General features: G+C 36.9%; 1 long non-coding RNA gene across 1 annotated transcript; it reads right to left on the minus strand.

Annotated features, from left to right (window-relative positions):
* Positions 1-42,761: 42,761 nt before the first annotated feature.
* LOC108496147 lies at positions 42,762-53,259 on the minus strand. Its single transcript, XR_001874342.1, has 3 exons — positions 53,160-53,259; positions 43,515-43,625; positions 42,762-42,884 (listed from the first exon to the last, which is right to left on the minus strand). It is a non-coding gene; the product is annotated as an uncharacterized LOC108496147 (long non-coding RNA).
* Between the last annotated feature and the right edge of the window lie 10,757 nt (positions 53,260-64,016).

Consider the following 64,016-nt stretch of genomic DNA (forward strand, 5'->3'; position numbering starts at 1 on the left):
TCTTCTGCAGCACTTCTCAGCAATTGAACAGAAGGAAGTCTGACAGAGCACTGAGAAGAAAAGACGTTGTGTGGGGAGCACAAGGAGTACAGTCTACAACCACTCAAGTGCCCTTCTTCTGAAATTTGGTGCCTTGCAATTGGTGAAATTATTTACCAAAATTACTGTGGCAGTGCTTCTCAAAGAGGTGGACACACTTTACCTATTACAGTCAAGCGTTGAATAACTAATTTGTTTTCAAAGAGTTTTGGGAGCAATTTTAGTTCTGCTGTGTAGTAGTGCAGAAGAGCGTATGCTTTTGTTTCTGAGGATCAATTTCTCTGCTGGGACCAAGACTGCCATTTCTTTAATGTTCCACCACTGAAGCATTCTAGCATGGGAAAGAGTAGTTCTCTTTATCTGTGTGTGAAATATTGCTATGCTCCAGTGACTATCAAAAACCTCTTCATGAGCACCGACTTGGCATCGTATTATCATTCTTTTCCATTGACAAAGTTATGTGTTTCTTCTGTTGATAAATCTTCAGGAATATTTTGGCTTTCTGTGGTAAAATGAAGCCTGATGATACAGCCTAGTTGTTTCTGGGAATAATAAAATACTGTGACTAAAAGTCTAGCTCCATAAAACTTTTGTAAAGGATTTCAGAAGAGTCAAGACACTGTGTTCCAAGAAATTTCAAGAAGTATGGTTTCAGACAGACGTAAGACAGAGCAATCAAAAGCAAAATGCTCCTAGTTTGATATTGAACTGCATTTCCTATTGATGATCCTTATCAAAGGCTTGTGGTGTGAGCACAAGTAATAACACGATAATTCTAATAATATACTTGGATGGTCTAAAACTGAAGAGTATATATAAAAATAGTTAAATTTAAAATAGTTGTATCTTTTTATCTCATGTATATATAGGCAGGTGTTTGACTGTTGTGGGGGCCTCTGGTGGTCTAGTGGTTAGGGTGCAGGACTCTCACTGCTGCGACCCGGGTTCGATTCCCAGCCCCCATGGCAGATGGAGCTCGTCAGCCCTGTGAGGCAATCCATCTAAGAGAAGGTCACTCTAAACAAACCTTCGTCCTGAGTCCCTCACTGCCACTGTCCAAGCTTGCTCGGCCCCAGCAGATGAACCTCAGGATTAAAGGGTGGGCTCAGTTCAGCGCACGCTGTGTCTCACCTAAAAAATCCACTGCGCAGGCTCAAAGGGTCAATGACCTTTCCCAAATCTTCGCTCGCAAAGACTGGCCATTATTATATGACTGTTGTTGATGTAAACCATAGGGTTTAGGGACAGGTGATGGCATGACACAAATTTGTTAAGAGCTGTATCAAATATTTGACTTAGATGCTTCCTTTTTTATTCCCTGCCTACCTCTCCATTTATGTAATTATATTACTTTAACTGAGTTACATATGAAATTAAGAAGGATCACTGTTTCCTCTCACCAGTTATTTCTGTGCTGTTGTACTTGTATTTTACTACTTGCAGGTCACATCCTGCTTTCTTGTACAGGCTCCAGGATGGAAGCTAGTGCAAGCACAGTGCTGATGTTGCTTCACTAGGCTTTCATTAGGCTTTTACCTTGAGTTTCATATTCTCCTTTTATTGTATTCACTTCCATTTTTCAAGTAAGTGAAAATTTTCAGTGTGTGGCTTTGGCTTAATGAGTAAATTACTTAAAAATTTCATTTAATAATGTGGAAATATTTGATCTGGAAAAACAAAATAACAAATAATTTCGATGGAAAAAGCATTTATTAAAACAACATTGGTGCGAACTGACCGTTATCATAATGTAACCCCAGAAACCAGGCTAATGGTTTGGTATAGTGGCACTGTAAGTAATAAGTGTTTGTGGAAGCGGAAGAAGCAGGGCTAAACAGGATACTCTCATAATGAAGATAGGATGTGATAGGTCAAATTCCTTAGCTCCTCAAGAACACACTAAAATTTAGTCAAATGAACCATTTCAAATCATTCAGAGCTATGCTGAGAGATAGCCTGTTTGTTATATTTATTTTTCTTTACTGCTGAGGGTATGTAAAATATGTGCTTGTGCTTCTCTAGGTTGTAAAGGCAAATTGTATTTTATGTCTGAGAGATTATTGGTTCTAATTGAGTGAATATTCAAACACTACTCTTCCAGAGAAGGAAAAGGAGATTTTAGTCTGGTTCTTAGCATACAGATATCCTCATCACAAAGGCACAGGTACTATTAGCAGCTTTGTTAATTGTCACCACAAAGAGCAATATGAGCAGGAAAAGAACCATAATTCATCACCTGAAATGGTTTATTTAGGTCATATTTGAGGTCTATGAGGCACTTTTTTCCTCTTCCCTCTCTGTAACTGTTCTGCAGTTTAACCAGTACACTTTAGACCTTCTATTACCTATTGAAGTCTTAGAGCCTGTGAGAATAGTAAATAAACCTATTCCTCAGTATTTCCAAGCAATATAATATAATTCTCATTTGCTATAGGAAAACATTCCATATACTCTATCACAAAAATATTGAATATCAAAGACTAATGACATACGGTACCGTAGTATTTTGTATTTCAAAAGTCTATCAGTGTCCATATCTGAAAAATATTTGATAGTCTACAAATGTTGGAACGTTCTCTTTGCGTGACAAACCTCTCTATAGAAATGGCAATTTCAGCTAGTGAATTGAAAAATACAATGGAAGATAAAGGCTATAACTTTTAGGATGATAAAGACATGTCAAATAGATCTCTTGATCAGCCTACATGGTATGTCGTGGTGGATATCCATCCATGGACTTACTCAGAACCTAACTGGACAGGATCCTGGGCAACCTGCCTTAGCTGACCCAGCTTGAGCGGAGCGATTCGGCTAAATCTTGGTAGGTCCCTCCCTAAATGATTCTGCATTCTGTAATCAGTATTTACAGGTGTAAAGAAAACGGTAAGAAAGACCTTTGGAATAACATGCTGTAGTAAAACACTGTCTGTCTGTTTAAATGTGACATATGTCTTTAATTTCCAAGTTGAGTAGTAGATTTGTCGCTATTGCAATTTCTGAGCTAAAAATATGTGGGTTTTTTTATTTAGTGGAATAATTTTGGCTGTTGGTTTTGTTCATTTTCATTAAGGCAGACTTCTAGCTCAAGCTGAAGTCAGAGTGCTTGTCTTACTACACTGCTTAAATGAGTCATTGGGCAAAATTTATATTGCAAGGAATATACTGCCTATTTTGTCAATGAGGAGAGATGATGGCATTTGCCTCTTTGCTGTGGAATCATTAATATGGAGAAAGGAAATATTTTGTGTACAAACATATTTAGAGAAATGGGAATATAAAAGACTATTTAACCTTAACCAATGTGTGCAAGATGTGGGAAGAGGAAAATATTTACAATCTTGTAAAAATTGGCGTTCTGTGTTACCTTTTATTCGATAACACAGCTGCAGGATTTTCTTCCCTGCCAAAACGTCCAGCTGTTGTTTATTATTCTCTCAGCTGCCTTGATACAATGTTTGCAAATCATTGCAAGTTTCATTATTGAAATAACAGTGTTTTTAATGAATAAAAGAAGTCCTTACTTCCATTCCCTATTCACTTTGTGAAATGGTCACTGAATTTTTTTCATGCTTTTAGAGATTTGAACAGTGCTCTCTGTTTTCTTACAATTTTTATCAGATAACATTTTATCAAATAAAAAAAAACCCCAAACCCTAAACACTCTGACTTGGTTAACAAACAGTAAAATGGAATCCTTGTGTGTCTGTTTGCGGAACACAGCGAACTGGATTAAATCAAAATGAATCGTTGAAAAAAAAATGCCATTCTATGCAGGTACAGGAAGAAATATGACCATACTGTTGCTAACCTGTCCTGTTGAGAAGAATCTGCCCCTTAGTATCCAGCTTTGATTAGAATCTGGAGTGGCCAAAACTGTACAGCTTTTACTAATGTGGTAATTTACATATAATTGAAAAATCTGAAAGCTAAATTTTGATTAGTGAATAAGAGACCCCGGAGTGTACAAGTGAAGCTTGAAAGGAAACTGTACTACTGTACTTAAAAAAGTAGATATTTTTTGTAAGATGTTGTTTCAAAACAGGCCTAGTCTTGTAATTGCATTAAACAACCCAGGGTTGTTTACACTGCTATCAACCCACGTCACTAACACCTACGCCAATGCAGAGTGCTTCACAGACCTTTTCCTCAAACATCATTGACAAAATCCTACAACATACACAAATACAGCAATAAGACCAAACACATTTGCTGGGTGCTGAATTGGTTGACAGCGTTTCTAGAATGCCACAATTCAGGCATGATTGCTTAGTTGAAGTGGGAGGAACTGGTACACAAGACCATCCACAGATAGGAAAACCATATCATCATTCCTTTTTAAAAACGGAAGAAAATACTGTCCTAAGCAGCAAAACAGAAGAGAAATTTGGGTATTCTCAGCAAAACACTCTCAAAATCACAAAAGGTAGATTTAAAATAACTCACTGATAGGCAGACCTGACTTTTTTTATTTTAAAAATTTTCATAGTAAATCTTTGTAGTAAAGGGTTGTTACAGCAAGGAACAAATTGGAAAGTAGGGTTTCACTCTAGACAGTAGGTTTTCTTGTTGAAGACAACTTTTAGCAGGGCCACAGTCACAGGACACTGAAGTAGTTATGTTGTGCAGTAACAGTGAGACTCACTGTAGTCATGGCTGTGCCATACTCTCCTCCCAACTCTCTTAGAGTTCTTCCTCCTTTACCCCATCATCTGCTAAGGCAAAGCAGCACAGTTAATGAGTAAATATGAACAAAGGTAACCTGAAAAAATGTCAGGAATTTGGGAGTACAGATTTGGAACAAAATTCTCTCATAGTGAAGGAAGGGAAGCAAATTAAGTCAGTGAAAATTTTGCATGTGCCATCCTAAATTCTTGTTCTCCTTTGAATAAAAAGTTCTCACTTTAAAACTTTTTTTTTTAGTATCATAACTACTGTAATGTGGTGAAACCATGTTAGCAGAGAGGAGTAACTTGGCAGGAATATGTTAGAGCACTTTGGAGGCTGTAATTTTTGTCATATTAGAGACTTTTAGTTCTGCCTGTGCAATATGGCCCTTTACAGTAAGCTGTATCCTGTGATGGCTGATTACATGACAGATATCTTCACATGGAACAGCTAACTGCCTGTAAATACTGTGCAACATTTGACCCCTGATGGACCCCCTTTTCTACCAGAAGCCAGTTGTGAGGCTTAAGAACATTCTCTAAAATGGAGACCACATGATGGGAAGCCAAGTTGATCACTGAGAGCATTTTGTACAAGCACTACGTCTTGGAATGAACTATATACTCTTCTCTCCTGCAATCTATAGGCTCCACTCTAAGTGCTATGAACACTGCTGGCTTCTAAGTTTGATCTATTTTTGTTGTTTCCCATCTAGTGGGAACTTGCAGACCACTTTAATAATATTACTTTTTTTTAATTAAGAAACACTGCTTTTGATATTTTTTTTTGTTGGTTTGTTTGTTTGGTTGGTCTTTTTCCATTTTTTTTTTGTTGTTGGGTTTTGTTGTTTGTTGGTTTTGGTTTTTTTTAATCAAGTCTATCTATAATACACTAAACAGTAGGCTGTTGAGTCTTGAGTGTTTAGAGACCTTCAAAGTTTGATTTCATGACTTAAGAGATGATTGAGGTAATCCAAATTTAGACAAAGAATAAATTAACTAAGTCTGTGATTCATTCTACATCTTAGTACAATACACCTGTCTTAAACATCTCTCATGATGTTTTTAAAATCAGGTGAGGTGGATTTAGCTGTATTCAACTAATTGTAAAGTCAATTAAAAATATATTAAAAGGACAAAGATCTCAGATATATTTCCTTTGTGTAGGAGACCAAGAGGTGAAACAATCACTTTTAGAAATTGCATTTGAATCTTTTCCTCTTCCTGTATGCTAGCAAAGAAGAAACAAAAACATACACAGATTGACTCGATCTTGTAATAGTTTAATATACCCTCCGTGCTGAGACTTTATTAATTTGCCTGAGTTTTAGGAGATGGAAGAGCAGCTATCTCAGGAGATGTGGAGTTTTAATTTAAGTAAAAAGCAAAAATTTAAGCTCTCTTTTAGGAGGGAAACTCTACAATGTATATGGTAATTAAACTTAGAAACTGAGGTAAAATTTGCCTTTTGATTTAACCTCAGGGAATGTAGCTATAATATGTGGCCATCTACTTGGGGAAAGCATCAGATCTAGTTTCACGTGGCACTACATGAAGCTACAGCTGAAATAGTAAAGAAAATTGTTCTTAACACTGGCTGAAGCTGCTTGAGTATTTTTTTGCCAAAAAAACATTTGCCTTTTTCTGTCCTTGCATAGCCAATTAATGCACTTTCAAATTAAAAATCACAGAAAGGGACTTTAGAAGCTTGTTTGGTCCAACCCTCATGCTCAAGCCGGAAGGCCTGCTGTCAGTTGCCCAGGACCATGTTCAGATAGTTATTGAGTATCAAAAAGGAGGGAAACTCTTCAACTTCTCTGGCTGCCTGAGGTTTGGATTTCTAAACTGTGTCTATGAATGCTTAGGCAGACTCTCTGTAGTCTTTGGAGGTACCCTATCCATCTTCTGAATGCTTCCTGTTTTTGTTTGAGTTTTCCCAGGCCTCCTGGAATCTTGCTTGACATCTTGCTTTCATGGCAGACTCCTCTTGAGTATGGAGGTGGTGATCCTTGAATATTTGTCAACTTTCTTGGGACCTCTTCCCTCCAGGGACATATCAGATCTTTATCAGCATCAAAGTTTGCTCTCCTGGAGTCCATAACTCAAAACTTTTCCATTTTGAAGCGGTGACCTGTCCCTTGCTTCTACAGAATATTCAATTCAGCTCATAACTAATGTTCCTGGTTTTTTGTAAAATATTCTGTCTGTAAAGAGTGGAATTGAGCAGAGAAATCTTAGAATCAAAGTCTCTTGCACAAATATTATTATATAATGGTAATTAATATTTTCCATATTAAAAGCAGATTCAAAGTGAGAGAACATATAAATACCTGTATGATGAAAGTAATCTACTTAGGAATTGGTGTGTTAATCTCATTCTTCTTAAGAAAAAAAAGAAAAAAGACAAAAAAACTCCAAACTGCACTAATGCACAGAGAATGACAAGCCTGTTTAAAACCCCCAAGTGATATGTCATATTCTGTGACACAGTTGTCTGAAGATCTTTCATTGTAACTAGGATAAGATCATTTGCACCTACTGTGTCATAGGTAACAACCAAGAAGTATAGTCAGTGTAGGTCATATATTTTTCTTCTATATGTATAAAACTGTCAGCCCATTTATATTTGTTTACATGTTCAAATACCATGTGCAATGTCTAATTCTTTTATTCCATGTTCTTTTTTTCCATGTTCTTTTTCTTGCCTCCCTGTTTTGAAGTCATTAGAATTGTCTACTAACTTTGTAGGAAACTACTTATGTTTCACTTTATGCATTATCAATCTTCTTCAGCATTGCTGCCCTGATTTTGAAAACATTGAAGATGTGGATACACATTTTGCACTTGAGATTTATTAGAATTAAATTCTTAGAATATTTGAGAATTGAGTTTTTACCATGTTGAGTTTGGAACCATGAAATACTGAAGCTTGAGGAGATTTGAAGCTGAACAGACATGCCTTCTACCACTGAAACACAGATATTGCAAAACAGAACAGTCTGTATTTCAACCCTTTGAATAAAAGTGACAAGTGAAGTAAGTGTGGTATCTGTACCATGGTATAAAATCTGAGCTGGAACATATCATACTGGCTAAGCAGCCTTTGACAGGCTTTTCTCCAGCAACAGCACGAAGCTGCTGCTTCTTTCTCGCAACAGTAGTTCTGGAGGTCTCAAGAGGAGATATGTGTATATGAATTTATGATCTGATTAATGTTGGAGCTTTCTTAAAGCAAATTATCACTCTGCAAATATTAGTGTATACAATAACATAGACGAGGCGTTCAGGGCCTTGACAAAGTACTATGTACTATGTACACAGGAGGAAGTAGGATTTAGTTTGCAGCAGGGATGCTGAGGTATTTCAAGTCTCAAAAGAGTTGGAAGATGTTCTGAACCATATTTGCAAAAAAAGCACAGTGACTAAAGTGAAAGATTAAGGTGAAGGAATACAGGTGCAGGGAGGGGGAAAAGATAAACTTTGTTTTATACCTGCCATTAGCCATTAAAAAGAAAAAGCCTCCTAAGAGAGTTAAAGCCTTGGGTAAACCTTTGTTTGAAAAAAAATTTGCTTAACTGACTACATAAAAATTTGACATTGTTCAGTCACAAAGCAAAACACTGCAAACCTTTTCATTCAAACTTTTTGCCTCCAATTTATATTTGTTTATACATACTGATTACTAATCAGTGAGGCAAATGTGGTAAAATAGAATCATAAAGACCTGAAATAAAGCAACAATATTTCAGATCAAATCTGAGAGTCTTGAATGACTCATGAGGACTTAAACTGGAAATTTTTGGAATAAAGAAATAAGACAAAAATAATCAACACAGGGACCATACAGTAGTTTTTAGATGGCAGCATCCAGTCATAAGATTTGGATTACAAACATCTATCAATATCAGCTACCACAGGGTATTTAACAACAGAAAACAGCAATGTGTTTTCCTTGTTCCAGTGATGCAGAACTATCTGCCTTGAGTCTGTTTGAAAATGACACAATTCACAAGCCACATAAAGGAGGAGAAAACACATCCTAGATAAAACTTAGACAGTAGTGGGTGCATATTCAGTGACCGTAGTTGGAGGCATGTCAGCCCCCATTAACAGTGGCAAATTAGTGGCAAAATAGTTCCCCATTATTGTTATATAAAGGTCACATTATGGAAGTCAGCATTTTTACTGATAGTTTCTCAGGCTTCTCTCTCATGTAATGACTTCTTTTTAGCCAGATCTGTGCTACTTTAGACTGTAAAAATATACTCTTCATTGTGTTGTACCTCAGAATCTCTTAGGAGCTGACACAGATGTGGTACCAAATAGTCACTTACTATTGAGAGGATAGAAGAGGATATTTTACTGACAGTGTTGATGTACTTCTGTGGTATTTACAGTGACTACCTCATGGTCTCCAGATGGAATTTAAGATGTTTGTTATGACCCATAAAGTACTAAATAGCCTATCAGGAATTAAATTGCTCCTCATGCTGTTCTGCTGCAGCTGCTACCAACTGATATATAAGAGACATGATACTTGGCAGTACATTACCCATGAAAGCTTTTTCTCTCATCCACAGTTCAAAGTAGTCTGAAATTGGCAGATTTCTGGGAAGTCTGCAACAGATGTATGATACGACTTTTTGGGGAGGAATAGAGACAGAGGCAGGAGGAAGCACGCTTCTGTCTGAAATTTGTAGAAGACACTGAAATACACTTCAGATCTTCAGTAGAGTCATTGTCTGGTTAATTATTTTAGCTTGTCAAGTAACAACAAATAACATAATCATACCTCAACAGGGGAACCTTGTTAGTTGGAAAAGCACCAAATTCTTCACTGCTCTTCCAGTGTGTTGTCATATTTCTAGCCTTCCCTTACAAGAACAATTAGAAAAATGACAGAAAAAAACAATTTAACAAGTCTACAGAGCATAAATAAAATAGACTTTATAATTCAGTGTAAAGAATAATTTAATCTAAATTACATTTGTCAAAAGTATCAGTGTTTCTATGCAATATTCTCGATCTTTTCTTATTTATTTATATGCTGCGTGCCTGTAGAGCCAGGTCAACTTACAGAATGAATAAAAGATAATATGATGGAAGAATGATTATTTTATTATGGAGTTCAGAGGTCTCAGTAGTGTAGCCATCAGAAGTTAGATTTTCTTCCCTATAAGAATACAATTACTGAGAAGAGTGAGACTGATTAAATCATATCTGGTTTAAGCCACTAAGGAAAAATTTGTGCTTGGTATCTGATTTTGTGACGCATATTTTTTTTTTCTATTTGAAGAGTTGGGAAAAATGTAGTTTCCCTATTCATGCCCAAACAAATCTATGACAAAGTTGACTCATGCAGTGCAAGTTGAGAGTGAAACGAGGGTTGCCTGACAGTGTCAGAGAAATAAGCTGTCAGACATATTTCCATATTATACAGATTATATCATCAAAACAAGTTTTGCATTTTTCGTCAGAGATAGAAGACATCTTATTTCACAGTCTAATTAATTTTAAAAGAATGTGAAACACCAGACAGTAATATAGCAGAAGACAATGGAAGCATCCAGTAAGCCTGTGGCATTCAATAACTCCAAGGCACTATACAGGTGGATATATATTCAAATACTATATGTATATGTATATGTATATAAAAAAACTACTTAGAAATTTCCCCTCTCTCTCAGGACAACAGTTACTTTGATAATGAGTTGGATAGGGATATTTCCCATATCCCTCTTAGCTGATAAAAAGGGGGTTCTTCTGGACAAGAGCAAGAAAGAAGACCCTAGAACCAGGTTTTATAGAAATAATAGTTGTGGTTTCGTAGTGCAGCATTTCTAAATAGAAATAATATTTGGGGTTTCAAGGGGGTCTGTCTCTAGCTATGTATATAACCAGTCTCCAAGTAGACCTATTGAAAAAAGGAACCCTTGAGGTCAGTGGATTGCCATTTGAGGAAATGCGAAATTCATAGCATTTCAAAATGGATGACTTCTGACAAATTAACAAAAATTTAGGATAGCACTTTTAAAAATATATGATTTAATTTTATAATATTTTTTATGGATTAATTTCAATATTATTTAATTTGTCCATGGAAGCTGGCCATTTCTGCATTATATATTAAGTAAACAAACTTGCTAAAACCACAGTCATCAGGATGTACTTATTTTGATATTTGCTGCATCACTACTTAGTCACTGGTGATGTTGTATGTGCGCAAGACCGGCTTAGTTTCAAAGGCTGAAAAGCTCAATGTTAAAATGAAGAAGTGATTTTAAGATTCTTTTGCAACAAAAGTGACTCAGAATTACTTGATCACATTATATTGAGGGGTAGACTAGTGCAATAAAACAGTTATTGTCCTGGATCCTTATTGTTTACCTGTTCTGAGATTAGCTCATGACTCCCAGTGGTTGTATTTAAAGCACAACGTTTGTAACTTCTCACCTGTTTGGTGCATGTTGGAAATTTTCTGCTTAGAGCTGTAACACATGAGTTTTTGTGGCCAGACTTCTACCCAAGTTAAAGAACACACTTCAAAGCCTCACAGAATAAAGCTAATCCCCTCTTTTTCAGGTGTGCAGGAATTCAGACAGCCTTCAGGAGAAACGCAGAGGCTAACAAAGAATATCACAACCCTCTGTGTTTTGGCCACATCACAAAACGTGTCCTTTGTGTTTGCAGACTCCTGATGTGGAACGAGCTGCTGTGCTCCTGTACCAGTGCAGAGGGTGCTGCTCCTGGCTTGGCCCCCTACAGGGTATCCAGTGCAATTCCAGCTCCGCTAGAGTTGCATCGCTAGGTGGGGGCATTGCTCACACAACTCTGCTGCTTTCAGGATGCCAGAAGTGTTTTTCGATAGGTAATACCGCTAAGTGCTAATTACCAAATGGCAGGGGGCCAAGTCCTAAACAGCTCACTGCCTCTGATTCTAATGTAATTAAATCTACGTAAATAGTTTAGGATTGAACTTTTTGTTAGCGGTGTGCTTACTACTGGAATGGAAAAATGTATGATCCAGCACTTACTATATTCTATTGAGGTATCTGCTTTGGCCCAATTTCCCCCCTCCACACCAGCCACCCTATTCCTCTGCAAGGTACTGTAATCAACTGCCTGTGGAAAAAAACCTTCAAACTTTATGCTGGGTGACATGTTACAGAGCTGAGATTTGTTTCAACAAATGTAAATCTTTCCTCACGATAAAGAACTTTCTTTGCAATCTACAACCACTTCCATGTTACGGTTCTTGAAATGGTTTCACTCGGGTCGTTCTCCACACAGTGCTTAGCAAATAAAAGCAAATTAAAAAAACATGGTATTTCTTGAGTCACGCCAGAATTTTCCACAAAAGCACCCACTTCCTCTTGAAAACATTTAATGTTTTTTCCCCAAGCTCCTTCTCTGTAATGCACAAGGCAGCATATATGTAGCTGTAACACATTCATAAATGTTTGAGTCCTTCACCTGTGCTCCCTTCATCATGACTGTGGTCACATTTTATCTGGAATACAGAATCTACATAAGATGTACTACTTTATTCCCTTAGCTCTGCAAATCTTTAGCTCTGCCTTCGGTCTATGGACCAGAGCAGAAGGTAAAGTACATTTTTATACCTTTATGTGTGATTGAAGATTAGAAAACAGTCTCTGTCATCCCTTGCTGAAGATGAGAATGATAAACAAAATTTTTTTGTAAAATACATGGAGGCATTTGAAAGCATAATAATTAATGAATATCACTAGCCAAATACAGTATATAGTGTAAGAATATGGAAAATAGTTATGACAATGAAGGAAAAAGGGAATTCATATATTAGTATAATCCAACATTTTTAATTCCCAATTTCCTAATTATCTGTTGGGCCATTTTCAGTAGTTGTTTATAGGAGAGATTTTATACAGAGTTTACAAACCAAGAAAACTAATGAATAAGTCTTTTTCTATTACTACAGAGAAATGAAAGGAATTTTGGAAAGTTCTGCATCAGTTTAACTTTGTTGACTGTTACATGATATATTTCATGAGATACTTGAGATAGAATCATGGAATCATAGAATCAGCTGGGTTGGAAGGGACCTCCGAGATCATCAAGTCCAACCCTTGATCCACTACTGCTGCGGTTACTAGACCATGGCACTAAGTGCCACATCCAGTCTCTCACAACCCTAAAAAGTCTCCAGTGATGGATAATCCACTAATTCCCTGGGCAGCCCATTGCAATGTCTGACCACCCTCTCTGTAAAGAAATTCTTTCTAATATCTAACCTAAACCTCCCCTGGCACAACTTGAGACCATGCCCTGTTGTCTCGAAGGTCTTGATGGTACAGCCTAGATCAGTTCCCACAGTTTGCAGAGCAGGGCTGGTTTCAGCCAGGTCTCCTTGTTGGTCATAGCTGAACCACAGTGCTCCTCACTCCCTCAGGGTGGTGGCACACAACACACCACCTAAAGTGTTAGTCTTCTAAGCAATTTACAAAAAAAATGTCCTCAAGCAGCAACTTCCTAAACTTCTAGGAAGGAAACACCCTCAGATTTGGACTATGAATATGTATTTGCAGGCTCTGTAAGGAATTCATATTTCTAAGAAAGATCCAAATTCATAGCATTTCAATGCCCTGACACAATACTAGGTCTTAAAAGCATCAACTAACATTTCTATAATATCAGAATTAAAATTTATTTTTATAACTCAATGCTCAAGTATTGCTAAATAAGAAAATCTATTACTTTCTAATCTAGTTTTCTAATTCTGAGACATAAATGTGAGAAAATGTCCTAATTCCACCTCTTTCTTTTAGAATTTGTGATCTGAAGATTCTTCTGCTTCTTTCTGTTACAGATGAGTGCAATACGTGCATAATGTGATATGCACAAGAGATACACAGCACAGATTTCTTAAACCAATCTGCGCAGTTTGTTAGTCAGACTCCACACCAGTTTATCACTAGACCTTTTTTTCCAAATTATGGGTCATATATTGTTTCAATTTTACCCGTCTGGGGATTACTGTCACCATAGTTTGATGTGAAAAAGAAGATGTGGAATTCAAAATAGCAGTGGAAAGTACAAATAAAAATTATTGTTCAGTGGGTAGGTAAGTTGCATCCCTTTGCATCCATTCAAAATTTCTTCTAGGAGTAATTATTATTTCAGGGATTAGTATCTTTCTCTTTTGGAAATAATTTTATTTAGAAGCTATGCAACATACATTCACAGGTAGCAAAGAATAGAGCAAGTGTGATTTTCTTTTAGAAACCAAGGAATATAAACACTGTCCTTGACAAATCTACTCAAGAAGTATGTCAAAATTTACAATATAGCAACATAGAGACCCATTTTTCCCTACCTCCTTCTTATGAAAGTATAAAAGGTGGCCTTTATCAGAAATACTTCTTAGCTCCATGATAGAAATGAAGGTTTTTTTCTAAGTGTGGCATTTTCCTGGTGTTAGTTTGTCTACTAATAGTGAACGTTGAAATTTAGCTTCCTTGGCATAAAGTCTTGCATCTAATAATATTTTAATTGAGTTTATCAGTTTCCATACGTGTTTTTTAATGCTTACTAAAGTACTACATCCCATTTCACAGAGTATTTTAATTTGTAGTTTGCTGAAAGGTTTGTTTACGTTATCTGATTAAATCCTATTGATTCGGTGTGAAATGTCTTTTTCAAAATGCCCTTTTAGTGCAAGCAGTATTATAATTACCATTACCATATATTCATGAAAATACACCAATTAAACTTGTAAATAGGTCATCTGACATTACTATGGTGCTTCACAGTTGAAGGGGAGACAATCCTAGTTTCTGTAGAGCTGCGTTGTCTGCTGTTGAATGCCCAGGTAAATTAAATGTTTTAAAATGATGCCTCTCATGTAGCCATTGATGGTTATTATTATTATTATTATTTTAATATTAGAACACTTTTGTTTCTGAAAGAACAATAACAAAGCCTCTGGAAAGACAAGACTGTGAGAATGGAACAGAGTTGTTGCAAATTTTCTGACTACAGAGAACAATGAAAAGCAGGTAATAATGAATTGTTATTTTTTTTTTCCATATTGGTGCAGGACCGCTGGTTTATGTTGTTCATGGAAAGGTAACTTTTGAAAGTTAAATCCAGTAAGTCCTAATGTTGAAAAGACCAGATGAGGAAATTCGCTGTAAGTTTTTTGTTGCTCTTGAGGAATGTAAATCATCTGGGTATGAGGAAAAAGGTTTTTTTCTGTTTATTATCCAGTTATATGAAAGATGGAAAAAAAGAGCTGCAGGATATGTTTGCAAAAGCTTAAAAGAAATCTTTATATGAATCTAGGTTTGTATGTTATTGAACTGTATGTTATTGAAGTCAACGTCTTCTCAAAGCATAAGATATGATTTAACCAGTAGTCTTGCAATTTCAACTTTTCATTTTAACAGCTAAATATTTTCTGAGAGCCTTTCATTGAAATCCTAGATTCAGTCCACAAGCAGAATAGTGTTCTGTTTATACCTGCAAGTAAGAAATTAGTAATTGTTCTAATTTATGGAACAACAAAGGACAATTTAAATTTGTTCACCATCCACTTTTTTTTTTAAGACAGCTCAAAATGGACACATCATGGACAGTTTCCTCTTTACCAACAGAATTTCAGTCATTACAATTTGAACAAAGTGGGCCACATAAAAAATTGGATTGAAAAAAGATTATTTCAAGAGCTTGAGGACAGACTGAAACATGAGTAATTTCTCCTAAAAACTGTACCAGACACTGTTTGATAATTCCAGTGTAATTCTTTTCAATATATTTATTTGAATATAATTGAAATAAAATTACATAGTTACTGGATATAGGTGTAAAACTATACAGAAAACAGTGAGTAATAGCCATTATACAAGTTACCCATAGTATTAAGGTATTACGAAGCGAGTTTTCAGGGCTTGTAATGTGAATGATAGGATTATAATACACCTATTTTCACAGGAAGAATACAGAGCTGGCTGAAATATTTGGAATATTTGGAATAATGTTGTTTGAGAAATGTACTTGAAAATGTATTTGATGTAAATACAAATATTTTCTGGTATCCATTAAATTTCAACCAATTTTGAAAGTAATTAATTCACTATCTGTGCTTTGTTGAGATATTAATAGTTTCTCTAAATTGAAATAAAAGTAACGCATTCAATCATTGATAGTGTTTGTTCACTTATTCTATTTCATAGACAACACATTATTGCTGCAATTTGGAATAAGATGTTTAATTTAATGATATAAAGAAAAAAAAAAAGAAGGAATATTGAAGTGTGTAACCCTTCAAGAAACAAGAATTTTGCTTTTGTCTCCAGATTAAGTCAGAGAAGCTAAAATTAGAATAGGTCAAGCTAAAGTCTTTTAGCAGCTTATGAAGAGTTTCAGAGCTATAGAACAGCAAGAAGTGTTGCACTTTTTTAACTGGCATTTACCATGAAAAAATGGGAAATAAAATAATCGGTTAATGTCTACGTGGTGATCCTGTAAGAGGAAGACATACGGTTCTGTGTAGACACAGCTTTATCTTTTCAAAAACATGAAGTGTCCATGATGAATTTTAAAAGTTTGGATTTGTTAAGGGGACTGTAGAAATATAAGAGTATTTTCAATCTCTCTGACAAGTTTCAAGCAACGATTTGGGCATTTTGCATTACTGTAGCCCTAAATTATTTTCTCTGACAAATTATTAGGTAGTCTGTCTCATGTACAAGCTCTCAAGTCCAAAGTTATTATCATACAGGAAGTTAAATTAGCTAAATAAGTCAACTATTAAATATTAATATTTTTTCTTCAAGGAATTCTAGAGTCCAAGTGAAAAGTGTATTTTTTAGTTAGGTCAGATCCAATAAACCCTTTGCAAGTATTTGGCATATTTCTCTCTATATTACTCTTTCCTTTATAGGTTATTGTCCTCAACAAGACTTTACAATTACTATGCCTTACCTAACTGTTATGTGAACTGATCCCATAGTAATTTCCTGAATCAACTGAGCTGCTTTAATGCTATTTCTTTATTGCATGTACAAAATTCACAGTAATAATGCAATTTTCTAATAATAGGAAGCCGTATAATGTTGCACATTGCTACGCAGTCACAAGCTGGCCAAAAATTCCTTTGAATATAGTTAGAATTAATCCTTTCAAAGAAGGAAGTGTAGTTATAAACACCTTGTATATCTGTGTTTCTTGGTTTTTACTGTTTGGTACTGCGTTAAGGTTGCTTTGCAACGTCAGTATTTTGATTTAACAACATAAGTAAGCATTTACGTATAGCTTACAAATCCTCACAGCTGCTTAAAGAGCTAGAATATTTTTCACTACCAATTTCCAAAACTACAAGTACTCTGATAAACACAGGCGTGATTGTGTCTGCAATAGCCTTTTTACTGTGTCATATGTCAGTGATGCAAACAGGGAATCTTGAATCTGATGACAATCAGATTAGATGGGGACTAACTAGGGACCACTTAATATCTGTTAACTTTGCTGGATAAGTATCCAGTCAATAGTCCTGTAACTAATTAACTAAAGCAGCAGCTTACACATGCAGAAATCAAGAAGTGTAATTAACTTTTACTTATCAAAGTCAGGACAGTTTATCTGTACCAGGGACTGGAACATGAGGTGCAATAGGGCACAGAGGCCTGTCCTCTGAGGAGGGATTCAGTATATGTTTTCTTAATTTGGATGTTCACTTTTGAGCAGGGTGTAAGTATGTAATTTAACACAGTAATCTCTTAGTGACTGTATAAGTCACTTTCATCAGCTTTATATCAACCTAGCTGTTACTTTTATTTTATTATAACAATATAATCTTTTCTTCAATACTACAAATAAAGGAGCACTAATGAATCACTCAAAAATTCTATCTTAACCAATTCTATTTTAACTTGTTATAGAATCATAGAATCAACCGGGTTGGAAAAGACCTCTCAGGCCACCAAGTCCAACTCTTGATCCAACACCGCCGTGGTTACTAGACCATGGCACTAAGTGCCACATCCAGTCTCATTTTAAAAACGTCCAGGGACGGTGAATCCACCACCTTCCTGAGCAGCCCATTCCAATGTCTGATTACTCCCTCTGTAAAAAATTTCCTCCTAATATCCAACCTAAACCTCCCCTGGAACTTAAGACCATGCCCTCTTGTCTTACTGATAGCTGCCTGGGAGAAGAGACCAACCCTCACCTGGCTACAACCTCCTTTCAGGGAGTTGTAGAGAGTGATGAGGTCTCCCCTGAGCCTTCTCTTCTCCAGGCTAAACAACCCCAGCTCCCTCAGCCTCTCCTCGTAGGACTTGTGCTCGAGTCCCTTCACCAGCCTCTTTGTTGTTCTTTCAGCAATAAAAGAGAACAACATGATATTCTGCTAGGAAAGTATCTTCTTTATTTCAATTTGCAAGCAATTTTCTTCTATCAAGCTCATCTTCTAGGCTTGATTTTTCTGAGTTTGTATTTAAAAGAAGCTAAAACCCTTCCCAAGGCGGAGACAGAACAAAACCTCCATGAGGTTGAGGAAGGAGGAATTATTCATAAGATATATTTATTTTTTTTAAATGAAAAAATAATCCCTAGTGCTCCAGCAATTCAGAAATCTTTTTGTCACAGTCTGTGACAGAAATTGTCAGTATGAAGAAAAGGCTCAGTTATGTTAAAAATATGTAAGAGCTCTTTATAGAAACTCTTATCCATGTATTGCTTATACCATAACTGGCATTATGGACCTAATAAACAAGAAATCAAATTATAAAATCTATTAAAGAAAACAAGTGCCTTAGAGGAAGCACCTCTACAAAAATAATACATGGAAAAGCGAATGACCTTGATATCACAGATGTCACCTCTTACCAAGGGGATTGCTTTTGAGGGGAAGCTGGAAGACTAAAGATGTACTTCCCTCCAAATGAGACAAAATAGAAGTAGAGAGACTACTTTCATTTCATTCACAGTAGATGAGAAAAGGCACTTAGGCAAATGAAAGATGATGGCTACCATGAATGGAAATATCCATGAATAGTTTCATAAATATGAAATGATTTTTTCTACCAGCAGCTAGAAATGAAGTCAAGAGAAAGAGTTTTCTACTGTGTTATTCAAAGCACTTTATTTTATTTTTAAAAAGTCACAGCTTTTTCTGGGTGATTGTAGACAGACCACTTCCTGTCAGTTCCACAAAGGGAATTGTTCAATTTGTTATCTTCAATTTTTAATATTGTTCAGAGCCAAATAATAGTTTTTATTCATGCATGAGGATTAAACAAACAAGGTGAGGTTTGAGACAGACCCACTCAAAAATCCATGATGACTAAATTATGACATTATCTTGGGAGTCAAGACATTTTCATCCATGTTCCTTTAGGGATAGCTGGAATTTATACCACAGTTGTCCTTCAATCCTGAAAAAAGTACAGGTATGGCATTACTGTCACCCTACTTGACTGCAGATTGTGCAGATGTGAGCTATCCATATCTCCCATATATATTTTAGGGCATGTGAGATTGTTAGATTAGCTTTTCAGGAATCTGGAAAAATAACATATTTTGATTTCTAGTAGGGTTTAGGCACAGAACTCCCCATCAGTGTCAGAAAGTGGGCTGATGTGGTGGCATGATGAAAATATTTTAATAAAAGGTAGTGAGTGGATATGCAAATGTGTGGTAAAGCTCTAGCCTTCAAAGAGACAAGAGTAGCAGTGCCTTGTTTTTTAGGACATGAATTTGAACTATAGGCCCTCAACCCTATTTGTGAATCTAGCAAAATTTTGTTTCTCTATCCATATCAGTATGTCATGTCATGTTGTATCATGTTTATGAAGAAGATGAATGTATTAATACTTGGAAGAATTTGGTAGGTGCGATGGGTTGACCCTGGCTGGATGCCAGGTACCCACTAAAACCACTCTCTCCCTCTGCAAATGGACAGAGGAGAGAAAAAAAAACAGCTAAGGATTCATGAGTTGAGATAACAGCTGGGAGAGGTCACTTACTGATTACCTTCATGGGCAAAACAAGACTCAAAGTGGGGATAGTACTTAAATTTATTACTAATATGATAAGAGCCAAAGAGTGAGAAATAAAACAGTCTTAAAAACATCTTCCCCTCACCCCTCCTTCCATGTTCTCCCTCCTCCCCCCCAGCGGAGCAGGGGGACAGGGAATGGAAGTTATAGCCAGTTGTTGTTTCTGCCGCTGCTCAGACAGAGGAGTCCTTCCCCTGCTCCCACCGGGTCCCTCCCACGGGAGACAGTCCTTGATGGACCTCTCCGATTTGAGTCCATCCCTTGGGCAGCAGTCCTTCCCAAACTGCTGTCCCGTGGGTCTCTCCTCCATGGGGTGCAGTCCTTCACCAATGAGCTGTACCGATGTGGGTCCCCCACAGGGGTCACAAGTCCTACCCGGGAAAAACCTGCTCCAGCATGGGTTTCCCTTTCCACGGGCTGCAGGTCTCCAGCAGGACCCTGCTCCATCTTGGGCATCCCACGGGGTCACAGCCTCCTTCATGCATCCACCTGCTCCAGCATGGGCTCCTCCATGGCCTGCAGGTGGGTCTCTGCACCCCGATGGTGCTCCATGGGCTGCAGGGGCACAGCTGCTCCACCATGGTCTGCACCACGGGCTGCAGGGGTCTCAGCTCTGGCACCTGGAGCACCTCCTGCCCCTCCTTCTGCACTGCCCCTGGTGTGTACCTTGTTGTTCCGATGTTCTCACTCCACTCTTCCCTGGCTGGAATTCTTTCTGCACAACAACCTTCTGTTCTTAAATATGTTATCACAGAGGTGTTACTATTACTCCTAATTGGCTCGGCCTTGGCCAGCGGCAGGAAGTCCATCCTGGAGCCGGCTGGCATTGGCTCCAGGGGACAGGGGAAGCTTCTAGCAGCTTCTGACAGAAGCCACCCCTTTAGCTTCCCTCCGCTACCAAAACCCAGCCACAGAAACCCACTACAGTAGGTCATATGCCAAAGAGTACATGAAGAAATGCTTATAAATAGACATAAAACAGTCAATGTATTTGTTGATGATTGTATTTGTATTGTGTTCCAAAGTGAAACAGCTGCTTCCTTGAGACAAGAGCAGTGGGACAAATGGGGGTTTCCCATGGGAAACTGGAGCTGAGCTGGACAGAGGGCCATCTGAGGGCACCTCCAGCCCAGTAAATCAGACAGCTCCTCAAGGATGAGGTCTAGGCAGGAGTGCAAGCTATCGAGTCAGAGTGAGGATAATCAACATCTTTGAACTGTCTTGTTAATTTCACTGAGCAGCCATACACTTTCTGACAGTGAGTGATTTGGTGCACCAATCTATGCTGCGTAAATATAGACTGAGACTGAGGACCACAATTTTGTAGTCTAGAGAAGCTACATCCTATCTTTGTACTGAATTGTCTTATATCTTTAGAAGACAAATAATTGCTCTTGGGGTGGCTACTGCCACGTCTACCGTCAGTGACAAGAGAGTGATGAGCTAAAGGCATTTCTTCTGAACAGATATTTGTATAAACTTCTTAGTTAATATGCATGTATTGGCATAAAATGAATGGTTCAGTAGCTGGTGGCACCTTATTCTGAAAGATACATGTTGACTCATCGATGAAAACAACGGAGAGTTTCACTTCTTGCTAGATCAGTGGTTGTACATCAGTTAGGCAAGCAGGCATACTGGAACAATTCTCTTGAATGCTAAAACGCAGAGTCACATTAATAATAAACTGAAGAAAGGGATGTGAATTTTGGAACCATGCTGCAATATTATCTTGACTCATAAACTTCCTAACATCATTCTTTTTCCTGTTTGTCCACTGAGGTAAATGGTCCTCTTCATGTTCTCCACATAGTATTTGAATGTAAATAACTTGTTTAATAATCTATTGAATTCTTTTACTGATTAAATAAGTTTTGCTTGTTCACATAACTTGCCGAGGAAGTTTTAACAGATTAGTCAATGAGGACTGATTTAGGCTAGTGGCTTTACCTCCTGTGGCTAGCATATGAAGTTATTTATGAGATGAGAGACAAAAGAGAAAGCAATCAGTTTCCACTAAAAGAGATAAGAAAGACTGGATAACTGCGTGACAGAACTGGGCTGTGTTACTTAAATACAGTAAAAGTATAAAAGAATTGTGTAAGTAGAAAATCATGGACATTTCTGAAACTGCAGCATATTTTTCTTTTGAGGTTCAGAGGGAGTTTTGCCAAAGTGTTTACCTATGCTTGGGGGAAAAATTGTAATATGCAGGGAACCTCATACTTGTTTCAAAAAGAAAAAAATATGTATGCATATACATGCATATAAGATACAACTGAATCTCTGAATAGTGATTTTCTTTGATTACTGGAGGCATGACAGGAACTTTGCCATGATATATTCATTGCTTAAATTAAGGTATGTTAAGTTTAACCATTTAGGGTGTAATGGCAAGATAATAACTAATCAATAATACATTCATTTTTCCTGCTCCCCTGTTAGTGAGGATGTGTAGTGCTTGTTCTTTGACCAATAAGGACTGATCCTATCTTGTGTTTACATTTGTGAGGAAAAAAAAATGCAATTTGTAACATGATACTTTAGATAAAGTTAGTTATTTGTTGTTTATGGTAATAACAGCTCAGGTAATACCCTTTTGAACCGGAGGAAATATTTGCTGGCACCAAAGTAGTTGTACACCATAACTGCTATAGCATCCTATGACACCTGCCATATAACTAGTTTGCAATGGATTTCCAGAAGAAATATGAGTCATTCATAAAGCCTGACTAAATTAAGGGGAATTACTTCCCTTTCCTGGTGTCGAAGTCCAGAGTCTTACCCAGAATCTGTAAAAGCACTGAGGTCACTGGTGGCAGAGAAGCATGATGGATCTTGACCATATAAAGAACTTTCAGGGTAATGATAAAAAAATCTATGGAATTCACAGAGCCATGGAGGGAAGGAGTAGAATGTATCCCTTGCTGCCTCTGCAAATGAATGAAGCCAGGCTAAGTATTGAGTTCTGAAAACTGTCACTTCAAATAAATTAATGGTACTAAAAACACCCAGTGAGGAATGTAAAACATACAACACAGAATTTTACATTTATCTACAGAAGTGTGTACATGCATGTGCACATGTATTTGACCTGGCGAACTTACATTGCTGCTCACATAAAACTGCATTAAGTGAAAGCTATTGGAACAGATTCTGGTCTGTTTTAATAAATAGAACTCATGAAGTTTCCTTTTTGGTTTTATACCATGTTCAGTTTTGGTGTTTGTTTGTGATTTTGTTTTTTCTGGACCAGAAACAAACAAAACTGAGTCTTCAATTTTGTGTCACCTGACTTGCAACCCTCACCAGTCAACTTTCATGTGGTTTTACTCTTTTGGAATATTTGCTTTCAGTCCTCAATCATCTTTGCTTTCAAATAGTTTGCCTGAGAGCAGACAGTTCCAGGTCTCTCAGCCTTTCCTCATAGGAGAGGTGTTCCAGTCCCTTCATCATCTTAGCAGCCCTTCACTGGACTTTCTCCAGTATGTCCATATCTCTCTTGTAATGGGGAGCCCAAAACCCCACAGTACACTGTGTGTGGCCTCACCATTTCCAAGTAGAGGGGAAGAATAACCTCTGCTGACCTCCTAGCAATACTTTAGCTAATGCAACCAGTACACGATTCACCTTCTTTCAGTAAGGCCATATTGTAGGCTCATATTCAGCCTGGAGTCCACCATGATTCCAAGATCCTTTTCTGTAAAGCTGCTTTTCAGCTGCCTCCAGCGTATTTTGGTGTCAGGGTTTGTTATTCCCAAGACTTTGCTCTTCTCTGGCTGAAATTCATAGGGTTCCTGTCAGCCTGCTTCTCCAGACTGTCATGGTCTCTCTGAATGGCAGAATAACCTTCTGTATCAGCCCCATCTGTCAGTTTCGTGTCAAAAGCAATCTTGCTGAAGGTACCCTCTGCCCCCTCATCTAGCTTATTAATGAAGATGTTAAAAAAGACTGGACTCAGTAGTGACCCAGTGAGCACATCACTCATTGGCCCCCAAAGAGACTTTGTGCTGCTGATCACCACCATCAGCGCCCAGATGTTCCAGCCAGTTTTCAGCCCAACTCACTGTCTGCTCCTCCAACCCATACTTCAGCAGCTTCTCTATCATAAAGGAAACAGTGCCATATTTGTGCTTACACTGCTTACTGAAGTCCAGGTGTTTTCTGAAAACTTATGAAACTGTAAAAGCATACACAACAGATAGTACTTTGTTACTTTAATGACAGAAGGAAGACATTTACTTTCACAGAAGAAAAACTTTATTTCAGCTTTCAGTACTTTTTGTAAGAAATCCATGAAACAAACTTTTTCTCGATACAAAAGAATATTTTTAGATTAATTTTGTTTCATGTATTCTAAGCAATCATTTTGAGCACATAAAGTGATTTAATTAACTTGCCATGTTAACTTCAGGAATCTATCCGTAAATGCGTTGTGAATGTTTACTATCAGAAACTGCATTTATCTGTAACAAAGTGAGTTTTTCTTTGATCACAGTCAGAAAAAAGAGGAAATGAAAGTCTAGTAATGATGGAAGATTTAAACTCAGAGGTTCAGAAATCAGATATTCTAGTATGGGAAGAAGCATATAGAGAAATTAGGTGCATGCACAAACTAAACATAAGATATTTGAGTCATGTATGCAGAATATATGTTTTGAAGAGTACATCACCATGTGACTGAAACAACAGTGAGGGAAAGTAACTTGCAACAAAAAGCAATGCAGGAGCATAGTCTTTGTAACAGGTGTTCCACAGAAGAACGTAACCCAAAAGAATGTACAAGTGCAAAGTATTATGACATCTGTCATGCTATTGCTTTTCCTTAAAATTTAGCTGTAGTCTTATAATACCTGTCAAGTGTTGTTAAATTACTGAGATCCAAGTCCAAATACAGCTTTTAACTGGGTCGGTTATTGCCTTCTCTGTTCTAGAATATCTGTTCAATTTCTGTCAATAAAAAGTCAGCCCAAGTTTCAAGGGTAATTGGTCCATTGTTTACTTTCCTGCTCAGACGTGCAGTCACATTTTTCCTTTAAAAAAACACCTCTATACCACCTGCCATTTCTGTTTGTCTTTTCTTAAGACCTATTTCCTGTCAGGACTGATTCCGTTATATGAAGTCAGCAGCTGGGATTTTTCAGAAATTAAGTTTTAAAATCCATGACATGTTTCACTGCTCATGTTTCATGAGTTAAATGAGGCATGTCGAGTTAGAAACTAAATACAACCTTTAAAAAGTAGCATTTTGTAAAAGAATATTGGGCTGTGTGATTCAGCTTTGAGTAACTAGCTCTGCTTTTCAGGATAACACAGAGTACTACTGACAAAATGCTGTCAGTTTCTTATCAGCTGTTGATTTTATTTTGAGCCAATAGTTACTGCTGGAGAATAACCAAGAAACTACTTTAAAGTGTATTTCAGGTTGAAGGTTTCTCCAATTCTTTCATTAGAAAAGAAATATGAAAGACATTTTTATTAAATTTCTCAATCATTTCAACTAAAATCTAAATTCCATTCTCAAAAAGAAAATCAGTTGGGCCTCAACCCTCTCCTACTGTGCTGGGGAAAAAAAGTGTTTTTCCCACTGGAGTTAAAAAAAATGGTAAGCCCTGAGGGGGTGGTGTCACTTGATGTTGACCCAATCAGCACCCCTGCAAAATTTAAACATATCACACCAGACCGGAAAAGAAGGATGATGATGTAGTTGGAGGAGAAGTGGTCATGTTTTAGGCCACAAGGGGAGAAGAGCCAGGAGCCCTGCTTGGGGCTGGGCCCCCCCAGCCCACGGCTGGGGGGTTGCAGGAACTTGGAACAGTGTTAGACTGGGCCAAATATCTGTAGCTAAGAGCTGGGGGAAGTTTCCTTGCTGTGAGTGGACAGTCAGAGATGCTGAAAGTGGCGGCGGAGCAGCAGCGAATGCAGAACTGTGGCAGAAGGCCAAGAAGATAAGAAACAAGCAGCAAAGATGGCATGCAGCTAAGCTGAGAGACACGGAGCTATCTGAGGGAGAGAGAGAGGACTAAGCTCAACAAAGACAGTTTTGGGGTAAGAACTGAATCAAACTCCCCCAAAACCCCTTTGAGACCCCTCCTAGGAGGAGGGGGTGGACTTCTACTGGATGGAAGTGCTGAAACGCAGCATGCACCAGAGAAAGAGGAGCTGAGAAGCTCAAGACATCCTGGAAGCTGGACCGGGACGGATGGATGGAATGCAGGGGAAGTGGCCTTGCGACCCCATTGCTGCTGCCAAGCTGGCAGCTAAGGCAGAGCACAGGAGTTCTGGTAGAAGGCTTGAGGCAAAAGACTAAACTGAAAGCTACCCTAAACGTTCTGACGCAGGGGGTAAATCCCCTAAGGAAGGGACTGTCACAAAGACCCCTGCCCTTTGTGATATGACATGGCAAGGCGAACCTTGTCCCTGCTTTGCAGTCCATGGGAGAGAGACCTTTGATTGGAGTTGAAGGGCTGAGGAGTGAGAGGAGACCCCCTTGTGTGTAATGGAAAGAGATCCAGCTACAACAATCCAGCTACAACTGCTGCATTGAGGAGGAGACACTGCTGCCCTAAACGTGGAAGGGGTCTTTTCTTCTTCCCTTCTGAACTTTTATTGGAGGGAGAGGAGATTTGATCCAATGTAAATACCAGGGGCCCCTGGTGGTCTAGTGGTTAGGGTGCAGGACTCTCACTGCTGCGACCCAGGTTTGATTCCCAGCCCCCCGGGCAGATGGAGCTCGTTAGCCCTGTAAGGCAATCCATCTAAGAGAAGGTCACTCTAAACAAACCTACGTCCTGGGGACCTCACTGCCACTGTCCAAGTTTGCTTGGCCCTGGCAGATGAACCTCAGGATTAAAGGGTGGGCTCAGTTCAGCGCACGCTGTGTCTCACCTAAAAAATCCACTGCGCAGGCTCAAAGGGTTAATGACCTTTCCCAAATCTTCGCTCGCGAAGACTGGCCATTAAATACTGCTTTATCATAGGAGACAGAGTTAGGACTGTGTATATAATGTATTATAATATTTATTTGTGTAATAATTGTAATATAATTCCCTTCCCCCCATATTGAGTCTTGTGTTGCGTCTGGAAAACCCCTCTCACACTGGGTTGAGTTGTGGGAGGGGGGCTTGGACTTGGAAATTGGATTTCTGGGGGTCTCCAACCACCACACCAACTCTCCACTCTATGGTATTGAACTAAGCACATAAGCCTTGACATGGTACTTTCTAGGCTGATAACACCAGTTAGAGCTTGAATGTGCTGAGTCAGATGCAGAGAGTGGATAAAAAAATCTAACTTCTTGGCCCAGCTACTGCCACATTAAAATACTTGTCAATATTCTCAACAATATCTTATTTCTGAAGTCCCACTTTATCAGAGTAAGACTATTTATTAAGATTTTATTCTGGAAATAAAATGGTGTTACCACAGTTTGGGCCAACCTCAGATGAAGCTGACAGAGAAACTGATCTTTTTATGTCAAGTATACATTATTTTATTGACATTTACTTTTGTACTTTTCTCAGTCGTCTAAGTTTGGGGCATAGTGCTTATAAATGAATGAAAGGGATAAAAATTTATTATCAGTATTTATGAAAATACTACCTTTATAAATAGTTAACTTTGCTCAATGGAGTACTAGCAAGTATTCACCTGTAAATAAAAATATATTTAAAAGAATAAAGTGATAGTAGACTTTTAAGGAATGAATGTTCATATCCTCAAGGCTTCAGTGAAAGATGATAGTCTCATCACCTTTCTGGGCAGTGATACTTTTGAAACACTTCAGTAGGAAACATATACAATTTAACTCATACAGTTGATGAGGTTTTAAAAGTGGTATTGTCATTTCAAGGCAATGTAAAAAACCTATACTTTGCATTATCACTTAAATTTGTCATCTCCAATATTTATGTACTGGTACATTTTTCCTCTGATTAGCAGGTGTATATATACACTACTTCCACAGAGATATAATTTTTTTTTTAATAAATCCTGGGGCAAAAGAGCAAAGAAGTATTGAATTTCTCAAATGCTCAAGTGGGGTTGGAACTAGATGCCCTTTAAGCTGCCTTCCAACCCAAACTATACTGTGACTATACAACTCTATGATTCTTCTCCATTAACAGAATAAAACCATTGTGGCACTGGAAGGAAAAGGTATTATTGCATGTTAACTATACTAGTGGTATGCAAATGCTCTGTAAGTTTGTTCTTTCTTTTCCCTTAATCAGAAGTATCTCTATATTTATATCTCTATCTCTATATTTTGCCTTAATCAGAAATATATCTCCATCTCTATATTATAATATCTATATTTTATATTGCAAAATTATTATAAGTTTTTTTTGCCCTGTTTCTGTGCAGCCATTTAAATTCCATGAAAACTACTACTTATGTAGTGGTTTTTCTAATATTTTAAGTCAATTCATCACACTGAAGCAAATAAATAAGCACTATTTCTTAAAAATCTCTTGATCTATGGGTTTAGGTAGATGTTTTAAATTTGATACATGCTTTTATCCTTTTACATAAGATGCTGAATTGCATATTCTAGGTTTCCATCTCTGTGCTTATAAAGGTTACTCACACTTCTTATTAATTGCTCTCATAATCAGGTACTAGAAATTCACTTCATCAGTTACTGAAATTACTACAGTGCTTTAAACTAATAGGTGGCAAAAGCAAAGATTAGACTGTGAGGATGGGAAAGATCCGTTTGTTTGGAAAGAAATTCTTGGAAAGGAACCAGGTTAATGTTACATATGAAATGCTGTGAATAGCCTATCAGAAAGAAAAACTGTCTCCAATTGCCTATAAGGTTAGGAATTTAACAAAGAGAGTAGTTTACTTCTCATTCAGTATCTTTCCCAAAACTGTAAATCCAAGATGAAAGGACAACCATCAATTCCTAGTTCCTTTTGTCTCCCCTACCCTCATAAGAACCAGCTGAGAACTTCTGTGTCCCTCAGAATTTTTTCCTTTCTCTCCTGAGGCTGAAGTTGGGGGTAGAGATCTGAATCTCTCCAGGATCTGAATCTTTTCCAGACTATTCAGCAAAAGTTTATTATGCCCAGGAGAAGATTACAACTTCCTTTGTTTTCAGTCCACATATTGTGTGGGAATTACTTAAGGCACTATATTGTAGGCAACCATTGCAGTCTATTTTTGTCATTATTTTCTTCATATGTATGGGTAATCTGTTTTATTTGCCACACCATCATTGCCATATTTTCCTCATATGTATGGGTAATCTGTTTTATTTGCCACACCATCGTTGCCTTAAATTGTTTGCCAATTCTGCTGTAGTTTGAGTCATTATCTTTTCTGCCCAGAAATTCTTTTCTTGTTACCTTGCTTCAACTGTAACACCATCACTCAGTTAACTCCTTCAAAAATATATGTAAGCAGTGTATCTCAGACACATGGTGTGATTCTTCAGGCTGTTCTCTGCAGAGTCAGGAGCTGGACTTTGATGATCCTCATGCGTCCCTTCCAACTCAAGATATTCTGTGATCTTCAAAAATATTTTGTAGTCTAGGTTAAACAGAAGCTGTTCATTCTTGTTTTTTGTGGGGTGTTTATGTTTGTTTGTTTGGGATTTTTTATTGTTTTGTGGTATTTTTCATACTGCTTTCCCAAGTCTTATACCAAGAGATACCTGATGCTGGGTAGCAAAATAACTAATTTCCAGGACACTGTGCAAATTCTGTCAGTTCTATGGACTAGAAGGATACAGACTCCAAAGTAATCCAACACTCCTCAAATTACCATAGAGACATTGGGGATGAAAGCTATAGCAAAAGTTCCTTTATAGATTTTGGATATTAATCTGTATTACTCCTCTACTATGACATAGACATGAGTTCTTAAGCCTTCCTTCTTTTGGTGTGTTTGTGAGAGAAGATCTGCTAATATAGAGAAGTCAGATATATAATCTTTCCCTACATTCTTTCTTTAAAACCGTTTAATTTAGATCCAAGGAAAAACTTCCTTTCTTGTCATCACTTCTTTATGAAACATATTTCTTGATTTCATTTCAGTATGACTTGAGAATTTTAATTTTTTTTTTTGTCTCTGTTTTCTGAAAAGTGCCTCCTGGAAAACTGTATTGAGATGAAAAACTTAGAAAGACTACTTTTCCTCTATATTATCTACATTTTTCTTTTTTTTTTTAACAGACTATTTTTTATATTGAATTATATGAAAACTACAAATAGCTAGGAACAAACATTTGTTTTCAAGAGCCTTAGAAAGCTCTTTTTATAAAAATCTTTGACAGACAACTTTAGCAATGTTTATAAAATGTACACCAATTATCTGAAGCAACTTGTAAACTGTCAGAAAAAGTATTTGGTACATGAAGCCATGTCTGAAACTTTAAAAATATGTGTATTCTATATAAAAACCCCAGTAGTTTAGGTATAAATCTCAAAATACTTAGAATTCAGAAAAATATTATTTTCTGTTTTGATCTGGCCCCAGCCTGTTTATCTGAAGAAGAGTCAAATGAATTCTGTGCTGTATCCAAGAACAGAACGTAAAACAAGGGGATTTTTCTCCTCACTGAGTTTTCATTTAAACCTGGATTCTCTCCTGTTGTAGCTGCCTCTCCTTGAGCAGAAGGGTGGAGTACACAGTGTCCAGAGGTCTCTGCCAGCTGCAGTCACTCTGTGATTCTGTCTGGGATCTGAATTTTGAAATATGACAATCATCTGTTAATTGAGATCTGAATGTTCAGCACTGATGAAAAGTAGTACAAACTGGTTTGTAAATACATAAGGTATATTTAATAGTGTAAAGCCAATGAGTGCCTCTAGCCCTACTTTATTTGGCTTCATTTTCCTTCATTTATCTTAAAAATTTTATGCAATTTTCATATTAAATATGTAAATTACCTGATATTATTTTTATCATTTCACAGTAAAAGATAGCAACTCATCAGAATTAATCAAACATGCACAGATATTACATAATACTTACTAGAAAAAATGCATTATAGTTTCCTTAGACTATCAGACTCACTTGAAAAAAAAGGAAACCAACAGTTCATAATATTTAGTGCAAATAAACTTCTTAATGTTTTATGTATAGTGGAATTGAATTATCCCAGTTAAAAGAATAAAACTAAATGTAGACTTTTTAAAGATATGAAACAGAGATGAAATGGAGAGTGGAGGCATGTAAAACAGAGCAGAATGAGGGGAAAGAGAGACCAACAAGATTAAACAATCCAACTTAATGGCACTCAAGTGAGTGTAAAAAGGCCCATCAGGTCCATATGGTCATCTCCCATGGAGCTTGGATCAGAGGAAAGGCCCTCTGGAAAAGCACAGGGACAGGCACCATGCAACCTTGCTCAAGAGAAGGGGGCCCTGCATGAACAGAGGGGCCAAGACTCATGGAGCTCTGCTCTGCATGCAGATGGAGAGACCAACGATACATCTTGATCCTAAACAATGAAAGGATATTTCTGTCATATTGTGTGGCCCTTCTTCTTGCTTACAAAGGAATTGGGGGGGCACATTGTTATTCAGGAGTTAAAAATAGGTCTATTTATGGACTACATGGCATCTGAAAGATGAGCATGGCCCTAATTATTTCTCTTTTTCCAGGTTCTTTATTTTAGTCAGATATTTTAATGTAAGTTCACTCATTTCATCAAGAAAAATACAGAGAAAAAACCAAATGCATCCCATTATTAAAAGCCATCCTCTAATTTTATGGCATGTTTATAAGTTGTGCAACATGGCCACAAAACAATCAAGAGAAGCGAGAAAACCAAACAAGCAAAGGAGAGGCCAAGGAAGCAACACATCAATGACTTTTTCCCTCCAGTCCTCTACCTATTAATCTAAGCAAAAAAAAACCATAACAAGTAGTGTAGTCTTGCCAAAATCAAAGAAATTCCTTGGACTGTATGAAAGAAGAGGAATTCAGAACAGTTTATGCACCAGAAGGAAAGTTTTGAGGTCAAAGTGGCTTTTGTGACCCTGTGAGCTAAAAGGAAAGGATATTCAATTTTTTTTTTTGTCTTTTCCTTAATTTGCCCAGAGCTCCCCTGAAACAGTGTCGTCATTGAAATTGGCCTTACAAGGGATTCCCAGGGGAATTAGGAGCACTTTTACCATTAATTTTTAAACCTACAATTCTTTGGGAGCACATGTTTCTTTGTAATGTGATGGCTTCTATCTTAATCTGTGTCTTCTTAGGCAGCCACTCAGTTTTAATGCTTTGATCAAAGAAGAAATGTTTCTTTCTTTTCTCCCAGAAAATTTGTTCTCTGAAGCAAATGAAATTGAATTAATTTTTGCTAATTTGATCTTAATCTCTTTTTAAGTTTTAGTGGAAGGGTTTTTTTTCCTTAAATCTATTTAATGTGTTTATTTCCTTAGCAATTCTTGCTTTCATTTAAAACTTATTTATTTATCAACGAAAGTACCTTCAGCTGAAGTACTGCAGGAATCATAATATTTGACATTCAATTTAATCTTAATGAGGACTTTTATTTTTATTACACTTCCCAGAAGTCTTTAATTACTCATGCAGGTATCTTCCCTTTGCGTTATTAATGAAAAGCCTTGTTTTCCTCTTCCACTTGCCAAAGACTATAGCATTGCTTTGAGAGTTTATCTATTTTTTTTTTAATTTGTGTAGTTAGATAAAAAACAGGCTGACTTTCATCCCATAAATGTTTATGCAATGCTTCCTTTGTCAATTAAATGTAGATTTTGATAATTTAAAAGGTATCAGGAAGGGCCACATTTAGTAACAAACCACAGAGAACTTTTTAGATTCTTTATTTTTCTAGATGATATATTTATTTCTATTTTTTCATTAAATTATACCCCCCTCAAGGTTATTTAAAATTAAATGAAAGGTAGGAGGTAAAGGGTGAAATTTGTGTTGCTAGCAGTACCTCAGCAATGATAACAATCACCTTACATATAAAAAATTTACCCTGAGGAGACTTATTTGAATCATCCTCAAAAAATTCTGTCGTTAAAAACTATGGGCATTTCAGTAGATAGATCTTAGTAGTACTATGCTTTAGTAACTGAATGTTGAATGGAATAGATGACAGAATTGAGGCATATCAGCTCCTTCATGTGTCTTACCAGTAGAATAGAGAATTAGCTTTCAGATTATCTGGATCAATTAAGTACTTTATGTGTGGTTATTGGTGGAAGGAAAGGTTCTCCAAATGTTTTGTTGCTGTTTTGTTTTCTTTGATTTGGGTTGGCGGGTTTTTTTGTGCCTAGGTCTTTTATTTGTTGGTTTGGGTTTTGTTGGTTTCAGTTTTTTTCATTAAGTAAATGGAAGTTCAAACTATTTTTCCTTTTTGGCACAACTGCAAATTTTTCTACTGAAGTGAGGCTTTTTTCTGCTGTCTGTTTCTTGGGATACTAGATAGTGATGCCTTATATCTCTGAAAGAAAGATCTACTCTGACATTATCTCTGAAGTGTGTGCTTTGATAATTATTAGAGTTCACATTGGTTTGCTATTTGCAGCTTTCAATTTCCTGCTTCTAAGCACATGTCAGAGTGCCCAAATGTGATTGAAGAAATATGCCAAACCAAAAGTAATACACTGTAGGGGGCGCGTCTAAGGTAGGAGGGGAGGTACCAGGTGTGGTAGTTTCACTCTGGGCCTTCCTGGAGACCGGCTCGTGACCAGGAAGGAACTAGGAAGGTGATCACGGAAGTATTCCATGCTATCCCTTTACGTAACTTGAGGTATAAATAAGGCCAGCAGGAGGGACCTCGCTCTCTTCCTTTCCGGCGAGGTTCGAGAACGGCGGGTCCCTGTTTCAGTCTGGCTTATCTGGAGCCGAGGCCTACAGTGACTGCTGTTATCTGCCACGCGTGAGGGGAGAGCCTTGGGCCATGTCTAGCCATCCTGCCTGTTCGAAGGGAAGTGGTGAGATTTTTGCTAGCTTGCCTTCGGTTGGCTGGTTGACTTGTTCGATCCTTGCCCCTTTTTGTCCTTCTCCCTTTCCCCCCCTCCCCCTCTCCCCCCGGTGTGTGGTATTCCCCTTTTGTGTATCTGTCTCATATGTAAAATATATATATATATATATATATATTTGCTATAGCTTTGGCTGTTTTGGTTCTTTCTTTTCTCTTCCTCTTCTGGGAAACGGGTCCTTGTTGTCGGGTTTCGGGGGCATGGCGGGAAACCAGCTCGAAACTTACACACCAGGGCAGGAATGCCCAGGGAAGTATGCATGGAAATAGACAACCCTATTGGTTAAGGAGGTCACATGGTTCTAGGGGATAAAAGGAAGTGCCAAATTTGAAATAAACCTCTTTGTTCTCCACCTCAGAAAAGTGTGCTCATCCTTCTTTATTATATAAAGGTTACAGCGACACATACTCCCTACAATACACTATAAAAAAGGTCTGTTTCATGAGCAAGGTTTTAAGAAATGGGAATAAATATTTATTAAGAGAGAAAGAGAAAACCAAAATTAAGAAAAATCCTTAAGATGAAGCAAATTGTTAAAGCTACCAACCCAGAACTTATTTGAATCTATTCAGGATGTTCCAGCTATCAGTTCCGTTGCTGTCTGTTCTGCTTAATGTCTTGCTATTTTAACTTTTTACACTTTGCGTACTGTGTTCTTTGGTTCATGCCTTTACAGTAATCATAGACTCACAGAGTGGTTTGGGTTGCCAGGGATCTTAACTATCATCTACTTCCAACCTCCATGCAATGGACATGGATGCCACCCATTAGACGAAATTATTTGGGGCCCCATCCAGCCTGGCACCGTAATCTTTCATCTGATTTCTGAAGTCAAGTGTGTGTTGGCCCTAGATCTTCATAGAGCTCTCCAGAGAGATTCCTAGCTGATTTTTCTTGATTATGCTGCACAGAATCATAGAATCAGAATATTCTGAGTTGGAAGGGATCCACAAGGATCACAGAGTCCTCTTAAGTGAGTGTCCCATATAAAAATAGAACCCACGACCTTGGTATTATTAGCACTGTACAATGAATTTGTATTAGTAGTTCAATATTTTCCTCATCTGTGGAGTATTTAGTATTTTTTATTTTTAATTTCTCTTGCAATATAATGCCTTGAAACCTACTTTTAAATCCTTACAATGCTCCTTGTAAAACTTCCTGAGATGAATCAGTCAGAACTGTTTGATGCTGTTGTTAGACTTGGTTATGTTGTCTCTTTAACTGCCCCCACAAAAGCTGTCTTTTACTGTGAATAGTCTCCTATGGATAATGAGAACTGAAAATCTGAGCATTTCCTGGGCAGCATTTAGAGAAATTGTTAAACTTTTTGAAGATGTGTAAGGATATTAACAAGGATGGTAATCAAACATGGACAAATAAATGAAACTAGTTGGGTCTTGCACAGGGATGTGACTTACAGGTTCCCTGAACACATTATTTAGTAAACATTCAATAACATTTATTTTGATCTTCAGCAGCAACAAATTTTTGTTGGTATAATACAGTTATATCCTGCTGGAATTTTCTAATTCATTCACAGCTTCAGGTTATCTCAGCAAGTCCTATAAAACTGTCTGGAACTTCAACAACATGACCAGTAAGACCATTCTCCTTCTGATCATTTGCAGGTGTTCCCCAAAAATTGTTGCTGGTAACTGTTCTGACTACAGTTAATAGCGTCAAAGTAACACTATAGGAAACATTACAGTATTTATCACAGAAAAAGTCAACAGAGATGAAACATCCAATTGTCTCAAGCAGACTCTAATCTTACATACCTGTTGACATCTATTTCTGAGAAACTGAAAACAAACCCACTATATTTTGAGTGTTTTGCGAAGTAAGAAATTTTCTAGGGCTGAAAGCTTAGTAAAGTTTAGATGACTTCAGGATTTTCTTTTAGTAAATTTATCCATCTGGAGAGTAAAGCCCCATTAAAAAAAGGGCAGGATACTTTCTGAGAGACAAGCATGTTCAGACCTCATTATTATTAGAAAAGACAAACACACAGAGGCAATGTAGAATGTATCCAGCGTAACTGGTTCAGCAAAGGGATATGTGAAAATGTGCAGGCAGACTCTGGTTTGCAAAAAGGGTTGTTCAGCTGGACCTTTTTTCTTAGCACATTGAAAGAACTATGTGGTGACATTTTAAGCTCTCATTCACTGGGGCTGGATCCATGGGATGGTGTAGCTCTGCAAGTGTCATCCAGTCTATCAGGTAGATTCAATCTCAGAAAGGTAGCACTGCTAGTGCCTGATCTGAAGTTGCTCAGACTGTTGGAAGTCTATCTGGCAATGTTCTGTGAGCCAGAGGCGTGAGCTTGAAGGGTTTAGTCTGAAGTTTTAGAGGTATTTAGATTTTCATCTGCATAATGGATGTTCTGGCAGTTAACCAGTGCTTAGAAACTCAGAAAACACTCTTCCTCAATTGACAAATTATGAAAAGACATAGAAAAAACCTAGAAATTTAGAATACTACAAGCTGAAAACCATGGGTTTCCACCTTCCTGACAGTTTATGGGTCCTAGACCTGATGGGGTCCTAGCAGTTTACCAGGAGGGCAGAAAATTGTCACATTTAAAAATCAGGTTTCCTCCACAAAACATTTCTGTATTGACAAAGTAGCACTCCTCAGAAGAGTTGTATTTGCACCTGAAGCTGCAGGCATTAGTCTCCTGCAGGTACTGTTTGACAGGAAGAAATAATTGAAAATGAGATGACTGCTAGGTCAGACACTTTTCCTACAATAGTTGGCTTTGTTTTAGGTATGGTATGTTGCTTGTCATTATGATGACTATGTCTCTAAAGAGTTCTGTTCACAGCATAGCAAATTTAGAGATTCTTAACCAGCTCAGTGACATGAGGCTGATAAACAACCAAAACAAAATTAAGAGCTGCATGGTCGCATGCAACAGAATTTGGCTGAAATGTCACCTTTTGGCAGTTTGCATATACATTGTTATCACTTAGTACTGAAAAGTCATTGTACATTTTAGAAGAAGACACAGCAAGGTTAGATTTTTTTTTATATCTGAGCTAAAATTTGAATCTTGTAATGCTGTTTCTTGGATGAAAATGGAATTCTAATACTGCTTTTCTAGGAAAAAAATGTTTTCTTATATATCTTATCTCCTGGGAGTTTTAAGACTCTTCTTCTATAGCTCTTTACTATCAAGCCTACACAGGTAATAAATAACAGTGATGCCATTAATATAATATAAAGAAGAAAAATAATTAACAATAGTTATATGATTCCTAGGAAAGCTGCGTTTTTCCTCTTCTGATTTAAGAAGAACTACCTTTTTGAAAAATGTCGGTATAGACATCAGATATCTATTTACCTTTCAGGTAGCTATATACTTCTTTCCAGAAGTCATTTGTAGTTAGTGGACATCATAAACCCAAGTGTTAAGAAATATCTTTCTTAATCCTGTTAATATAATTTTGTTTATTTCACATGGTTTTGGATATTATGATAAATAATTTTTATTTTCTAAATAAAATAAGGGTTTCTTTGCACAACAAATAAAGCTTTTCCACTGCTTCATACAGATGTATTGAAAACACTTGAAATTTGTTTCTTTTTTTAAATTTGAAGTTACACAGAAATTTAGAACTAGGTCCTGGCCTAGGCAAATTACAAAAAAAAAGTGTCAGATTTTTTCAGGTCTTGTCATGTTGTTATTTAGTACACAGAGAGTTCATGTTTCTTAAAAGCAGGACTTTCTCTCTTTGTGCCCCAAAGTTATTTGAGGCCCAAAGGCAGTAGTTATGTAGGTCTAGCCATATATTTACATTGTGACTAAAATTTTCATCACATGCTTTTTCCTATAGTAGACATACATCCTCTATGGTAAAAGATCTGTGTCTATGGAGCTACTACGTTGTGTGATTCTATTTAAAAAACAATATCAGCTTAAAACGACTCACCAAATCCCTTGACATATCATGAACATTGTCACAGTTTGGTTACCTAAGGGTTTTCTGAGGTGAACTTGTGGGCACTGGTATTTGAATTTATGCAGTTAAATTTCTTGTGGTGATGAATATAAATTTTTTTTAAGTTTAGTTCATGTGTAGTTGCAGTATGTTCCAACAGCATTTTAAATGCTGGGAAAGACTTACAGTTAAAATCTGTTAGTCAAGTATAAAAGTGGTTTTTTGGCACCATGGCACTGGTTCATTTCAACCGGTGCAATAAACTACTGGCAGTGCAAAAAAAGGGGAAATACTTTCATCTGTGTTGAGAAGTATATGGAGATTTTGTGTGCATTTTTGGGATCTGGTGAGCTGAGTCATGTAATTGCTTCAGACTTATCTGTGTTTCTAATTTTATTGTTTATCTTTAGCTGTCAAGAGTTTTCATCTTCATAACAGATTTCTTCCTAAGACCTTATTGAAATTACTTTTATTTCTGTCTTCTTAAACATCTGAAGTCTGCGAAAACTCCGTTCTGTCACTTTTACTCATAGCTCTGAATCTGACTCATGATAATATCCCCTAAAATTAGCTTTTAATGTAGGTCAACAGCCTTGACTTTTTGTTTGATACTTTCTGCTCCACATAATGAAAGCAAATCCTACAGATGAGCTGATATTTCCAACCACTGGTGAGACTGCCTTAAGATCTAAGACTAGTCAATTTTACACTTTTATCTGTGTGATCCCTTTACATCATCTATTCCCAGACTGACCTGTCTTGACTTCTGTATCCTTATGAGATCTGTAAAGTCTTTGTTCTGTCTCTATTTAATTCTTTCTCGGTATGGTTGAAGATACCTCTTAAAGAGAACTCCTTATTCTGATAGACACTCCTGACACTTCTCCCTTGAATTTAACACTTCCCAGATACTGTTCCTGCCTGTCAGTGCAGTTTATTGCTTTGGACCAATGCCTTTTATTCTTTCATTGTTTGATTAACCAGTGCAAGCAGTCCAATCCAAGCCTTCTATTTGTTAGAGGGACGTTCACACTGGAGAAAATTTTAACAGCTAGTGAATCGAATGAGTTTATTTCACTGGAGTGAATGCTCAAGTTTATCTTTATTCAATGAACTTAGTATCCAACTCGTGCTGTGGGTAAACAAGTTAATTCATAACATAGTCTACTTTAATATGCTTATGCAGTTTTCAATTTCCCTTTTTCTCAACTATCATAGATTCATATCTGGAAATTTCTCTCTCACTGAAGCACACAATGGCAGAGATGGACTAGTGGTGGTGTGAGTCACTACCAATATGATTACAATTGTGGTGTGGGACCCAGAAGAAGGAGAAGCATTAATTATTCCTTTTTATATTTGTCAGTCATTGCATGCTGGACCTGTATTTTGTTCAATGGGGGAGATATAAAATGCATACAATATATAAGGAAAAGCATGATTGGACAACTTTTTTTTTTTTACAGTAGAACCATCTCACATAGTGAGTGATAGAGCTTGGTCTGAAGAATTTTCTTACCTTTCTATCCAACACCATTTATTTTTTTTTTTACAGCTTCTTAGATGGTACATGGCTAAGGTTCTAGTTTCTGTGTTACCTTTTTCATTCTTTCAGACAGTTAATGATTTAGAGGTTTTCTTCACACAAATTCTGCTAAGCTTATTTTTTTCTTTCCACGTTCTAGTTCCACCAGTCTTCTCTTCAAAACTCTGTGGAGAGCATCTCAGCTCTTTCCTGCATTCCCTTCCTGTGTTTATTCTCAGATCTGTTCTTCAGAGAGTCTTGTCCCTGAGCACAATGTCAGAGCACAGGAATAACCTGGTACTGCCTCCAATCCGACTAAATAGGGAAGACTACTGGAACACAAGAAGCATGTAGTGATGCCCTTCCAAAAAATACTGTCCCAGCCTATTGCTGTGGAGATTTTCTAACCAGAGTTGCTTTTTGTAGGTGACAGATTTCTATTTTATGGACTTTTCAGTCTCCCTTTGAATTCTCATGACAGTTGGGTGTCTACAGCACCTTTTGACAAGCAGTGTTACAGATTAATTAGAAACTGAGTGAGCAATCTTCTTTTCTCTTTGGAATTTCACTGGGTCATTCATTCTCTGGTGGTTCCTGTTTAAAGACAATCTTCCAGAAACTCTGCATCACTGGAGTTCAACTATCTTCAACTATATTTTTTTTAAAGCAACAACAACTGAGGAAAAAATACAGGAGACAAGTCCTATCACAATTGGCAGAAGCAAAAGCATGGTTATTCATACAACAAATTGCAGTTGTATCATAAATTAGACATTGCATTGTAGCAGCTATACAGAAAGCCTAAGAAGGCTAGATTTTTCTCTGTCATGTAGTGCATATGTTTCATATAACTTGAAAAGAAAAGGCTGAACTGTTCAAAGAATTGTTAAACAGTTATAAAAATGACAATTTCACAAGAGAAAATAAAAATCTGTACAATGTCTGACTTTATTTTCCCCATGGTTGCTACAGAACTTGATTGTTAGACATGAATTCCACCAGTGCAGCTATCGTAGTTCAGCTTTCATGTCATCCCATTTTGCTTATTAGTTTGTCTACTGAGTCTTCTGTTTTCCCAGTAATATGTTCATACTCTTATGAGTCTAGGTAATTTTCCCCTTCCCTTTCTATGAACCCTCCAAGCTGCATTTAATTTTCAGAACATTTCCAGAACATTTCTAATGGTGAGAAACCTGTTTATTTCTACTCTTGCTTCTGCTTACAATGTCCCCTACTATTGTAAGATATTTCAGGCCTGCTTTCTAGTGTATGCTGTTTCTCATTTCTTAAAGCCTCTAATTAATCAACTGTCTTGCCATTTTCTCCACTGGGAAAAATCTTACTTCCATTATTACCAAACTAATTAGGAATCATTAAAAAAACTAAGCTTTGAATTCCAACTAAGACTATTCCTGTGCATTTTTTAAGATGGCAATAGAAGAATCAAATCTATTATAAAAAAAAAAAGGAGCAAACAATCAACAAGACAACAAAAACCATAACAAACAAACATGCAAAACCACTAGTGCATCAGACTTCACATAACAGATTAATTTATAGGAAGGTACTTAATGAAGAGGTTTTTCAAATAAGTATAAAAAAAAGTATAAGAAAATCAGTGATTTCATACTGACTAGTTTGACTCTGTACTTAATTCTTTCACAACAGATTCCTCTTTTCATGGTCCTTAATTCAGTCTCTCTTTCAAGTCATCTTTTCAATCATATAAAAAAATTCCCTTCTCAGTCCCAAAAAGTGTCTCTACAATGCACAAATACACAGATACAACATGCAAAATTTGAAAAAGTATGGAGTAATAGGGGAAACATAAGGGAAGTGCAGTTCACAGATGAAAAGGACAGCGTTTAATTCCTTGCATTTTAATGTTTGGATCCCCTATGTGTATAGACAGAATGGAATAGTTAGAGACAATCTCATTTGGAGTTTTTCTTTGAATCCCTTCAGCTGAAGAACTATATTCTAAAATGGCAGGCATAACAGAAGGATTATTCTAAGCTGTTTTAGCAGAGGGATTATATAAACAATAAGAGCTCTCTCTGTACTGTCTAAACACAGAGGTTCTCAGGGGCTTAGTTTTTAATTTGAACTCACATTACAAACCCAATGAAGCAGACTAAATATTGCTGCTGTTACATATTAGCAGTCACTTTGTTTTATAGTATGAGACATAGCAGGGAGCTATAATTACATGCTCACTAGAGGGGTCAATGTGTACCATAGTAGTTAAATTGAAGTCAGAAAATTTAAACCTTCATGAGAGTCTTCAGTTGGCAGAAGATATGGCTATTACATGTTTTCTGTAGGGTTATATTCCAGTGGTATTCCAGTGGAGTTTGTATCTCTGAGCTTGGAATTTTGGCTGTAATTATTAATATCTCTTGCAATACCTTATATAGATAGATATATAGATATATATATCTCATATATATATATGTATATATCTTATAGTTTGCTTTTGTAATCAGCGCTGTACAGAGTACTACACTGTAGTTTGTCTTCAGGTACTTGGTGAAAAAGAATTTTTTTTTTCCTCAATACAGACTAGTTTGAAATATTTGCTTTGATGTAAAAGGAAACAATCGATAATATGTGTTTGGTTTAAAAGGACAACATTGCTGGGTGGCTCATTATTGACTACTTCCTCTAGTATGATAAGGCTTTCTGAGGATGCAATAACATTTTATCTTTTTATCCAGCTTCTCAGTATCAACTATTTTACTCTATGCACAATCCATTTGGGACTTAGTCATTTAATCCCTATGACAGAAGTGGAACAGACATTTTATGAGATGGAAGACTGTGGACCTTCATTTGTTTTCTTCAACTTCTTAGACAGTGTGAATCACAAAATATGCCAGTTAAAACCTTCAAAAACACAGCCTTTGTACAAGAAACTTGTTAATATCAATATACAAAGAGGCAACTGGCAGGATTTAATTACGTTACTCTTATCAGGTAGCCATCATTTTCACTCTATTTTGGCAATTATATCAAAATCCTTGTATGAGCTAGTATAAAAAAATGTTTCAACAAGTTATATATTAAAAAAAATTCCTAAACTTACATATCCTAATTGTCACCCTGCTAATTTTCTGTTTCCTCACTATGAAGAAAGGCTAGTGTGAAATGGCTGCCACTTTGCTCTCAAAACTTCATGTATGGTGAAACAGAAAGGAAATATCACACAACCTTACTCCTGACTGTTTTCTTTGTTGGCTTTCCAAAGGAATATATAGGAAAAAATTTACTTCCTGAGTATGAGCTTTGTCTGTATTTGGATCTGTCTATGTACTGATGACAAACTTGCTAAAGTACCACATGCATTAAATCAAAAGCATTAAATGCAAGGGTTTACCCATAAAGGAATCATGAGTGTGAGCAACTAATCAGTTCTGGGGAGGTTCTTGGTTACTTTTGTCATTAGATAATTTCAAGGTAGATCAGTAAAATACTATGAGGATTCTTGATCATGGGAAGAGAAAAGACTTGCTGTTAACATAGCATAAATAAACTTTCAAACACAATCTAATTTAGTAAATCCAGGAATACTTTACCATATGCTGAGAGACATATGCACAGGCTCACTACTGAGAAACCGTAGGTTACAGCTTCCAAGCACTGCACCAGAAGCTGCTGGTGATGATGCTTTTCCCTCCAGAGTCTTCAGAAGTGTTTCGAAACACCTATTGGATAAACCCCCATACACCAGTGTATGAACAGATATTATCATGACAGCTATTAATGGTATTTAGCTTTCCATGTTCTTTAAAAGTTTGTTCATATAGTTTACCTAAGTTCCACAGTCAAGATACCGTGAGGAGGATATGAAGATGCATGTTTAGTAACCACTTTTAGTATACAATCTTAACTCTAACTGCTTTTATTTCTTTTCTAAGTATAAAAATACTTTTATCTCTATTTATAACAAAAATAAATTGGCAGGGGTATTTTTCCACATGTCAAAATTGAGCTCCTCTGCGATGTTTTAGAAGTCATGTTCTGCTCTAGAGACCTGACTTCATATTTAATAATATTTTTTTAATTACTTTATAAAACTCAAATTCTTTGGTCAACAGCTTTTCTCGGTTTTTTGTTTGTTTGTTTTTGTTTTGTTTTGTTGATTTTATTTGTTTGTTTATTTGACTGTTTAATTATTGTTGTTCAAAAATAATATTACTTTACCCATAGTATGCATTTTCCTTATAATTCAATGCAGAAGAGGCTGCACAGATAATAAATATAGAGATATATTTGCCCCTTATAACTATTATTATCATCTTATATTTGTGTAGATATAGCTTATGTTTACTTACTTTTTCAATCTCCACATTGATATTCTAAAGCTTTCATAGTTTCTGTGGCCTGTGAGCTTACATTCATATCACATGAATGAAAAAAATACTGCTGGTATTCAAGTAGATCACCTGTAGCAGAGAGATTTACAACCTCACCACTCTGAAGAAAAGTCACTGTTTCTTTGCCATGTAGACTCAAATTGTTAAATAAGGACAGTGCACATTCTTTTGTGATGTTTCAATTATTAAATTACTATAAAATGGAAATCTAAACTAGATTGTGTCAAAATATAATGAGTTATGTGAAAAGACATCGTATTAATTTATGACACTAATTTGTATTATTAAAGAGTTATGAAAACAATGGTGACTTGGATTGAATTACCTCACTAACATTTTATATCCAAGATGTTAATACAAAATTTAGCCTAAGGGCAAATTAAAATGCAGTAGTTGGAATTTAGGCTCCTTCTTCACTAAACTCTGCATATTTTTTGTCATAACTGTCTCTAAACTGAGAAAATGCATGTAATTGTTTGGAAACCTTGACTAATTAACATTGTAAATAAATCGGGACTAGTGTTTTACCATTTGAAAACATAATTCTAAATTATAGAAAATTTTATTTTTAAAGGCACTGTTAAGAAGAGTTGCTTTTTGTATTTAGGTATCTGCATTGTTACATAAATTGGACAGAGCAGGAACTTGAATCTGACTGTTTGAAAGGTTCATGTCAGCAGTTGGATCTGCCATCAACCTTGATAATTAGATAGTCAGCTGATACAACCATTATCTGCAGATTTTTTTTAGAATATTTCCAGAAGCATCTTTCACTGAAGACTGCTTTCCCATGTTCAGTAACATCAGCTTGATGTGATGCACATCCTAAGAGTTTTCATGGACAATTCATTGGGTTGAAGAATTCCACTTCTAGCATATAATATTTTAAACTGGTCAGTTATCTGTGGTGTTCCTTCACTTAAATTTACAATCAGAGATCTAGTCAGTGTATATATGCGAAAAGGGAAATTATTACTAACTCCAGTCACTAGATTTGAGTACAGAAATATTTAATATGTGCCAGGTCTGTTTCATTACATATTACAATATGTGCCAGGTCTGTTTCATTTTTGTTCTAATGTTTTAGTCATTTCACGGTGAATTTCACAGTCATGAGAATAGTATTCATGTATAATCAAACAAGCATATGACAAACTGCATTGGCGTTTCTGAGAGGATATTTATCTACTGTTTGAAAAAGGGCAAATACAAGTAGTTTATTCCAAATTAGATGCTATATAATTGATCTCTGCTGTATGCCTGATGTATGTTTCTACTATTGAGACTTCTATGGTTGCTACCTGCTGTTCTGGTCCCTAATTATGAGCACCGGTTTCTTTTCAGTTCAGCATTTTACTAAAAGGTTTGAGTTCTCAGTTTTCATCTGATCTGATCTAATCTGATCTGATCTGATCTCATCTCATCTCATCATCTAATCTCATTTGCATACAGTACTTTTAAATCAGTATCTGAATTAGGTAATTAGTGCAGGATCACAGTCCCTTAGATTCTTATTTTTCTAAGAATCATCCACACTAGGCCCTTTTCATTCAGGGTGACTTCTTATTTGTTCTAGAAGAGTGCCCAGGTAGATAGTTTTCAACAAATGAACAGTTAGTTTTATCATCAGGACTACCATGGTCTTCAAGATGACTATTTATATTGTTTAATTATTCCAACTTTTGCCCCTCTATATACTGCTACATGGCCACTTAGCCATCTTCCTTGAACATTTATCTGTGTTGGTCCAGGCCTTCATGCCTAATCATAAGGTCTTCCTGGATGGCCCTCACTGCTGCCTCTGTGGGACAGTGATCTGCCTCTAGTACAGAAGTTTGCTCTTCACTGACTCAGGAAATCAGTTTAGTTTACCAGAGAATATGCTAAAACACATCATGAATATGCATTTCTCAAGAATGAACTTGCAGTTTCTTGATTCATGACTTATGATCAACAGGATTACATATGGTTAGCCAGAATTCTTGGTCTGAATCTATATTGACATTCCTTAAGATGCATCTGTAATACCTATCACTCAGCTTTTGTCCTGATCTGAACCCCAAACAGAACCTGTGATCCAAAGAAGTAAATGTATGTGTATGCTTTCCAAGTTCACAATATCGAAAATTATTTCTGAGTCAGTCCATTGCAGTTGAGTTTACACACTCTGAAACAAGAAGTATACCAGTTTCTGTGGGTATTCTAGTCTGTATATGACAGTAAAGTGCATTGTAGTCTGAGAGTTGAAAAGTTTACCATTGTGCTGGAGGTAATTATAGTGGTAGCAATGTTGGAGTCAGGCTCATATTCCCGCTATAGACAGTTCCCATGTTCCTTGTCTGGATAGTGGTCCTGTGAATACTCTCAGTTACAGACAAAAATAGAATGAGGAAATGTGGAATTCAGTGTGGATGATCAGTGCTACAGAGTTGTCACTCTGGCTTTATTTTCTTTACATGTACAGGCATCTGTATAGGCATACCTTTAAAGATCATTGTTTTATAGGCCTATAAGGATAGGACATTGATAAAATATAGGATAAGTATTTGGTAATAAAATTGAAAACAAATAAATAGAATGGAAATTAAACAAAAAACACTAGTAAGATCTGTCATTATTAAAATAAAAAAAAACTTAGCTGTGCAAAATTTAAGATCTTTTTTTTGTTAACATCTAAAAATAATTGATGCTGAGGGTACCATTTCAGCATCAATTCACTGAGTCAGTTGTTTTGAAAAATTTGCCTTCCAGTTTCTAGTTCTAAGTTGCTTTATTGTGTAACAATTAATTGAAATTGAGATCAACCTTGAATCCTGTTTTGTTTTCCTTCCCTGTTTTACTATCATTCTACATCGGTTTTATGTACAACTAAGATGTGATTAAAGCATTTTTTAAGCTTGTCCAAACACAAAATGCAAAAAAGTCTCTTTGAAATTCAAGTTTGATATCCAAATTACTCCTCCACTTACACTTCCGTTGTGCTTTTTCACTAGTTTCTTCTTTCTTGCTTAGACAACTCTCTGTCTCTGTCCAGCTTATTGAGTGTTATATGATATCTTGTTGTCCTAGTTAGGACAGCTGAGACCAGTTCATCACTGGATGGGTGTAACCCAAAACTGTGTATTCTATAGCCTTCCATGCCATTTCCCAGAAACTGGTATCAATGAACCATTTACACCATCTGCACATAGAGCCTGACTCCTCAGGCTATAAACTAGGTGCTAAGAGGCCTGCCAGATGGGAGTTGCTCTTGTCCTCACATCCATTAAGGAACCCCCCACCCTGAGGGAGGTACTGAGCATTCCTGCCTGAACTGGAGGATATATAATCTTGGAGTCTTGGGACTTTTTTAACCACTCCTGGGATCCAGGGGAAGACTGCAGATCACCACTCTCAACCAGACTGCAACCACCACTTTTCAACCAGACTGCAACCATCACTCTCGACTGGACTGCAATCACCACTCTTAACCAGACTGCAACAGCACTCTCACCAACAGGTTTTCCCCTCTCCTTTTCCTTTGGACTCAGGGGGGCCAAAAAACACCACTCTGTTCATGCCCCAGGGTGCTGGGTTATACATTTGGGCTTTGTGGGTTAAAACCAATTGTTTGTCTGTATAATCGTACTTATTGTATTATTTTATTAAATTGTTATTGTGACTTATAATCTCTCTTTTGGGTTGAGTTCATTTCCCCTGCTGGTTTACCTTTAAACCAGCAAACCTGTATAATATCAAAAATGACTGCAGTAAAAACATCTTATTAACCTTAAAATTTTCAGTTCCTCTGGCATTTTACAGACATATTTGACTCAGCAATATAAACTAAAAATGTTAGAATGACTCAATAAACTTCTTCCTCTTTCTTTTGCAGATTATTGTATTGGCTTACTAATGTCAGAGTGTGGAAACGTTAGGTTACAGTGCTAAAAAATTTGACTGTCAAAACATTTTCGTGAGTCAGAAGTTCTTTTCTTAGAGCACAGTTTTTTCAGTTCTAACTACAGCCAAAATAGGCACTATGCATATCCAGTAGTTTTGCTAGTTAAAATCAATAATATATAGCTCTAATCTACTTAGAGGGAATCTGAAGTAATCATATGTGGATAATACTTTAAATATAATGGAGCTATTTTAAGCCCTTGGATCAGGTAATACTACCATCCTATTAATGTGAGATGATGAAGTAAAAATAGATTTAAAACATCCTTCTTAATGGAAACAAATCCAGCAGCATGTCTTTTATCTATTTTTAATCTCTCTTTTCCCCTACTAAGTTGACTGATCTTAACCCAGCTCAAACTCATTGTTTGTATTAACTGTCTCTTTCAAGACCATGGAATAGGGTGCGTGGCCAGAATTTTTACCTGGATTGGTGAAACTCATCTCTTTTTTTCCAAAATAGAAGAATGAAACTGTTGTAATACATTTTTATCTGTTATCACAACTGCAAACTCTGATCACAAGGGGTTTTCTTTATGTGCAATATGAGAAGAAAAAAAGGAAACTGTAAACTATAAGGTTCAAATTTATCATAAAGTTGTGACCAGAAGGTTAATACAAAATCTTCATAGTTATTGATTTCTTTTGGGATTTTTTTTATTTAAAGAAAGAGCATTTTTGAAACTGTGGAAACAATTTGGTTTTATGTGGCTAGAAATTCCACATTTTCTAGAACTTTTAGGTTAGGTTTTTGTACTGCTGTATCGTTCAGCATAAGCTCCCATCCTGAACATGCTTTGTATGCAAGCCTCTGTTCACACTATTATAAGCAGGCAGACAGAGACAGGTTTATAACACGTTGAAATGGCAGACTTTTTGTTCAAGCTATAACACAGACAGAAACACACTTATTTCTTTGATGCATACTACAGAAAGAAGCCTTGTTTATGTGCACATGCACATTCAGTACTTTAAATAGAGCTAAACAGGTATTTAATTAACTGAAAAAGTAATTATGTGCTTCAAACTCCCTGCAGAAAAGGAATGTCTGCTATAGTCTACCCTAAAAATTGACTTTTTGAGACACAGGGGCACATGCTTGACTCTCAATTATAGGTGTCTTCTGACTGTTAGTCCTCTTTTGATGACAAATTAGCTTCTTGGATTTTGTTCTCTTTTTCCTTCGTCCCTTCCAACTCCCCAGAGCTATTTAGTCTGGGTGTACAGGGCAGAAGGTAGCAAAGGTTTTGATATTAGATACCTCTGCAATATTTGAGATGACTAAAGTCTCCTTCCACTGTGTTCAGTTTGATTCTAAATATGATGTGACATCCTGAAACAGAGATGTCATTAGAACAGTTCTACTGAAAATAAGTAAAAAGTAATGAAAGTAATTCTATGATCATTATTCCATGATCACTGTAACTTCAGCAGTTAGCTGATGGGAGTATCTAATTTTTCTCATTGCTAGAGAACAATACTCTATGTGTATCTCTAAGCGAAGTATTTTTTTCTATTTATCAATGTGCTTTGTAATTCATAGTCATATAGAATCTAAGTTTTGTCTATAATGAAAGAATTGAACATGACACCTATAAGACAAGAACGGCATGCTAAATTCTCTGTGTACTCTTTCACTGAAGCTACATGCAAACTTTGAGTTAGATCTCCCAGGCAGTGGCTGATTTTTCATTAAGATTAATTTGAAAACAGTACCTTACTACTTTTACCACTATATAAATACCTAGAAAGATATTCTCATTGCTGTAAAAAAATTACAATTTAATGACAGATAGAGATGAAGTAGATAAGGCTATGAACAAGAGGATGACTGAATTGGGAGGGGTATATTTAACAAGATTACTTATTCCACAGTTTATGTTTATTGAAAGCTGAGAACCAGTCATTTAAGGATTTTTAGAAACAGGATTTTTAGAATCAGGATCACTAATGTGTGCGTTTCTGTGAGATTTTACATGAGTGAAAAGCAATAGATATTCTAGTCTTAGGAGTTACAGTGGAAAGGAAGGTCACAAAATCTTTCCCCTGCTTTTTTTGGAAGTTTTGGATAGTGGATTCTTAATAATATTTTATTTTCATGACATGGAAATTCTGAGCTATGAAAATAATATATCAACTTGAAGAAAAGGATGAGTGAACTACTCTCCCCAAGTCCTGGAGAGGCTGTTTTACTTGAAGATTTTGCTGTATATGCCTTCTTGTTTATCTAAGCCTGTACAATGCCATGAGTCTTTGTCTTAGTTCTGTCTAATCACTAGAATCTTCTTATACTGTATAAAGTATAAGTATGAGTATACTATTTATACTGAATGAGTATACTATTTAAAATTTATAATTCTCTGGAAACAAGAAAAAAACTTAAAAAAATATCTGAAATATGTTCCTCTTTTGTTTTATATGACTCATACAATCATTTTCCCTCCCGGTAGGCTAGGGAAAAAATGTAAAATTTGGTTGCTAGATAGAAACCCAAAACAGTAAAAAAATAGATTTTATCCTCTGACAATATATTATATCTCTGAAAATATCTAGTGCTGAAAATATCTGAGTACATCTGCAGGTTGTCTTTGATACTGGAAAATCAATTTGGAAAGGTGCTCAACATTTCTACAATTGGAACATCAAATCTGAACAGCTGTTGATTCTCTCAGAGATTAGACTATCACTCCAAAATGAGAAAACCATTTTTGTCTTTCCAAGTCCCATAGTTATTTGGTGTCCCCTTGCAACAACCCAGAATGCTCTCTAGGGATTTGGTACTGGGCTAGCCATGATAGCTCTGATATCTGGCACAGAGGACAAGTCTTCCAAGAGTTTTTAATAAATTTAAAGATATGTGGGGTTAGCATTTCTTTTTGTTTGTTTGGGGTGGGGTTTTTTTGTTTGGGTGTGGGGGTTCCTTGGGGGGGTTGTTTGGAGGGGGTTTTTTTAATTTTTTTTCCTCTTTTTTTTGGGGGGTGGTGGTGTTTTTTTTCCCATTTGAAAATTTTATTTAAAGGAAAAAGAAAGCATATAATTTAGTTTTGATCCACTTGCTAATCTTAATGTAATATGTTAGCTAGTTAGTATGATGATAGTTACTTTTGTCAGTAAGTATACACATGAAAAAAGTCCCACAGTACTGTTTGACTATTCTGCGCTCAGCATGTCTCTTTTAGAAGTGACCTTGAACAAAACCAATATCTCTGATGTACCTTTGTGTAAAAGCATCAATGCAGATAAAACATGGAAATAATAAGCAAAAAAATAGCCAGTAATACAGATTAAAAAATCAATAATAAGAATCTGCATTTTGTCTATTATTTGTCTGTCTCTGTATAATCTACTCACAATTAAATAGCTGGAGGATTCTAACATTCCTTTTATTTTTTTCTCTATTTTTACTTGATAATCAGTTATTGCTTGGATTTTCTATGTTATTAAATAGTATTGATATAATTGAATGTAAATAGTCAACAGACTAACATAAAGCAAATGATTTGATATTTAGCTTAAAGTATAAAAAGTCCTACTCATTTAGAAATATTGAGTTGATCGATCTAACTTGCTGCGTGTGAGAAGTCAAACATAGACAAACCTATTTTCTTTGCTGCTATCTAGTAGGCAAATGTTAGAGTTAATGCATTTCATACAGATTTCCCAGCAAATACATTTTATCTCAGTGCTAAATTTTAGAAGTGTACTTTGGGTAAACACATCACTTTTAGTGATAGTACCATTTTATGGCTCAGTTTGGATGTGATAGAACCTTTCTTTCATAGAGGAACTATGATTTACAGCATTTTCATGCATTTATTTTAATGACTACTTTTTAAATGTTGCAACATATTTTGTATTCATGAATATTTTGCATGGATTTATGTAGATTAACACTAGTATAGGAGAAATAAATATGTTTTATTTATTTATAATTTACACATCACACTGTAAAATTGTTGAGGCAAGATAGTTCTGTGTTTTGCTAAGCAGAGCAGCTTAGGCATTCCTATCTGTAACTTGACTTATCAGGGATTTTTAAGACACTAAAAATAACTAGGTGTTGGATCAGATGACCCACAGCGGTCCCTTCCAACTTTACCTATTCTATGATTCTGTGAATTTTAAGATACTAATTAACCTTGCCATTTTTATTTCAATGTGCTGAAATTCTTTCTTAAAACATTTCAGTCATCCAAGGCTTTTAGCTCACTGAAGTGGAAATTTTTGAGTTTATGATCATAGGGATATTTTCAAAGTCAAGCAACAAGTAAAATTTGAAATTGAATTCTTTATTTACATTTGCATTTTTTGTTAGTGGTATTCAGCAAAACTGAAGAATAAATATTAGGAAGGATAAATTGAATCCACTGTGTGATTTTTCCTCAAAGTTTAAATGCTAAATACAGACTTTCATTATTTATCTCTGGCTTTGACGGCTCCAAGTGATTTTAAGTTTGAAATTCTGGTGTTTAAAGTAATGTTACTGGCTAACAACATTTTGTTGCTAAAGGATAAGCCTCCAGTATTGTGTGCATGGACTTACTATAACAGCATTCTGCTTGATAGAAAAACACTTATAATGAAATCAGAGACAATAGAAGTATGTTATGTCATGGTGCTTCTGCCCTTGCTACTAAATAGACAGCTTTAACAATCAGCAAACAATGCAGTGCGTGATACTGGCCTTAGTATTGTTCTTATCTTTAAAAGTATTTACTAAACTTTTATGAGTTCCTTGAGTAAATGTGTCTGGTGACTTCTGTTAAATTCTGTACATGGCTGTGCCATTCAAAGCTGTTCCTGCCTCATAGCTCCTGGTTTCCCCCTATCATCAGGATGTTAACATGGCCCATGTAACTACACTTTAGCCACTTTGAAACAACTACTATTAACTACTCAGCTGCTTAATCTAATATGGCCAACTTCACAGGAACCAGATAAATGGTGACTGCATAGTGCTTCTTGTGTGCCCTCTTTGCAGCTGATTCCTGCTTGCAACCGATTCTGAAGTGAATATTTGGCAATTGTCCAAGATATTTGCTAACTCCACTAGTTGTGATTTAATCTTTGCTTTTAGCTGGGTTCTTAGCACTTGCTTACAGATAGGAATATATTAGGTAGATAGAGTTCTGATTTAGAAAATAATATGATGTCTTATTAAATTAATATGAATAGTTAAAACATTTTCAGAACACTTAAACAGTTTCTCTTGTCCTGTAATTCAATTTTGCTACTTAAAAAAAAGTCACCTAAGAGTTTAATCGTGATGAGATCAAAGCTGATCATCCAAGTAGTGGAGCAAGCTGATGTCACATTTCTATGCATAAAAAATCTGAGGTTGTGTGATATGGTTTGAAGCTGGCTCCCTGCCAAGTCTCCAAACCTTACCACAAGAAGTCCCCCCCTCAGACCTCAGGGAGAAGAGGGAAAAAAACAACCAAGAAAACCGAAACAAGAGAGAGACAGCTAAAGCAATATATATAAATATATTTACACTTATATTACAGTTTATACAATTGAAATATATATACAATTTCACAAGGAAAAGGGAAAGGGAAGGGGGAAAGGAAAAAAAGGAACAAAATCAAAATAAAACATATATATATCTCGATCAATAGCCCAAGATCTAGCAATTAAAAGAATTAGCAAAGAATATCTTACTGCTCTCCTTGGGACAACAGAAAGTCGCTCTGGAATGATCACCGGCAACCTCCGTCTCCCAAGGTCAGCAAGGCCTTACCAGGCCTTACCAGGCCTTGCTCCCCAATCCGACAGACTCAACAGCAGGGAAAACTCCCACCTCCAAAGCTGCCGGAAGGAAAGAGACCGAAGGCCTTCCCTCCTTTCTTCTTATACCCCGGCTTACGTAAAAATCGTAGGGAATACTGGGGAAATCCAGGCACTTCCTTGGTTACAAACTGGTCAGCAAGGAAGGCCTAGACCAAACTAACACAGTGTGTGATTAATATTGCAGGTATTAGAGAAAGGCAGAAGTGAATTAAATTTTGAAACTAATGAGGAATAGACAAAAACCCAAACCACTTTCTGAGTAGAAAATTGAGGGAATTTTAGCTCGCTTGAAACTTCAGAAGAAACAGTCAGATGAATGGGTAAAATACTGTAAATCCTTTCTCTAAAGAATTCTGTGGGCTATAAAAAGAAAGGATCACATTTTGGAAGGAAGACTAGGAAAAATAAAGCACGACTGAAGATTCTGTAAGGCAGATATTTAAGAGAAGATATCTTAGAGATCTTATTTATTTGTGTAGTTTTTTTGATAGAGCCTTTAGAAAAGATTTTTGCTTATGTATGTTAAACCTAAACAGTTCCCTTACGCTTGTTACTTAATAGCTGACTTTGAAAAAAAGCCCATTAGAAATTAAATAATCATGCATATTGTCATATGTGATTGGAACTGGAAGTGTTCCCTGAACCTCTGTGTTCCCTCAGAGGTTGAATAAAAGAGGTCCTCTTCCTCTGAATTTAAGGTCCGACTTAACTCTGAGAAGTATGGCAGACCTAGAATAAAACTTTATGTAGCAGTCTTGTACAAATCAAGAGCTCCCCAGAATTTAAAGTTTTGTAAGTGGAGGGCAGTAGTAAGTCTGGATCAATTATCCACCTGCGCTGAATTATGTTGGAAGATGGTTTTGCAGGAAAAGAAAATCAGTATTTTAAGTGAATTGAGTCTATACAATATTGAACAAAGAAACTCAGAAGGTGTTTGCAATTCTTTGGACTTTTCCATTGAAGATCAAGGATCACATTGCTTCAGAATGTGGAACTGGACAAGTAAACTACGTGATATGTCCATAATCATTCTCATCAATATACATAGTAGACTTAGAAAAGCTAAATACCATTCTAATAATTCCTAATGTGTCTGCTTTATTCAGTTTTTCTTCCAAGTAAGTAAATCCTGCATGCAAGGTGAGAGTAAGAAAGCAGGATGTTCCTGTACAAACACTTTTCCGAAACTACTGTTCACTGGAGAAAGAAAACAAAGAAATTACTTGATCTGATTCCCTACCTGTGAACACAGTACAGATTAGAAAACACAGGCATGTAGTGAAGTGTGTGAGGTCTTTAGGAAGTCACTAGTTCTGTCGTCCAGTGAGATAAATGAAACTTGGGGATTTTTGATTAGGTTATGCTCTGGTAGAAGCTGGAAGAATTCACTATGATGCACACTACCTAGTAGTAGGTTTCACAATACTGAATAATTCTGATAAGCATCCAGTAAATATCCAAAATGTTATTACTAAACAAATATTAATTCTGATGCTGGCAAAAATGTGGAACATCCTCATTTATTTCAATTTTATCCGATGTTCTACCAGGAAAATACGTGGGGTTTTCATCATCTTTTTCTACCCTGAACCCTGAACTAAAAGAAGACATCTGTCTTCTTTTAGTATTAAGGCCTGGCAAATACCAGAAGAAGTAATTCTTTTTGAAAGTTGTAAACTTAAAGTAAAAGCAAATCTGTTTTGTTAAACTTTGCATTATTTTGCACCATAAAATCAATGATATGGTCACTTTTTTTTTTGGCAGAAGACTAACAAAATCATTTAATAGAATCATAGAATATCCTGAATTGGAAGGGACCTACAAGGATCATTGAGTTCAACTCCTGGCCCTGGCACAGGACAACCTCAAGAGTCACACCATGTGCCTCAGAGCCTTGTCCAGATGCTTCTCCAACTGTGTCAGTCTTGGTGCTGTGACCACTTCCCTGGGGAGCCTGTTCCAGTGCCCAGCCACCCCCTGGGTGAAAAACCCTTCTTACACATTTAAATTTTATCATATAGTTATTATGATACTACTGCAAAACACTGTGCAGATAAAGATTTTCTATGTAAAGATAAAATGTAGAGGGTTTACTACATGATCTGGAGTGAAAACATTCATCTCTAGGAAAAAAAAAAAAGTGAGGTTTTAGAAAAATGATGCAACCTTTCTTTTAGCTACCTGTCTTTTTAAATCTAGTAATGAAGGAGTTTTTCCCGTTGAATCAAGACTTTAGCATAGCACATTAGAAGATGTCTATCCCTGTTTGTTAAGTAGGGTAAACCAGAAGGGTTTGTATTATGCATATTTCTCTTCATGTGCAAAGAGGATCAAAGACATTTTTTTGAAAATGTTGCTTTTAGAAAATGCTGACTTGCAGTAAGCAAATCAGTATCTTTTCCTTGGGAAGTTGAACTTCTAGCTTAGAAAAAAAACAAACCAACAAACCAAACCAAACCAAATAAACAAACAAAAAAAACCAGCTCAGCTTTTCACTTTGCAACTTCAACATTTGGGAAAATTTATTTCGAAGTGAACAGTAACCCGTTGTGTTTCTGCTGAGATACACTCTACACTTGTCACCTGCAAAACAGCTGCATTGTTAGAAATACAATGTAGAATTTTACTGTTGTTCTTCACCTGGAGAAAACGTTAGGAAGCCCTTAATCAACATTCATAAGTGAAGATGAGACTTTTAAATTGGGCTTTCTTGCCTTGCCAGATATATTGTTTATCAAGTAAGGAATAGCAAGTGCCATCAGAATGAGCTGCAGCACTGCATGGGACGAATGGTATGAAGGTCATTAATTTCAAGCCTGCCATAAAAACTCTTCTATAAACACTGTTTATATTTCAGAAGCACCTATTATTTTTTTTTCTTTATTCATGAAAGCTCTAACACTAAAAAATGCTCTCTTCTTTCACAAGTTTTTAGAGCATTTTCTGAGTCAAGAGCCTGTCCAGAAGAATATCTTTGTAGGACTGGGGATTTCATCACCTGTATTTTCATCCTGTGTATTACACAAGTTGATGAATGACACTGGAAGGGTGACTGCAGCCCTGGGTGAGCTCTCCAAAGAGCTTACAGAAGGTTATTCGTTGAGAACAGGTGTACTGGATCTCATTGGGATGTAGATAATTTTCTTCATAGCAGCCTATGGGGTGCTGTGTTTTGGATCTCTGACCAAAACAACACTGGTAACACACCAGTGTTTTAGCTACTGCTGAACAGTACTTGGGCAACTTCAAGGACTTCTCTGTTTCTCACTGTGGCCCCACCAGTGAGCAGGCTGGGTGCGATGAGCCTGGAAGGTGACAAAACAGGGACAGCTGACCCAAGTTTACCACAGAAATAGTCTGTAATATATAAGGTCTTGCTCAGCAATGAAATTGGAGTGGGAAGTTTTTGCAAAATAGCCATTTGCTTGAGGACTAGTCAGCATCAGTCTGCTGGTGGTAAGTGATTGCTTTTGCGTCATCTGAGTTTTTTTTCTTTTTTCCCTTTTATATATTAAACAGTATCTTGACCCACAAGTTCTCTCATGTTTGCCTTTCTCATTCTCTCCTCGACACTCTGAGTGAGTGAGAGAGTGAATTCATGGCTGAGGGGGGACTTATTTGCTCCTCTACCTCTTATTCAGCGTATTTTCTTTTAGCACTAGGATTATGCCTGTCTTTCTGTGAAGTGGCACAAAGAGTTGGAGAATTATTTTGCATTTTAGAGGACTCTTCTGCAACTGGTAGTGGATTGAGATTCATGTTCAAGTGAACCTAAAAGTCAAATTCTTACATGTAAAATAATAGCTTTGTTATTATAAAATATGTGTGTTTGTTTTTCATGCATGGTTTGACCTGAACTCTGCATTATCTGAATTTATTAAATAATCTTAGATAACTAAGTTAAGCAGGGATTTAGATGGAGTTTCTATCTGAGCAGTGAATTGAAACAGCTGTGAGTCTGCACTGGGCGTGTGCAAAAGACTGAGGTCCAACACTTGTATTTTATACATGAGAGCTGTCTTGGTTTAGATAACTGAAATAGTTCTCAGGGCCTGAGTTTTTAGCCTCCAGAAGTGGGAAGTGTGAAGTCACTCGTTACAGCCTAACACCATTTAATCCACCTGAATAATGATTCAATATCTCCAGTTTAGTTTTATTTGGCTTTTTATAAAATATATATTAATCTGATATTTCAAAAAAAAAAATCTTGATATCTCATTCACTTGTGAAACAATTATCCAGACATCTTATGAAATCAGAGTCCTGAAACTGGCTCCCACACTGTGCGTGGTGCTGGCTACTAGCTAGCTAGCACATCATGGTTGTGTCACAAGAAGTGTTTTCCTCTTGAATAAACAGCTAATGTCAAGCAATTTGTGCTGAGTGAGGTATGTCTATGGATAAATCATCTTACTGTGCTGACTGACCTCTAGTCCCTGTTATAGCAGCAAGTGTCAATCTTCCTAGTCTTTCTAAGACTAGAAAGACTAGACCTTTTTGTCAGGTTCATTTCTAAACAATTTTATGTTGCATTCATCTGAGGGTTTTTTTATCTAAGCAACTAGTCTCTGGAATTGACTTAGGGATCTAAGTATGGATAGCCCTATCTTAGGTGAGAAGATGGACTCTTCCAAGCATCTTACTGTTTATATAACTTTGGAAGTTTAATAGAAAAAGTCTCAATATTACTTCTGAGTTTCAGCCAGTGGCAGTCACTGTGTAAATTTCATTCAATCTACACCTCTACAGATGTCTATTACTGATCACTACTGTGTAACATCTAGTTATACACAAAACAAAACTCATTTGATAATTTAATTTCTAATGATCCTTTACGCTGATCCTGTATTATTTCCATTTCATTGTAAAGTATTCTTTTATCAGTGGGTGAATGTTTACATTCTCACCAAAAAAACAATTTGAAAATTCTGGTGATTTTGTGTTAGTAGTAAATAAGGTTCTTCCAGATTTGATGGCACTTTTGAATGAATGCCACTTAAGAAAGTATTATGGTATTCTTTCTAGTTCAACGCACTAGAAAAAACCAAACCACACAAAAACTTCCTTAAATGGACATGGAAAATATGGGTTTTATCCTTCAATTATGTCAACAGCTGCTCTGAAGTAGGGTTTCCTACTGAGGAAAATCTAGTTTAGGAACATCCATGTTCTAGAATGTAAGGAGTTAATGGGAAACATTATTTAAGAAATATCGTTGTTTATGTTAGTATTCTCCTTGGCAATGTTCATAATGCCAGTTAAGATTCCCATATAATGTGCCTTATAAGTTAACATATATGACTTATTCATAAAACGATAAATCCAAAAAATATCTTTTCTATCAGAAGATGTTTAGTCTTATTATTAAAAATATTTGAGACTAGTATTTTTTAACTTCTTCTGTTTGTTCCTTTTATTTAAGCTGACACATTTTATTTAATCTTTGCTAATTATCTAGAATTCTTTTCTTTTTTATTGAGTTCTTATGTCTATTTCAAGATTTTAATTTTTCTGAGTATTGATTACCAGCATATTATTATAACAGAAAATTTATGCCTGGCCAAAATATGTAACATTCAAGTACCTCATAAGCTATTAAAATATTTGAATCTATGAAATGAGTCCTTCACTTATTTTACTACAAAGATCATATCTTTTCTTTTCCTTTTTCTCTTCTCTTTGATCTTTTGGAGTTTCATATCCTACACCATAAGATACAACAAAGATGTTAATGTTCCTATTATAAAGATATTTTACTTTCACATATTCTCAAGAGACTGGATACATTCCATATATATAACTCTATCTGTGAATTGCTTGATTCAAAGCCTGTGAGTTTTTAATGAAGTTATACAATAGCAAGGCCATGATAAAGCCTTCTCACACTGGGGCTCAGGACAGAATTTTTCAAAGTTTTTTGCTAGCTTACACCTGTTTAAACTTAGCATCATATTTCTATTGCAAGTCCAACAAGGCTAAATGAGAGTTTTTCTAAAATCCCTGTTGTTCTTTAACTCCAGATGACACTAAACCCCACACAGCTCATGACTCACTCTCTCCCATGAGATGCAGGAGAAAATCAGAAGAGTAAAAGTGAGAAAAGTTGTGGGTTGAGATGAGAACAATTTAACAACTGAACTGAAATAAAATAATAATATTAATAATAGCAATGAGGAGGAAAAAACAGAAAGAGGGAGAGAAATAAACCCCAAGAAAAACAAGTGGTGAAAATAAAAATTTACATCAATTGTTCACTAGAAATCAAGCTATGCCCAGCCTTCTCCTGAACAGTGGACCCTTAGACAACGTTCCTCCTAGTCTACATACTGAGCATGACACCCTATGGTATGGAATATCCCTTTGAACAGTTCAGATGCACTGTCCTAGCCATGTTCCCTCACAGCTTCTTGTGCTTCCCTTGCCTGCTCACTGTCAGGGCAGCATTGGAAGCAGAAAATTTCTCCACTTAACATAAGCACTGCTCAGCAACAGCTGAAATATCAGTGTGTTATCAACACTAATCTCATTCTAAGTCCAAAACACGGCAATGTACCAGCTGCTCGGAAGAAAATTAGCTCTATCCCAGCCAAAACCAAGAAAATTCAAATATAAACTTTCTTTTTAAAAATTAATTGTTTCTAGAAATTGTGGTTGCAGATAGAAACAGGAAAACACAAAATTAATATTTCCAAGTCAATCTACAATTTTTTTTGTAATCGGACCACTATATTTACACCATTAATAAAGCGCATAATTTTTTTTAAATTGTTGCTCCCAAGATTGAACATTGTAGCCTCTTTGGAGAAATCATAAAAATGGTTTAACTTCCTTGTAGCAAATCACATCACCTTTCATCATCTCCTAGCAAAATCTTTATAACCAATCAAAGCATTAAAGCTTTTTTCTCCACCTAATTTTCTTTAAGTTAGGGTAGATTTGTTTCCCAAAAGGCCTTTCTCTTTAACACTAAGACAGCTCATGTCCTCTAGACGTGTCAAAGAATATATTCTATTTTAATGTAATAATTTTTAATCTGACCAAACATTGTTCTAGCTAGCTAGTATGATGTTTCCATTAGTATTTTGGGGTTTTTTTTTGCTTTGTGATATCTGATTTTCTGCAGTGTATTTCCTTGTAATGTTTTATCTACTAATTTTGAAGTGTTAATGGAAATTCCTCAATGTCCTATAACTTAGAAATTCCATTTGGCCAAATTTTTCTCCAAGTTTTAGTTTTATTCCACAGTGAATTTATTGCCTGCTCTGGCAAATAACTGAACACAAGAATACTTGGGTTTTTTCCCTTTTCTTAGGTTATTCACTGCATTCCTTTTTTAACTTATATAGAATACAAAATAGTTGTGAATTGGGATAGAAGTAAGAGACAAATTTCAAGCCCTAGTCTCATAGCAGCTAAGTAAAAATTTCATTCTATGGGTGTTTGTGTTATCTTCTCTTCTGACTTTGAATTGCATATTGTGTGATTGAGGCTTATCTCTTCCCTCTCAAAAAAAAAAAATCAAAGACATACTAAATAATGTTTTAATATTAAAACTTGGCGGGGGGGCGGCTCCCGTCCCTGGCCGCCACACTGGGCAGGCTCCCGGTGGCCCGCCCCGGAGGAGGGGAGAAGTGAGGAGGTACTTCAGAGAGCAGAGAGGTTTGCCAGTCCAATCTAGGGGAAGGGGAGGGGGTCTGGCAGGCTGTGGGGTCTCAGTGGGGAGGAAGTCTGTGTATCCCTATGAGGTTCCAAGCTGTGCTGGTGATAGTACATGCCATCGGCAGGGTCTCCCATGCCAGACAGGTCAAAACCGAAGGGTCAGATATAATATGTCCATGGGCCCAATGGGCTCACTAGCCTTCAGGTAACCGTCCTAGGAGAAGGACAACTCTAATTTCCAAACCTGGGCAGATGGAGCTCGCTTAGCCCTGTAAGGCCATCCATCTAAGAGAAGGTCACTGTAATTAAACCTACATCCTGAGGACCTCGCTGCCACCGTCCAAGCTTGCTTGGCCCTGGCAGATGAACCTCAGGATTAAAGGGTGGGTTCAGTTCCGCGCATACTGCATCTCACCTAAAAAATCCATTGCGCAGGCTTGAAGGCTTTACTCACACTCACAAAGCCCTGTAGCGATGGGTGAGGGTTGAAACGGCAGGTGAAAGGTGCATTGGAAGCCACAGACCCAACCCTGCATGCAGGCGGTTCAGGATATTGGTCATTAGAGACCGACCAGAGATGACAGTCTCTTGGGGCAGCACCCTGAACAACCAAGCAGCCTTTTCAAAGACAGGACTGCCTGTCTCCACTTGGAGAGGGACCTAGAAAAGGTGACCTAAACAAAGCTCATCTCCACTTTCACCCGGTTGGTTAACCGCAGGCCAACGGGTGTCTTCTTCCAATGCGGTCACACAAAGATCAAAAGACAAAGGCATGTACCTGCCTCCAAAGGTGTACCTAAATTAACTCTAGAAGGCTGGAACATCAGAACCATGCTCGATTCTGCGGATCGCAGACGTCCTAAGTGTCATTCTGCCCTAATTGCCCATGAACTGGCACGTCTCAACATCAACATAGCTGCTCTCAGTGAAGTCCACCTCCATGAGGAAGGCAGCCTTAGAGAACAGGGTGCCGGTTACACACTCTTTTGGTCAGGTAAACCAAGAACCGAAAGGCATCTCTCAGGAGTTGGCTTCATGATCAAAAACTCTATTCTTCTCAAACTCGAAAATCTGCCGACAGGTCACTCTGACCGCATTATCTCCCTATGCCTTCCACTCCACAACAAGCAACACGTTGTCCTCTTTAGTATATATGCCCCAACTCTCCAAGCTGACCCTGCTGAAAAAGATAAATTCTACACTGACCTGTGCCGCCTTACCCAAAACGTGCCTGCAGATGGTAAGATCATTATCCTTGGTGATTTCAACGCCAGAGTAGGTAAGAATTTTGAGGCCTAGAAAGGAATATTAGGCAAGCATGGTGTTGGAAACTGCAATGATAATGGTTGACTTCTGCTAGAATTCTGTGCGGAGCAACAGCTCACTGTCACTATCTTTCAGCAGAAAAATAGTCTGAAGACAACCTGGATGCACCCCAGATCTAAGCATTGGCACCTCATTGATTATGTCTTGGTGTGACGGAGAGATGTTCGCGATGTCCACCATACCCGCATGATGCCCAGTGCAGAATGCCAAACAGACCATCGGCCTGTGCGCTGTAAACTCAACTTCAACCTTAAATTCAAAACTAAAAGGGGCAGTATCCCAAGGAGAAGACTCCAGGTTAACAATCTCGAGTCAACCACAGTGAGACACAAATTCCAGGCTAATCTTCAAACTAGGTTCAAAAACCATTCCACAGATTCTGCAGATTCCTCCCCTGAATCAACTTGGCACCATATGAAAAACAGCATCCTGCAGTCCTCTGAAGAATCCTTAGGGTTCTCCTTCAAGAAGAACAAGGACTGTTTTTTTGATGAAAACAATCAAGAGATCCAGGAATTGCTGAAGAAGAAGAGAACCGCCCACCAAGCACACCTTGCACTGCCATCCTGTCACGCAAGAAAAACAGCCTTTCATCTTGCATGCAGCAAGCTCCAACAGAAACTTCCTGACATCCAGAACAAGTGGTGGATCGATCTAGCTGAAAAAACTCAATTATGCGCAGATACAGGTGATCATAGAGGACTCTATCAGGCCTTGAAAAAAGCATACGGGCCTACATACCAAGTCCAAAGCCCTCTACTCAGCGCTGATGGTCAAACAGATAAAACCTCCATTCTGAATCAGTGGTCTGAACACTTTCAGACTCTTTTCAGTATCAACCATGTAGTCCAAGACACAGCCATTCAGTCCATCACACAACAACCAGTGAAGTACGAATTGGATACTGCCCCCATTTTAGGAGAAACCCTCAAGGCCATACAGCAGGTGAAAATTGGCAAAGCAGCTGGGGTTGATGGAATTCCACCTGAAATCTGGAAGCATGGGGGCCTCGCACTCCATGCTAAATTTCACAAGTTTGTGGTGCGCTGTTGGGAACTAGATGAACTACCATCAGACCTTCGAGATGCAGTCAAAATCACTTTGTATAAGAAGTAAGGAATTAAATCAGACTGCTCAAATTACCGTGGTATTACTCTGCTCTCCATTGCTTGTAAAATCCTGGCAAGGATACTCTTGAACAGACTAATACCTGCCATAGCAGAAGGAATTCTACCTGACAGTCAATGTGGTTTCAGAGCCAACAGGAGCACCACAGACGTGGTGTTTGTTCTCAGACAACTGTAAGACAAGTATAGGGAACAGAACAAAGGTCTCTATGTAACCTTTGTTGACTTCACCAAGGCTTTCGATACTGTGAGCAGAAAAGGTCTGTGGCAGATTTTGGAACAATTAGGTTGTCCCCCCAAGTTCCTTAAAATAATCATCTCACTCCACAAGAATCAGCACGGCCAAGTCAGATATGGCAATGCACTTTCTGAGCCCTTTCTAATAACTAGTGGAGTGAAACAAGGCTGCATTCTCACATCAACTCTATTCACAGTCTTTTTCAGCATGATGCTCCAAAGGGCCATGGCAGACCTCGAGGATCAGGACGGTATCTACATTCGATACCATACTGACGGAAGCCTATTCAACCTAAGGCGACTGAAGGCCCACACCAAGACCTTAAACCATCTTGTTCAGGAGCTACTTTAGGCTGATGTCCTAGTTAGGACAGCTGAG

This window comes from Lepidothrix coronata, unplaced genomic scaffold (genome assembly GCF_001604755.1).
Source record: "Lepidothrix coronata isolate B3197 unplaced genomic scaffold, Lepidothrix_coronata-1.0 Scaffold37, whole genome shotgun sequence".
Classification (NCBI taxonomy): domain Eukaryota; kingdom Metazoa; phylum Chordata; class Aves; order Passeriformes; family Pipridae; genus Lepidothrix; species Lepidothrix coronata.